Genomic DNA, 50,713 nt, shown 5'->3' with positions numbered 1-50,713 from the left:
CTGGAGCCCGGCAGGAGTCTTTGCTGCAGGTCTGAGTGGCCAGCCTCTGTGCCCACGTGCAGGAGGATGCAGGGCGCAGCTGCGTCAAGGTGCCACGTGGGTCAAGGCTGCCCCCGGGCCCCCAGAGCACCAGCATTCACGGATCAGGCCAAATCACGGGCTCTGACTCGGCCCCACCTTGGACCTCTTGCCGCCAGGGGCAGAAGCCCGTCCGAGCGCCTCACACACGCCCGGCCCCTGGTCAGGCCTAACGGGCTTCCGGCTCCGACTTAGTGGCAGAACCTGTTCCTCATGAAACCTCGGGCAGCGCTTCCCGAGGTCTGCCCTCCCCCTCGTGTGCGTTGCACATACGCTCAAGAGGCACGGGCAGCCCCTGGTTCCACGCATCCCCTCGGTCAAGCCCGTCAGTCATGTGTCGAGGCTTCTGCGGACTGGCTCATTTCCGTAGGACACGTTGGTTATGACATGCGGGATGGCAGGGCGCCTCGTCCCTCTCAGTTTCCATGGGTTTGCGTCTGTTGAGGTTGTGAGAGGAACACGGTTGGGTCACCTCCCTTCCTGGGGCCCCATCTCCATGCGGCGTGTCCCCAGTGTCCCAGTCAGCGTGCCCGCCCCCGCCCCTACTGTCTGCATGTTGATCAAAACTGCTCTTATTTTTCTGTTTGTTTACTTTCTCCCTCAATCTTTATTTTTTAATTGAAAAGTTTTAGTTTATTTGGCCTTCGCTGCTGCACGCAGGCTCTCCAGCAGCAGTGGGTGGGGACTGCTCTTTGCTGGGTGCACAGCCTCTCATCTCTGCCAGCCTGCTTGCGAGCCCGGCTCTGGGGCCAGCGAGCTCCGCGGTTGTGACGTGCGGCCTAACTGCCCCGCAGCTCGCCTTGTGGACTTCAGGAAACCGGGAATCAGGACCACGTTCCCAAGTGCTTCCCGGTGCCCAGTGCTGGAGAAAACAAGCCGGGAGTTGGGGGCAGGCCGGGTGGGCGGGCTGCCTTCCTGAGTCTGGGGAGGAGGCTCGGACACCCGGGGCGATGCGGTGGATGGGGCGGCCCTGTGGCAGGGGTGCTCCAGTCCAGGGCGGCTGCTGTGCTGGGGCCGGGCTGCGGCTCATGGACTGAAGCAGGAGGCAGGCGGGGCCCAGCTGCGCAGGATGCCGCCTGCGGGTGAGGCCCTGAGTGTCGCTGCCCAGCCGGTTCCTGCGGGTCAGGGGCCGTGCAGAGTGAGGCTGTGGACGCAGCGCTGGCTGAGCTCCCAGTCAACCCCTGTGCCCTCCCGCTTCCCTTCTGGTGGGGCCCCACCTGACCCCTAACCTGGGGGCAGAAGTGACAGCAAGCGCTGAGCTGACACCCCAGGCCCCTGCCCTCCTGGCCCTGGGCCTGGTGAGCAGCCCCGGCACAGGGCCCTCCTGGCCCTGGGCTCAGGCCCTTCCCACTGGGAGGGCCCTGCCTCCGCGCCCCGCCCACGAGAACAGCGGGAAGGAGTGAGCGGGAAGGCCTGCCGCGGCCTGCCCTCCCGGGAGCCCCGCCGCCCTCTGTGCCCCCGCCGCCCCTGGGCCGAGGAGCCACCGCGAGGCTCCAGGATGGTCGGGGAGGGACTGGCCGCAGCAGCCGCAAGTCACAGGGAAAGCTCACTCACGCCGCTGTAACTGAGGAAGGCCTTTCTGGATCACAGAGTCCTCCGTGCTGCTTATAACAGACTCAACCACACGAAAATCAAGTATTTGCTTGGGGAGGAGAACCCAAAGCAAACTTAGAGGAAGATAGGAAACTGTGGGAAAATATTTCCAGGTCTAATGTCCTTAATGTGTGAGCAGTTCCTACGGATCAGTTTCTTAGAGGGCAGAAGGGTGGGAAATGACGCGAACAGGCAGCTCACAGTAGGAAGGAAGCTGACAGAACACGCTTGTTCGTCTCACTAAGAGATGCGCAGATTGGGAGCAGAGCAGTGTCGCCGTGCACTGCTCACCACGAGGGGAGGTCTGCGGGCCCAGGAACCTGGGAGGGTTCCGGCCGGGGGTCTGTGGGTTCCACAGAGGAGACAGACCGCATCCTCCGAGGCGGGAGGAGCAAGTGCTTGGAGCCCCCGTCACACCAGAACAGGGGTGCCTGTCACTAAGGAACCCTAGTGGAGCATGGCGCACCCACTAAATGCAGGGCACACAGCCTTTAACAAAGACACACCCTGGGAGGGCGTGAGGAAGATTCCGGAGACTGCTAAGTGGAAAGGGCGCGACGTGATGCTATGTGAGACACGGAGGCCATGCTGGGCAACCATGGCGCGCCACCTCCATTCTCGAGGGAGCACCTGGGCTCGGGAGGGGGCCCGGGGGTGGGGGGAGAGCACAGACCTCCCAGCTGAGACCACAGGGTGTCACGACCCTCTCCCGCGGGCAAGACACCTGCGAGGTAAAAGGCTCAGAACCACCCTGACCTCTGACTTGGGGTCCCACCGTGGGTTGGAGTGGCAGCAACCCCACAGCTCCGCCCACTGCTGGCACCCCCTCTGCTTCATGTCTGTAGGCAGTTGGAAGCCCTCACGGGTCTCTGATCCTCACTTGACTGCCCTGCTAAAACCCACCCAACCCGACCCTGGTCCATCGTTACAGACAAGGCGCAGCTCCAGCAGCTCAAGGTCAGAAAGGTGAGCACCATCGCCGCCCTTGAGCCTTGTGGCCACGCTCAAGGGGCAGAGGCCATGGTGGGTAACTTCACTCCCCTGGGCTCCAGCCGGGCCAACACTGACCCCCAGCGCCAACCACGGGCCAGGCGCATCCATGTGGACCCCTCAGCAGTCCATGTGGGGAGAGCTGCTGCCAGGGGTGCCCATGTCCTTGAAAGGAGCCCAAGGTCAGAGCTTAGAGTCCTGGCCCAGAGGAGGTGGGAGAGAGGATGCCGGAGGGAGAGGAGGGGTAGGTGGAGCCGGAGGGGGGTGGATACGGCAGGAAGAGGGGTGTGGGGTGATGCAGGGTGAGAGAGGGGGGATGGCAGGAAGTGGTGCTGGGGGGAGGAGGGAGTGGGGAGGACGGAGTGGGGCTGAGGAGGATGGACAGTGGTCTGGATCGGGAAATGTGGAGAAGGCCGGAGAAAGGGAGGGGGGGAGCAGCTGGTGGGTGCAGTGTTGCAGCCGCAGCTGAGGGAGGAAGAAGGATGGAGGGGTAGGGGGTGAAGGGCAAAGGGCAGAGGAGTTGGGAAGCGTGTGGCAAGCAGAGCTTCAGCCGCTCCAGGGCCCCACGCTCGTGGGGGGCCTCAGCCCTCGACCCTTGCAGTGCCCTGCCCCCGGTCCTCTCCATGAGTCTCACACACCCAAGCCGTTTCCCAACCGGCCGGGCCTCCTGTGCGTCTCCAGGCCTGAGTGGACCCTTACTGTGAACGGGACGATGCGGCCCTTCCCCTGTGCAGTGTTCAGAACTGTGAACGAGAGACCCTCAGCCACGCAGGCCCCTGAGGTCGCGCGTGTCCTTCCCCCGACCAGTGCCCTCAGGGTCGGCCAGCGTGTCCCCTGGGCAGATCACCAGCGAGAACCGGCTGCAAGGCGAGTCGAATGGAGGCGTGAGCGCCTCGTGCTAGAGCCCCATGGTCCTCCGAGTGGGGCCTGCCTGGGGGCGGGGGTCCTGGGGCTGAGACGGTGGGAATCTGGTCAGAGAGCTTTCCTTCAGCTCTCACAGCGCCAAAGGCAGGTGTTAAAATATCCCACTCCGTGGTTTTAGCGTATTCACGGGGCTACGCAGCCATCACCCTCTGTCCACATTTCAGCACCTCCTCAGAGGCCCTCACTCACCAGCAGACCTGCCCCTCGCCCCTCCCCAAGCCCTGGACGCCACTAACCCGGTCTCAGTCTGTGGACCCGGCGGCGCGGGACGTTTCGGCTCAGTGGCATCACGGAGTCTGTGGTCTCTTGCGTCCGATTTCCTCCACAGAGCAGCGTGGGCACCCACGTGCAGCCGGATCAGCGCTTCCGGTCCGCGGTCCGGAAGGGCTGCCGGCTCTCCCCGGGCTCGCGTTGCTGGGAGGAGCCGTTCCGTGTGACGCGGATGTGCACGTGCCCTTGGCCTTGCCCTCGGGAGCTGGGTGGGTTTTGGAGAAAGGTCTGTCCACATCCTCTGTGCGTTTTCTAACTGAGCCGCTGCTTTTCACTGTTGAGTTAGGAGTTTTATATAGTCTGTATACTAGGCCCCTTACCAGATAGGTGATTCACAAATATTTTTTATTCGTTGTGTGGGCTGTCTTTACATTTTCTTGATGGGGTCATTTGAAGCACAGCTTTTCATTTTGATAAAGTCTACTTTATCCATTTTTTTCTGTTGCTCATGCTTTTTTTCCCCCTTGGTTGCGCTGTGCAGCATGTGGGATCTTAGTTCCCCAACCAGGGATCGAACCTGTGCCCCCTAACCGCGGGGCCACAGGGCAGTGCCCTGTTGCTCAGGCATCCGCGTAAGCAGGGCGTGCTCCCGGAAGCCTCAGGGCTCCCTGCCCAGCGCGCGTCTGGCCTCTCCTTTCCTCACACTCAGGGCCAGGCGCGCGTGCGCTGCACTGCGGTGGCACTCCTGCTGGGCCTTCTGGCTCCCTTCCTGTTCTGTCATCGTGTTGTGACAGGATCTCTCAGGCGGCTGGGAGGGGAGCTGGGAAGTGGAAGTGTTAGGAGTGTGCATGCAAGCTGTGACGTGCCAACCTGGGGTGCCACCCCGCTGGGCAGAGTGGCCTTCTCCCCTGCCGGTCAGACAGACCAGAGCGCTTAAAACAGGGAGCCGGCTTCGCTCATTTGATCTCCAAGGCTCTTTGGTGCCCTGGGGTGTCTGGGTTTTTGTCTTGCAGTATTGGACGATGGAGAAGCGGGAGACCCTGCTGGCCCTGGACTGAGCAGAAATAACAGCCAAATATGAGGAAGTGAGGCCTGGCAGAGGTCAGAGCCCAGGACAGGCAGGTGAGTCCCGGCGGGGATCTTAGGTGAATCAGGTGAGGCTTGAATGTGTCTCTTCAGAGTCAGGGACCCAGCCAGAGCAGGTGCACGCCCGGGCAGAAATCACAGCAGCCAAGGCGAAGATCACAGCCCCCAGGAGCAGGGGCGTCCCAGCGGGGACCAGAGCCCCCAGGAGCAGGGGCGTCCCAGCGGGGACCAGAGCCCCCAGCAGGGGGGACGCCCCAGCAGGGACCACAGCCCCCAGCAGCAGGGGCGTCCCAGCGGGGACCAGAGCCGAGGAGCAGCAGGGGCGCCCAGGCGGGGCCATCGGCAGCAGCAGCAGCTGTGCTCCAGGCCGGGCTCTGGGTGGACATCCTCATCAGGGAGCTCTGGTCCCCGCTGGGACGCCCCTGCTCCTGGGGGCTGTGATCCTCGCCTCGGCTGCTGTGATTTCTACCCGGGGCTGCACCTGCTCTGACTGGGTCCCTGACTCCCTGTGGGGGTGGCCCAGGTAGGGGCACCAGCACATGGGACCAGGCGGCCCAGGCAGGATCCTAGCCGGATGTGCAGGCAGGTCCGTGCTGGGCCCCTGGGACGCAGGGCAGGGGAGGCCTCCTGCCCCACGATGTCTTCACCCCTGGCCCCTCTGGGTTTCAGGGCCAGTCATGGGCCCGGTGGAACCCGGGAAGGATGCTGACCTCTGGCGGCACGAAGTCGCCGCACCTCTGCCGTGAGTCATCAGGACGCCCCTCCTTCCCATCTGGGGTGCATTTCCAGGTGCTCAAAGACCTCTCTGGCGGAGAGACCCCTTGGTCTGGGGGTGGAAGGGCAGGCCAGGCCCCAGAGCAGAAGGAGGAGGAGGTGTGCGTGGGCAGGGACGGAGCTCCAGAGGTGGGGCTGAGGGTGCTGGGCTCCTGGAGGAGGGTGGCCTGGACCGGGCGAGAGCCTGGGCAACGGCTCACCTGAGGCTCTTGAGCCTGACCAGGCCTCCGCTCTCCTGGCAGGGCTGCTCAGGGCAGAGTGGGCGATGGGCACTGGCAGGCAGAGGGGCACCTCCTGGGCTGCTGTGGGGACGCAGCCCAGCCCGAGCCAGCACCCTCCTGGGGTCGTTCCTCCCGTCCGGAGTCCCCCGGGCTGAGGACTGGGGGTCCGTGGGGGCCGGGCGCAGGCCCTCACCCTGTTTCCGCTGCCTTCTGGTCGGGAGGGGCTGCCCAGCTTCAGCACTCAGGACCTCAGCACCCATGGCTGCAGCTTCTACTCGGCAAAAGTGCGAGCCCGTCCACGCGGCAGTGGCAGGAGGGCGGGGAGCTGCCAGGCACAGCTGCAGTTCCCTGATGCCCTAGCCCCAGACCTGCGAGGCATCCTCGGGCTGGAAGGGGTCTGGGCCTTTCCTGGCCCTGTCGAGTTCACCCCCCTCAGGGCCTCCCTAGGAAGCTGGCAGCTGGGCCAACACCATGCCCCATTTTCCAGCGAAAGGCCCTGGAGATCGGGTTAGCCAATGAGTGAGTAAAGATGCTGAGGAATTGGAGTAAATACCAGGGCCGCAACGGAGCACCCTAACCTGAAGGGCACTGGCCTGGGCGCCTCACCAGGCCCCGGGAGAATCTGATGCCAGGATTGCAGCCAGCCCAGCCTGGGGCCCCGCAGGGAGAGAGCAGCAGGGCCCCGGCCCGTCCTAGCTGAGGGAGGGCCCCTGCCTCCGTCTCCTCCTGGGCGTCCCCCGCGCGTGCCGGCCTCAGGGCAGGCTTCCCTCCTGAACGTGCCGCTGGGTCTGCGGGGGGACCTCCACTGGGGCCAGGGCAGGTGTGGTCTCTGCTGCTGGACCTGGAGCAGGTGAAGGTAGAGAACAGAGGGCAGGACCAGGCCTCTCCCCCCGTGTGGGGCAGCGCCCACAGGCCAGGCCGCCTCCGGGGCCCTTCTCCCACCCCCAGCACTCTCCTGGCACCTCCCAGGTCCACGACCCCAGCCTGCCTGCCAGAGGGCCCCATACACCCCTGCCCCGCTGCCCATTCTGCTTGGCCTGGTACAAACACTTGGTCCAGAGATGGACAGATGCCACCTGGGATCAAACTAAGCCCACCTGACAGCTGGGGGTGGGGGTGGCATCGACAGAGCCCCCCAGCAAGGGGCAGAGGCCAGGGTGGGCATGGATAGAGCCACCCAGCAAGGGGCAGAGACTGGGGGGGGCATAGACACCCAGCGAGGGGCAGAGAGCAGGGCGGGCATGGACACCCAGCGAGGGGCAGAGAGTAGGGCGGGCATGGACACCCAGCGAGGGGCAGAGAGCAGGGCGGGCATGGACACCCAGCGAGGGGCAGAGACCGGGGGAAAAGAGCAAGAAGTCCCCTAGAGAAACATGGAAGAGAAGGCACGGCCACACCAGAGGACCCACAGGCCTGTGTTATTTGAAGAGCTGAACTGGGACAAGAAACGGGTCTTTTCCTTTGCCCAGTGAGGTCCCTTCAGTTCCTCTCAGTCGCTCAGTCCTGTCCGACTCTTTGCGACCCCATGGACTGCAGCACACCAGGCCTCCCTGTCCTTCACCGTCTCCCGGAGTGTGCTCAAACTGATGTCCATCGAGTCGGTGATGCCATCCAACCATCTCATCCTCTGTCGTCCCCCTCTCCTCTGCCTTCAGTTTTTCCCAGCATCAGGGTCTTTTCCAATGAGTCAGTTCTTCGCATTAAGTGGCCGAAGTATTGGAGCTTCAGCTTCAGCATCAGTCCTTCCAGTGAATATTCAGGACTGATTTCCTTTAAGATTGATTGGTTGGATCTCCTTGCAGTCCAAGGGACTCTCAAGAGTCTTCTCCAACACCACAGTTCAAAAGCATCAATTCTTTGGCACTCAGCTTTCTTTATAGTCCAACTCTCACATCCATACATGACCACTGGAAAAAACATGGCTTAATGGCTGTTTGTTGGCAAAGTAATGTCTCTGCTTTTTAATATGCTGTCTAGGCTGGTCATAAATTTCCCTCCAAGGAGCAAGCATCTTTTAACTTCATGGCTGCAGTCACCATCTGCAGTGATTTTGGAGCCCACGAAAATCAAGTCTGTCACAGTTTCCACTGTTTCCCATCTATTTGCCATGAAGTGATGGGACCGGATGCCATGATCTTCGTTTTCTGAATGCTGAGTTTTAAGCCAGCTTTTACACTCTCCTCTTTCACTTTCATCAAGAGGCTCTTTAGTTCTTCTTCGCTTTTTGCCGTAAGGGTGCCATATCTGAGGTTATTTGTTTCTCCCACGCATCTTGTTCCAGCTTGTGCTTCCTCCAGCCCAGCGTTTCTCATGATGTACTCTGCATAGAAGTTAAATAAGCAGGGTGACAATATACAGCCTTGACGTACTCCTTTTCCTATTTGGAACCAGTCTGTTGTTCCATGTCCAGTTCTAACTGTTGCTTCTTGACCCACATAGAGATTTCTCAGGAGGCAAGTAAGGTGGTCTGGTATTACCATCCCTTTAAGAATTTTCCAGTTTATTGTGATCCACACAGTCAAAGGCTTTAGCATAGTCAATGAAGCAGAAGTAGATATTTTTCTGAAATTCTTGTGCTTTCTCTATGATCCTATGGATGTTGGCAATTTGATCTCTGGTTCCTCTGCCTTTTCTAAATCCAGCTTGAACATTTGGAAGTTCTCAGTTCATGAACTGTTGAAGCCTGGCTTGGAGAATTTTGAGCATTACTTTACTAGCATGTGAGATGAGTGCAATTGTGTGGTAGTTTGAGCATTCTTTGGCATTGCCTTTCTTTGGGACTGGAATGAAAACTGACCATTTCCAGTCCTGTGGCCACTGCTGAGTTTTCCAAATTTGCTGGCATAGTGAGTGCAGCACTTTCACAGCATCATCTTTCAGGATTTGAAACAGCTCACCTGGAATTCAGTCCCCTCCACCAGCTTTGCTCATAGTGATGCTTCCTAAGGCCCCCTTGACTTCGCACTCCAGGATGTCTGGCTCTGGGTAACTGATCACACCATCATGGTTATCTGGGTCCTTAAGACCTTTGTATAGTTCTTCTGTGTATTCTTGCCACCTCTTCTTAATACCTTCTGCTTCTGTTGGGTCCATACCGTTTCTGTCCTTTATTGAGCCCATCTTTGCATGAAATGTTTCCTTGGTATCTCTAACTTTCTTGAAGAGATCGCTAGTCTTTCCCATTCTATTACAAAATTCAGACTTAAATTGAAGAAAGTAGGGAAAACCACTAGACCATTCAGGTATGACCTAAATCAAATCCCTTATGATTACACAGTGGAAGTGACAAACAGACTCAAGGGATTAGAGATAAAATGCCTGAAGAACTATGGACAATTCTGAACTCCTGTTCATAACATTGTACAGGAGGCCATGATCAAAACCATCCCCAAGAAGAGGAAATCCAAAAAGGCAAAATGGCTGTCTGAGGAGGCCTTACAAATAGGCGAGAAAAGAGAAGCGAAAGGCAAAGGAGAAAAGGACAGATATATCCATCTGAATGCAGAGTTCCAAAGATTAGCACAGAAAGCTAAGAAAGCCTTCCTAAGTGAGGTCCCTACATGCGGTCCATTCCCTCTGCCCAGCGCCTCTCCGCGAGGGTACCCCAGGTCACACGGCCGCGGAGGGCGCCCTGTGCTCCCGGCGGGGGAGCTGCAGCCGGAGGAGGGCGCCTAGGAGGCTAGTGAGGTGGCGGACACCCACTGGCCACTGAGGGGCCACAGCCAGCATCACGCCCAGTCCTGAAAGGGCCCCCAAACCAGGCAGGTATGTGCAGAAATCAGGATAATGTGCGGAGGACAAGTGTGTTCCACCGTATGAACAAAAGGAAGCTCTGAAACGGGAAACGTGCGCGTCTGTTAGGGCTATGGGGAGCCCCAAAGACAAACTTTTGCACCCTAAGCAGGGTCTGACAGGGAGCTGTCAGGACCGTGGGGCTCCGCACTCCTCCTGGGCTGTTTTAGGTTAGGGTGATGGGAGCCTGAGCCCTCAGCAGCCGTCCAGTCCTCGCGGACCCCAAGCTGGGCGCGCGCAGGAGGACGCGAGGAGCGGGAGACGATCAGAGGGGAAGGAAGCGAGCTGCCGCCGAGGCCCACCCGCCTGGCCCGGCCCGGCCCGCCCCGCCCCCGCCCCGGCCCGCCCCGCCCCCGCCCCGGCCCGCCCCGCCCCGCCCCGGCCCGCCCCGCCCCCGCCCCGGCCCGCCCCGCCCCCGCCCCGGCCCGCCCCGCCCCCGCCCCATCCCGCCCCGCCCCTCCTGACCCGGCCCCGCCCCATCCCGCCCCCGCCCCGCCCCTCCTGGCCTGGCCCCGCCCCGCCCCGTCCCGCCCCCCTGGCCCTGGCCCCGCCCGTCCCCGCCGGTCCCTTCCTGTCCGGTGTGACTCCTGCGGAGGGGTCAGAGGACAGAGGCGCAGCGCCCCGCCTTCCCTCCCCACGCACCTGGGCGCAGCCCCCCAGGCGCGGTCATCCTAGAAGGCCCCCTTCAGGGGACGGAGGAGGGGTCCAACTGGCCTGGAAGGCGCCACCCTAACGGGCAGGGGCCTGAGCTTTAGACGCGGGCGTCCCTGGTGACCCGCCTTAGCTTCAGAAAGAAGCCAGAGGTTTCTGCAGAAACAGCTCTTGTTCCGCTGGCCACGCAGCGGTGGGCAGTGGCTCTGGGTTAGGCCTGATGCTGGCCGCGCCCACAGAGAAGGCAGGCGCGGGCCGGACTCCACTCCCCAGACACAAAGCAGATGACGGAGCGTGAGCCGCACTTTCTAAAACCGCGTCGTGATCCGGGCGCCCTGCGGCATCAAGTGGGTCCCTGGGGCTGGGCAGCGAGGTGCCTCTCCCTCCTGGCTGTGCGGGGAGAGCGTCAAGGGGGGAGAGTGGGAGCGGGAGGAGCAGGGGCCGCGGCGCAGTGGGCGGGGGAGAGGGGACAAGGTGGGATGGCTCAGCAGGCCCCAGAGGGCCCCGCGGGCGGGACAGGCGCCAGGCATCAGAGACCAGACCGGCCCCAGCCCAGATGGACTGAATGCCAGGCGGAGCGGTCAAAATGATGCCCGCCCTTACGTCATACATTTCTGCTTTTTTAGACCATTTCCATCATTTATTATTTTTAAAGTGTGTGCGCATCTGCGTGCTAAGTCGCTTCAGTCGTGTCTGACTCTTTGTGACCCTAAGGACTGTAGCCCGCCAGGCTCCTCTGTCCATGGGATTCTCCAGGCAAGAATACTGCAGTGGGTTGCCATGCCCTCCTCCAGGAGATCTTTCCAACCCAGGGATCAAACTCAGGTCACTTACGTTTCCTGCATTGGTAGGCAGGTTCTTTACTACTAGCGCCTTCCGTGGTGGCTCAGTAAAGAATCCGCCTGTAATGCGGGAGACCCAGCTTTGATCCCTGGGATGGGAAGATCCCCTGGCGGAGAGCATGGCGACCCACTCCAGTATTCCTGCCAGCAGAATCCCAGAGGAGCCTCGTGGGCTGCAACCCATGGGGTCGCTGTCTTTCATTTTTAAAGTGTGACAACCCGCCCGAATTTCATCAGCCAGGTCCAACCCCAGCAACGCTGTCCTGTCCGTACTCACCACACATTTGACCCACATGGGTGTTTTACAGTGAACCCAAAATGTCCAGCCGCACCCTGTCCATAGGCTCTCAGCGTGAGTTTTAAAAACAGGGATTCTTGGGAATTCCCCAGGGGTCCAATGGTTAGGCCTAGGCACCGCCACTGCAGAAGGCCAGGGTTCCACCCTTGGTCAGGGGACTAAGATTCCTCAAGCCCTGTGATGCAGTCGAAAACACCCAGGCATTCTCTCCTTATGCTTGTCCGTGACCCGGTTGCTGCACCGGAAGCTTTTGCTGTAATCCCCTAAGGTCCGGCCTCCAGCGCCTCACTGCTTTCCGAACAGCCTGTTCCAGTCCGCGGACGTGGGTGTAGGGCTAAGACCCTGATAGCCAGGGAGGCCATGTGGGTGGTCGGGAGGGCAGGTTCTGCGATGACAGAAGCAGGGCGCCCGTGCACAGCCAAGAGATCGCGCTCGCTCCGGACCAAGAGGTGCTTTCGGAGCCGGGACCCTGGAGAGGAGAGCGGTCTAGCCCCGCGGCGGCGAGGCAGGTGTGGCGCGGCCGCCCGACTCCTCTCACGATGAGGGCTCTATGGAGGCGCTTCCTCGGCCCTGAAGCCAGCTGGTCCCACAACTGCCTTCACCCGCAGACAGTGGCTGTGATGCTGCTGACCTCTAACGCCAGGTCCAGGGGCATCAGCCAGGCAACAGCCAGCCCCGCAGGGCCGCCAGGCTGCAGGCCTCGTGCGGACAGGAGCCAGGCGTGAGGCTGCGCCTGGTGGGGCCCGCCAGCCGCGCCACCCCCGCCAGCCCACAGACCTGCCACAGAACGAGGTCTCCTGGAGCGGGCCCGCTGGTAAGCATCCGAGACCGAGGGCCTGGCCACCGCTGTCCGGGGACACACCCTGCCTGCTGGAGGCACAGTGGGCGTGGCTTGTGCCAACCGCTGGCTCCATCTTAAACCTCTGGCTTCTTTGCGATGAAGATCAGCGTGAAACAAGCTCCCCGTGTCCCTTCCCCAGGGGCCTCACGTGTGGCATCAGAAGCCAGAATGTCAGGACAGGGCGAGGCGATGGGCACTAGGGGAGGCCGGTCAGGTGAGAGACAGGGCACCTGTGAGAACCGTGTCTGCATGTAACACTGAATTCTGCACCAGACTGTTAGAGTGAAACAGAAAGCTCCAGGGCGGGAGGAAGTATTCACTGATCGCGAATCTAATAAAGGACTCGCCCAGAGGAGGAGCCACTGTGCGCGAGGACAGCATCCAGCACGGGCGGGAGTGGGCGGCGGGGCGCGGATGCGCAGCCACCGCGGAGACAGCCGGCGGCTCCTCGCCCAGCACACTCGCCCTCACCACGTGGCCAGCATCACGCTCCTGGGTACTCACGCAGATGAGCTGAAACCCACATCCACATAAAACCTGCACACAGCATTCACTGCTCTCTCCGTGACCATTAAGAACTGGAAGCAACCAAGATGATCTTCCACAAGGGGATGGATGCACCACGGGGCTCCACCAAGTGGAACAGGACGTTGACTCGCTCAACTGGGCCTGTGCGTCTTAAAAGGAACCCAGCCCCACCCGTGAATCCACTCGTAGGACCTTCTGGAAAAGGCATCACTCCGGGAGGACAAGTGTCAGCGGCTGCTAGGGCTCGTGGGCAGGGAGCCTAGGTCAGAGTGTGCAGAAACCCACGGGGCTGCCACCCCGGAGACTGAGCCGTAACATGTGCAAGCTGGAACAATAAAGCCTTGTCAAACAGCACACCTGGGGTATTTGCGTCACTGCATGTAGACTTTACCCCTGAAAACCGTTTAACAGTGAAATGCGACTTCACTGCTTTCTCGGCTTCTGAAACACACCTGTTTTGTCGTGAAGGTTTGTCAGACAGTATGGAGTGGAGATCAGCGTGAAACACGCACTCCGTGTCCCTTCCCCAGACAGCAGGCCCTGGTCCGCGTGCTGGAGGCCTGCTCTGGGCACGACCCGGGAGTACCCCTGCGCCCAGGCCCCGCCCTGCCCAGGGGCATCTCAGAGCTGGTCAGGAGGTGGTGCAGGGCCCCCCGACCTCAGACTGAGGCAGAAACACTGGGTGCAGGCTCCACTTTTCAGGGCAGAAAGGCACCCGACTCCTGGCTGGAACAACCCCGTGCTTGGCAGGGCTGCCAGGGGAAGCACTCCACACAAGTGAACTCAGCCAAACAGGCACCACTGTTGTGAGGGACTTTCGGTCCGCCGCATCACTCAGCAGCAGCTCGGCAGGAACGAAGGTTCCCAGGAACCCAGGCACCTGTAGGGCCCCCGAGGCACAGCTCCCCCTTTGCCTGCCTCTTTCCAGAACGTTCCCTCAAGGAACACCAGCTGAGAGGGCCCCAGGGGCTGCCCACCTTGAGGTCTTGGGCCAGCCCCTGGCCATGTGCCCTCCCAGGTGAAGCCCCCAGCCTGCCCTCACAGCAGGAGGTTCCCATCGCCCCACTCACCTCATCTCAGAGGGGACCAACGTGGGCTGGCCCCGCACCAGTCCCGAGGGCATCTCAGGTGGCCCCTCCAGGGCACTAAGCTCCGCCAGCCAGGAGCCCGTCCAGGAGCCGAGGAAGCCTCTGGGTAGCCCTCTCTGTGTCTGGCTCAGGCAAGAGCCTGGCGTGAACCAGGTTGTAGCCGTCCTGCTGCGCTCCTGGACCAGGACAGCTTCTGGCGCTGATCCAGCTCACGACTGACGAGAAGCAGGCCGTGCGTGGTAGGTGACTGCCCTGGACTGCCGGGAGTGCCCCAGAGCCGGGGTCTCCCGGGAGAGCTCCCCCAGCAGCAGGGCTGGTGGGACCCTGCCAAGCCCATCTTCCTATCAGTGAAGGGCACTGGCTCCCCACACTGGCCTCTGGGCCCCCCCATCCCTGCCTCACGCCCACCAGGTGCCCAGTGCCCTCTGAGGCCACAGCCAGGTGGGGCCCAGGTGGTGACACCACGTGCCCAGCCTGACTCCCAGGCCCAGGAGACAATCAAGCACGGCCCCATCAGCCGCCCCGTGGGCCACACTCCCTGCCCCTCAGTCCCAGAACCCCTGCTGTGGTTGGGACACCTGCCAGGGCCAGTCCCCAGCCCACCCTCAGCCCAGGACGGCAGCAGAGCTGGGCCAAAGGGCGTTGCCCCAGCCCCGGCCCCACAGGGTGTCCTGCCTGGGAAGAGCGTGTCCAGCCAGGACTGAGAGGCCCTGAGGGCCGGGGTCAGGGCGGCACTTGACCCTCAGTGGGAGCAGCCCTGATCTGTGGGGTCTGGGGGCTCCTCAGGCTTCTTCATACGGGGTTCCCAAAACTGCTACGATCTCAGGCCCATCACCAGCTCACTCTCAGCAGGGGCACCCCCAAGCCAAAGCAGCAGCACGCAGACGCACCCCCAGAGCTGGTCACTGTGCCACACTGGCAGCCGGGCTCCCGCAGGCTTCGTTCTTCCCGTGGGGCAGGGGGGCTGGGGCAGGCCCGTGGCAGCACGTCCCCCCAGCTCCGGGGGCCCTGGGCCCTGAGATAAGACTGCTTCTGGGCCCAAAGCAGGCCTGACCCCCACGCGGCCCGTCACGAGGAGTAGCCATCCACAAGGACCCACAGCATCGAGCGGTCCCTTCAGGGCTTCCTCGACTGGGCAAGGCTACCAGGAGGTGGATCCCCCAGTGCTCCTGCCCCCTCCGGATGCCGGTGGGGGCCCAGCTCCCCTCCTGACACGCCAGGCCCCTGCCCCACCAGGGGGTGTCCAAGGGCAGCCCAGAGCCCCCCTGCAGGCGTGGGGCTCCCGTCAGGAAGGCTGGGCCAGCCAGGAGTGGGCAAGCCAGCGTGCTGCCCTGCGGGGCTGGGACGACCTGAGTGCTGGCCGCTCACCCGGGAGCCCAAGTCCAGGAGCCAAGACCACCAGGACAAACCCCCCAGATGAGGACCCACAGGAGCTGGTCTGCTACAGCCCGGGGGGACTGCAGGGGCCAGAGGCCACTGGGGGGTTTGTACCCTGTGCTGGGACCCCCACTGTGCCCTGCTCAAGCTGACCCTGCAGGGCCTGCTGTCCGCAAAGACCCCCTTGTCATCACCATGAAGCCTGGAGACACCTACATCCTGGAAGGCGAGCGTGTGCTCACGGCCACAAGTCCTCAGGTGCATAAAGCCAGTGGCGGTGTGGAGCAGGCAGTAGAAAGCCGGCCAGCCCATCAGCCCGGAGCGTACCCTCTGACCCTGCTCCGCCCATGTGGAGCGAGCAGGCCTTGGAGACCCAGCCAGCCCACTGCCCAGAGCGTGCCCACCCCACGCCGGGCACGGCTGGAGCCCCAGGAGTGACGCACAGCGGACATGTCGCTCCCGCAGGGGGTGCTCCGGGGTCGGGGGCCGGGCCTTCCTGGGGAGCACCCCACTGGCCAGATGGCACTCTCCCCCCAAGAACCCGCCCCTGGAAGGCCTGCAGGAGCTGCTGCAGGACACGCTGTCCCCAGGCCGGGTCCTGCAAGCCTCTCAATGGCTGAGCTGCAAGGGATGAAAGGCAACCTCCCCCGGCCCAGGCAGGCTCAGCAGCGGTCCCAAGTCACCCCGGGTCAATGAGGGATGGGGGTCCCGGGGCTTCCTCCTCACCCCATCCGTCTGCTCCTCTGCTCTGAGACTCGGCCGACCCGGCCAGGGCTGGGCAGTGTCAGCCCCCTGCAGAGGCCGGAGGCCTTAAGGGCAGTTCCCAGTGTCAGGCCGGGGTGGCCACGTAGGCCTCACAGGCCCACCCTGCACAGGTCACCTGGCCTGGTGGGGAAGCCGACCTGGTCCGTCCATTCCCAGCGAGCGGCTGGATCTGGCCCCCAGGCACCCCCACCCCTCCCAGTATCGAGACACTCCCCAGAGCGGACAGGCTGGCCCTCCCTGGCCCCCCGGCCCCACACGAGCAGCCTGGACCCTGCCCCGCCAGGCCAGCCCAAAGCCAGAGCAGCCACACGACGGGGGCCACGGCCACAGGCCTCCCTCTGGGAGCCCGGGCTCCATGCCTGGCCCACCGACCCCCAGCCCAGGACTGCCCTCGGGACAGCAGTCCCAGCGACAGGATCCCCCCAGACCTCCCGGTGAACCGAGAGGCCACAGGCGAATGGCTGCCTGCATTGAGGCAGAACGCGGTCCATCCCCTTCAGCTCTTGCCTGAGCCACCCCAGCCACCAGCTCCACCCAGCCTGCTGGAGACGCGGCGCTGGGCTCAGAGGGCCCCCCTGCCCCGGGGCACCTGCAGCCAGCGCCCCTCGCGGTGCCGGGACCAGCACGGCCCCAGCAGAGCCGGGCAGTGCCCCGAAAGCGACCCCAGTGGCCCGCTCCTCCCTGACCTCCACAGACAGTATCTGGCCTCAGTATCCCCCCTCGCTGATTAAAGGTTGAGAAACTCCCATATGTCAGGTGGCCAGTTCTGGCCGCACCCAGAAAACTCTGACAGACACGCCAGGGGCCACCCGGAGGCGGGGCGGCCGCCGCCCAGACGAAGCTGCAGTTCCCTGCCTCCTGGGAGGCCACACGCGCTGCGGCCTCCTGGCCTCAGGCAGACGCCAGGTCAAGACCATGAAATAATTTACTGCGACTCGGCCTGCGCCCACTGGGCCAGGACAGGGCTGGAGGAGAGCGAGGCTGGGGACCAGCGGTGTCAGTTCACCAGAGTCTGTGCCAAGCGTCCCGGGAGGCCCGTGGGCACTCTGTCCACCGGCCTGGGGGGCCGGGCTCTGGCGGCACCCCCCTCCTTCCCTGCTGTGCCGCCTCCTGCGTGGCACCCAGCGCTCCGCGCCCCCGCTGCCGTCAGGAGAGCAGGCACCTGCAGCTCAGGCAGCCGGGGCCCCCCTCGTCCGGTGGGCTCAGCTTGCGCATCTTGTGCTGCCGGATCTCGCGCACCAGAGTGTAGAAGGCGTCCTCCACGCCCTAGGAGAAGGGCCCGGGTCAGGGCAGGACCACCGCCTCAGCCGCGGGCAGGGCCCCAGCCCTCTCCCCACCCCGCAGACAGGGAGCCGGGTCCTGCCTGCCTCGGGCCCCAGGCCCGCCTCGTCAGGAGGCCTGTCCTCAGCTGCCAGCCCACTGAGTCTTTGGGGCACCCTGGGACCCGCGGGGCACTCTGGGGGTAGGGGGGCTGGGGCCCCAGGGTCACCGCTCCGGTCTGGCTCAGGGCAGCTCTCTCCGGGCACCCCCACCTCCCCCAGGAGCTGTTTCAGCCCAGACCCGGGCCCTGGCCTCCCTCGCTGCCCTGCCATCCGGGGAGACTTACAGCGAGAGGGGCGGCTGGGTCACGGGGGTCCCGGAGGGTCCCAGAGGGTCCCGGAGCTGCAGCCAGAGCCAGAGCGGCTGCCCTGCGTCAAGGGAGAGGGTGCAGTGAGCCCTGTCCCGGGTGGGCGGGGCGGGGCCCTGGCTGGCTGCGGGGCAGGGGCCGGGCTCACCTGGCGGGTCTTGGCGGAGGTCTCGATGTACGGAATACCGTAGCTGCGGGCGAGGTCCTGGGCCTGCCGAGACTCCACGGTGCGCGCGGCCAGGTCGCACTTGTTCCCGACCAACACCATGGGCACGTCGTCCGAGTCCTTCACCCTCTTGATCTGCTCCCTGCAAGGAGGAAAGGCTGAGCTGGCAGGCGGCCCGCAGGCTTGGGTGCACTCAGGGCACAGAGAGGGCCAGGGGCCCCTGAGGGCCGGCGGGCAGCTCACCGGTACTGATGGATGTCCTCGAAGGACTTGGTGTGGTTGATGGCAAACACGCAGAGGAAGCCCTCCCCGGTGCGCATGTACTGGTCCCGCATGGCGCTGTACTCCTCCTGGCCCGCCGTGTCCAGGATGTCCAGCAGGCACGTCTCCCCGTCGATGACCACTTGCTTCCGGTAGGAGTCCTACGGACGACACTGTTCAGAGACAGCCGGCCCTCCCGGGGGGAGACCTCCCTCGCTCCTCTCTTGCCCCGCCCCGGGGGCCTGTGACACGGGGACCCTTTCTTAGAGGAGGTGCGAGTCAGGCCCACATCAGAAGCTGAGCAGCGGACAGGAGCCAGGTGGACTCACCTCGATGGTGGGGTCGTACTCGTCCACGAAGTGGTTCTGAATGAGCTGGATGGTCAGGGCGCTCTTCCCCACGCCGCCGGCGCCCACCACCACGAGCTTATACTCCGTCATCGCTCCTCAGGAGACCGAGGCACGAGGCGCTGCAGTGGCTTGCGGTCCCACCTGCCGAGGGAGCCACACTCAGCATGGCCGGACCGTGCAGGGTGGGCGCAGGGAGCTCCCTGGACCAGCCTGGCCAGCTCCGGCCTGCCCCCTGGGCCTATCCACCCAGATGACAGGGGCAGCAGCCACACAGGTGGTCCAGCCCTCACCTGTGGCACCTGCAGCCCAGAGATGGGAGGGGGTCTTGCCTCCAGCTGCCCCTAATGACTGTACCAGGAAAGCAAGGAGCAAGGAGGAGGCCCCTCAGAGGCAAGGCTGGGAGCAGGGAGCGTCTCCCAAGCACGTACCCGAATTAGAACCTGCTGGGTAGGCAAAAAGCCTAAACTAGAGGTGCGTTGGGCTGAGGTTACCAGCACCCCCACGAGAACAGGTCTTGCCACAGTGGCGGGCACAGCAGCGTGCCCAGACAGGCTGGTGGCAACCGACAATCTGCTCCAGCCCTCCCCCCAGGGCATGCTGGTGCATCTGAGAAGTATTCAGTAAGCACCTACTGCATGCCAGGCGCTGCTCCAGGCGCACGGGGACAGAAGAACCCCTGCCCTGGCAGGTGTGGGCGACACTCCAAGGGGAAAGTCCGCATGAGCCCACGGGTCCCACTGCCAGAACTCTGGAGAATATAAAGCAGCTGTGGAGGTGGACAGGGGGCCGAGGCTCCAGGAAGCAGATCACAGGAAAACACCCAAAAGAGGTGTGGGCGCAAGGGGACAGGTGAGAACGGGACAGGGCCTGGGCCCTAGGCTCCCAGCTGGGATGTCAGCGGTTTGTGATGCTTAAAGAAGAGGCGCCCTTGCGGGGACCGCAAGCAGTGACTTTCTAAACCCCCGGTTCGCCGGGCGTGTGATGGCCGCCGGATGCCCGAGCTCTCCGGAGGGGCCCGTGCGGCTCCCGCGGGTGGAAGACCCGGCCTAGCGCCTCTGCTCGCGGACACCCAGGTCACTTGCGGAGCCCGTAAGGCCGGGCCCGGGACACGGAGCCAGAGGTGCTGGCCGGGGCGCGGCGGCGCGAACCCGCCGCCTCCCGCAGCCCCCGCCGCAGCGCCCCGCCCGCCGCCGCCCGCGGCTCACCTGCGCCCCCGCGCGCCGAGCGCAGACAGCAGGCCCCCCGCCCGGCCCACCGCTCCCGCCGCACTCACCGCTCACAGGCGCGACTGCCCCCGGGGCCGGGGCCGGGGCGGGGGCGGCGGCGGCGGCAGGGGGCCGGGGCCGGGGCGCAGGGCTCGCCCGGCGCATGGGCTCCGTCCGCGGCGGGTGCGGCTCCGGCGGCGGGCGGCGCACACTGGACCCGGCCGCGCGCGCCCCGCCCCACGCCCGTCCGTCAGCCCTGCGCGGCCTGCGATTGGCCGAGCGCGCCGGGCCCCGCCTCGCCCCGCCCCGGTTGGCCGAGAGGCCTGCCCGTCAGAGCCCCGGCCGGGCGGGGCTTCCGGGAGCCTCGCCGAGGGCGGTGCCCGCTCTGGCGGCCGGCGCGGGCCGCGGCCTGCGGGGCTGGCTGCGCGGAGCGTCGGGCCCCGGGGGTCGGCGTCCCCGAGGGAGGCCCGGGCTCTCCCTGGGGCAGGCGGGCCTCGCGGGGAGATAGAGACCCCGTGGCTAAGCGAGTCCGCGGCCGGGTGTGGCCTGGGGCGGGGCGCTGCTCCCGGAGCCCCGCGCCGGACCCCGGGCACCCCCGCCGGGCACCGCTGCGCCTACCCCGCCCCCGGCCCGGGTCCACGCCGCCCCTCGCAGGGCCCGGAAAGGAGGCGACGGCCCGAGGGCTAAGCCTCAGGGAGGCAGGAGCCCGCATCTTCAACCCCGCGGATGCCCCGGACCTGAGGCCGGAGAAGGGCGGAGGGGCTGTCCAGACGAGGGTCAGGCGCAGGTGGCTCCGGGAGGGGCGCCTGGCAGCTTCTGCGGGGTCCTGGGAGCGGCTCGGCCTCGCGGGCGCCTCGCCTGGGCGGGGAAGTCTGAGCCCGCGGAACGGCGAGTCCGGCTCGGTGTTTCCAGCCAGTGCCCAGGGTCTTGCTTCTCGCTTACGTAGCGCGCAGCCCCGCCGCGGGCTCCGCCGAGCATCACCGCTAGCCTCCCAAAACATGGGCAGCCCCTGCAGACTACCTCCCCATCGAGCTTCCCCGAAGCCCCAGGTCCCAGCCCTGCGGAATCTTAGCTAACAACCCATACCCAGCAAATTCACCCCCGAAGTTGCTATGGAGGGCTAAACTCAATCTACCGCCTCCCAGGCGTAAGTGTGCACATTGTATCTCCTTTAAAGACGCTCAGAAATGCATGTTTTTAACATTAAAAAAATTTTCACAGTAACGCATAAAAACATCCTCCGTATTTACAGGAAAGAACGGTGCGTCTCACGTGAGCCCAGACCTTTGCCCCTCCGGCACTAGCTGGCAACCCCACCCTCCGCGCCTCTCGGCCCCCTCCCGCTCCGGCTCCGCGCAGTTCCCGGGAGCTCATCCCACTGCCGGCCTCGACCCCGGCGGGACCCTGCGGGCCGCTCCCGCCTCCAGCACGGCGCCAACCCCGCGTGTCCCGTTGACGGCCGTAGAGGCGCATAAATGACAGCGGGTGGCCCGCCCCTCGCCGGCGCGGACACTCTGGACTCCCCTTCAGGTGTGCAGTCCCCTCGTCTTCAGGGGGTCCTTTTGTCGTGGCGTGGGCCACACAAGTAGGCGGTGGTGAACCCTGCAGGGCCCTGGTCTCAGCGACCGCCCGACAGGGGCGCCTCCCACCTGGGAAAGGTGGGCACGAGTCTCCACCCCACGCCACCTTTGTGGGTGCAGACTTTGGGCTCGTCTGCGCCCCGCGGGCTAGACAGCGTCTCCCCTCCCCAGCGTCCCTCCTTGTGGGAGGGGCCCTGCCGCGCGCCCGCGCGGGGCGAGACCAGCGCGAACCCCGCAACCAGGTTGGCCCCCCGCGCCCCAGCAACCGTCGCTAAGGGGCGTGGCTCGACCGCGCGGAGCCTGAGGGTTCCCGTGGCCCATGAACATTTGCAGGTTCAGCTGAGGCCCCGCCCCTGTTGCCTTGGCGCCCAGGCCCCTCAACCCCGCGACCGCGAGAACTACCGAGTCGAAGGGAGCGCCCGGCAGAGGAGGGCTCCCGGGGCCTCGGCCGGGGCACGGGGGCCGACCCCCTCAGGTGAGAGCCGAGCGCACCTTTGGGTCTGGGGCCGCAGGGCCACGGTTTTCCCCCATGCCAGGGGGAGAACGGAGGCTGAGGATGGAGCGGCCGCGACAGGGGGGGGTCCCTGTGATGCCCCAGATGTCGGATCTGCTTCCCTGGGGCCCATCCCATACTCCCTGGCCCTGCTGAGGATCTTGAGGTCACCAGGACAGGAGGAACCCCAAGCCCTGACCTCAGAGGGGTGGCAGGTGGAGGGGGCCAAGAGAGGCAGAGAGACCCGCCAGAAGCTGACATTCGCCTGCGCCATAGAGGAAGAAAGGCCCCCAGGTTTCCAGCTTGGGGCCTCAGGGAGTGGCAGGGCAGGAGGGGATCAAGGCCATCAAGAGAGTGGACAGGTCGAGGCCAATGAGTGGACGTGAGGGGACAGTGTCTCCAGAGCCCCAGCCTCCTACCCAGGCCCTGCTCCTTGGACCACAGGACCTCTGGCTAAACGGGACCATACCCTGGGCCAGGTCGTGGGCAGGACCTCAGGTCAGCTGCTCTCAGGCTCAGAGGGAAGAGAGTGGCCCACTGGCTTCCTAAACTGCAGCCTGGCCAGCCCAGACCTTTCCCAGAGCCCCAGGCTGGCATCCTGGGTGCGGGGCCAGGCAGCATCTTCCCAGGGGGCCTGGTGCTGGGGTCGTCCTTTGAGGCTCAAGGCCTTTCACCAGTTGGAGAAAAGCGGGCAGCAGAACTTTTGAAAAGAAATCCTGGCCAGAGATTTCATGAATCTCTTCCCTGAGGCTCCTCTGCGTGGCTTTGCCTCCTTGGGTCCTCGGTGTGGTCAGTCTTCACAAGCAGGCATCTGGTAGCCCAGGCAACCTCTCCCAAGGCCCACCACTGCCTGCCACCCTCTCTGGCAAAGGGTGACACCCCTCACCACCCTGGCCGGGGTGGGTGGTTCCAGACGCGATGTGGAGGGTGAATTGTGACCACCCACAGGCAGTGGCTGGAAGCTGCACCTGCCGCATTGACTGATGTGGGGGGAACATTCCAGAGCCCTTGCTCTGCACACTGGACATGGCAGGTGAGCCAGGTTCTACCCGCACAAGAGCCCACACTGTCTCAGGCAAGGCACTCACTCAACTGAATGAGTCATAAAACACCTAGGGCTGCAGGAAGGGCTGTCTTACGGGAATAAGTCCAGGAAGGGAGAAGGGAGCACAGGCCTGGGGGACGCCTTGACCCGGGTGGACAGAAGTAGCCAAGATGGCCCACACAGCCTTCTGGCTCTACTCTCAGAGATGATTCCAGGCTCTGGAGCCAGGTACAGGCACCTGGGTCTTGAAGGGGCAATGCCAGCTGAGGCTGGTGCAGGTGGGCCCCCTCCTCTGCAGCCTGGGGGGTAACACCAAAGATGGGCAGGGTCCTAGGGAGACCAGCCCACAAGGGACGGTCCAGAGCAACAGGCCAGGCACCCCTTTTGGAGAGAGTGGACTTGAGGATGGAGGGAAGTGGGGATTTGAATGAAGACCAAGCATTTGCATTGGAGGGACCCAGAGGGACCCCGGTGCCTGTCACCCACACGGCCGTCTTCCCCCATCAGCTGGGCCAGGATGGTTGAAAGGACCTAAGGGCCAGGGCCCAGGCTGACAGCCCCACCGCCTCTGCGCCTGCTCACTCTGAGCCCTGTGGTCTTGGCCCAGCCTGTCCCAGGTCCCTTGGGCACAGTGACCTGACCAGGAGGCCGACTCGACTCTCTCGCAGGCGCCGCCGGGGGCCAGATGCCACCCTCGTGCCCAGATGTTTGACCCACGGTGGGAAAAGGCAGCTGCCTCCTGGTGAGGGGGTTCGGTGGGCACAGGGGTAGGGGGGAGTGCCCGAGACCCTGGTCCTGAAGGCCCCAGGCTCAGAGACCATCGGTGGAGGCCAACACGAGGCCCGAGGCAGAGCTGGCTGCTGCTCCCAATGGCAGAGGAGCAAACAGGACCTGGAGGCAGTGCCACAGGCTCGTGACCTCCACGGGGCTCCAGAGGGGCAGGCTGGCACCGGCACCCCCCCAGGACCCTGAAGGGTGGGCAGAGGCACCAGGAGGGTGGCCTGCCCAGGCCAGGGTGCGAGTCCAGGCCCAGGGAGGGACCGCAAGGGCCCAGGCAGGCTCTGGCTTCCTTGTCGGGCCTTCTCTGGGCCAGAGGGGGGCTTGGGGGCTTGCTGCGTGCACCGGCCTGTCAGCAGCTCTGCAGGGTCTCTGCTGGGCTGTGGGTCAGAGGAAAAGCAGAGGCTGACCGGCTTCGCTCTCTGCCTGCACCCAGCAGGTTGGGTGTGAATGGACCAGGCCTGGGACGGAGCCCGCGGGCCTCGGCCGAGCACAGCCAGCATCCAAGTGTGGGAGCTGAGCTCACAAGGCCTGCACAACCCCCAGCCTTGGAGCAAGGCCCCAGGCCGCCGCGGGCATGGCCACAGCGAGCAGCTGGCGGAGGAGTGCCTGTCGCCCGCCAGGCTGGTGAGTGCAGGGCTGGGCTTGGCTGGCTGCCAGACGCCCCGCTCCCCCCCCCCCCCCCGAGGGCCACCCCAGGTGCTGGGGCGGCAGAAGCCCCTCGGCATCCAGGCCAGGAGGGCCCAAGCCAGCCCCTCCACAGATCTGCTGGGCATGGGGCTCCAGCGACCCTGAACCAGATAGAAGCGCGCTCATCCTTGTGGATGCAGGGTGGCAGGCCCCCGGAGCGCACAGCACGCAGACTTCACGAGCTGCGAGCAGGGATGGGCGGTGGGGGCTGCTCTGGCGGGGTGGCTCGGCGCCCCACCGACCCGGCTGTGGAAGCCTTCCTCCCAAACCTGGGGTGCTCATGGCAGTCGCCCCCCCCACCCTGAGGGCCCGCAGGCTCTGCAGACCCTCTGACTGCAGGCTCCCGCCTGGCGACCCCGGGGTGCAGCCCTGCACTCCTGGCAGCGGGGCTGCCTCCCTTCCTGGCCACACGCTCACCCACCCGCCGCTGGCCATGCTAAGGGCTCGGTGCGGTCCAGTGCCCCTCCACCCCTACACATGCCTGCACCCGTGTGAGAGGCACACAGGAGGGGAGCATTGGCGACCCCGGGGCAACACAACCACCAGAGCTCTGCAGAAGGAGTCTGGGCGCCCGGGACCCCACCCACCTTTCCGACCAACGTGAAGGGCTCACACTGTCTACTCGCTGCTGCTGGATGGGACACTCCTGTGCGCCCCTCCCCACCCCCCATGGCCCCTGTGTGTCTGCCCTCCAGCCGGGCCTGCAGCACAGCAGTGCCCAAGGTCTGGGTCCAGCATGGACCCGTCACGTCAGGCCAGCTGCCATGCCAGCCCCTGCGCTGGGCGGTTGCCCTGACCAGGGTCACCCCGCCCACCCTGGAACCTGCTGTCCACCAGCTTCTGGCTGGGGAGACTCGCCGCCTGTGTGAGAGAAGCCTGGACTCCTGGCCTCTGGCGGCCGCGCTCAGCCTCAGTCCGGGCCGTGGCCCTCGGCGGGCGAGCTTCCGAGCACACTTGTGTCCAGCGCCCACCACGCCGAAGCCGTCGCCCCGGTGGCTGCTGCAGCGTTTCTGCCTCTGCTGACTCGATCACTGGAACCAGGGGCCTCAGGCCTCGGTCCTCCTAGCGCCACCCAAGGGCAGCAAGTGCCTGGCAACCGCTTTCTCCCAAATCTCACAGGGTCTTTCTAACTCCAAGCCTTTCTTCATTTTTCTTTTCACTGATTTGAGTTGAGAAGCCATTGTATCTTTCGAGCCACAGGTCTCAGAACGCCTGAGCTCTCCCCATTCCAGCTGAAGTTTGCCTCCTGCGGGGCCTCATCAAACGCAGTGAGCCGTGGCCGGTTCACTCTGCCCACATCTTGCTGGGCACCTCTCTCCCCACCGCCACGAGTTCGCTCTGTGCACTTTCTGCCAGCCAGGTTTCTACTGGAAACTCTCTTTACCAAAAAATTGCACCATCCCATGACCTGTGTCTCCATCTTTCCAGTTTTAGTAACACTCTCATTACTAGACGTTACTCAGGTTTAGCAACACTCACGTTAGTAATCCCCCACCCCCAACCCGGCCACCAGTGCCCAGTCCGCTACTGGAGCTTCATCTACATCTCAAGTTTTGTATGAGTCAGCTATTGCTATAGTGATGCTGTGTAACAAACAGTTCCCAAACTCAACAGCTTACAGTATAAGTGTACTGTCCCCGGGTGTGAGGGAGGCTAGGGCTTGGCCGTGCTCAGTGCGGCCAGGCTCAGGCCCCAAGCTGCGCTGGGGCTGTTCCATGGGTTTCATTGGAATCAGCCCCCTGCCGCCAGGCAGGCCCTTCTCTGGCAAAAGCCCCCCCCCAGCCACGCGGGGTCACCGTCTCCACTCTTGTTGGAGAAGGCAGTGGCAGTCCACTCCACCACTGTTGCTACATCGCACTTAGGGGCCAGCCAGAGCTGACTGTGGCTGCAGTTGACGTGGGTGAGGCAGGCAAACGCCTGCACCTGCTGCAGCCTGTGGCCAAAAGCAGGAGTTTCACTGGGAGGTGGGATGGAGGGCGTGTGACTATGGTCTAGGCTCCAGGGCTGATGCCCCTGACCCCTGCAGCAGGCCCTGGCCCAGGTCGATGACCTCCGACTGGTGAGCGTGCTGGAGATGTGTGTCAACACCCGTGAGAACAGCCTGGGGAGCTTCGGTGAGAGCCCCTCCCCACATACACCCACCACCATCCCGGCCAGGCTGCACTTGGAGGGCCTGCCTGCTCGGACCCTGCCCTGGTCATTGGGCAGCCCCTCTGCACGGCCCACCCCGCACACCTCTCTCCGGGGACTAAGGACAGAGACTCTGTGTCGGCGTCCTGTTCTCCGAGGCAGTCCAGACTCAGAGCCTCCCCCCGGGGCCCTGGGGTCCCCTGCTCTAGAGCCCAGGGTGTGAGCCGATGGAGGCTGTGGCCTGGCTATGCCTGCAGGGCCCGGGGGCCAGTCGCGGGAGTGACCTGGGGGCAAGACCCACTCGTGGTGCGTGGACGCCAGCCGGGACCCCTCCCGCCAGAGCCCAGGGCTTCCACGGCCTCCTGTGTGGCCCTGCCCACTCAAGGCGCCCTGTACACCCTGGCCCGCCTCGTTCGAGCAGGGCCTCAGGGGTCAGCATGTGGCCCCAAGGCCGCCCTAGGCCTCAGCAGCCACAGGCAGCAGGGAGCGGGGCACTGGTGCTGCCGAAGGGTGCCAGGGTGGCAGTGCCGGTGCTGACCTCTCCCCCTGTGCCCCACAGGGCTGCACCTGCCCAACCTCAGCCAGCTGAAGCTGAACGGCAGCTGCCTGGGCTCCCTGAGGTGAGTGCCCCGGTGGTCTCGGCCTGGGGTCCCCCCGGCATCCCGCCCTCTCTGGCTCTAATCCCGCCTCCTGTTCCCGCTGAGGCTGACGCACTCTGCCTGAAGCCTGCGGGCTGGCTTGGGCTGGTCACTCCAGGTTGTGTGGTCCTCAGAAATGCCCACTGACCTTCGGCAAAGAAACCCCCACCCGCGAGGCTGGAGGGTGCATCACCATCCGGCTCCGGGATTTGGGACACTGCCACACCCCTCAGCACCAGCCGGGCCTCAGGCCCCGCATGACACACAGGAACATCCTGATAATTAGTGTAAAAATCACAGTGCGAAATGAAGGACAGAGTAAAATTTTTACTTACTTCGTCGGGCTGGAAAGGACGATGCTGAAGTAATATCAGAGTTTATTCGTGTGTTTGAGCAAACGGAGTGTTTTATGCAGCTAGACAGCTGACCTGAAGCAACAGGAGGCCAGCCGCAAATCTAGAAAGTCCTCCCGATGTTTTAAATGGGCTGTGAGTGTCCAGTTATTTTCAGGGGAGAAAATGAAGTAACTCATGAGCAACCGCCTATTTATACTGCTGGTTATTCATATAAGGCTCCCCTCTGGCTCAGCTGGTAAAGAATCTGCCTGCAATACAGGAGACCTGGGTTCCATCCCTGGGTTGGGACAATCCCCTGGAGAAGGGAATGGCTACCCACTCCAGTATTCTGGCCTGGAGAGTCCCATGGACTTTATGAAGTCCACGCAAAGAGTCGGCCACGGCTCAGTGACTCTCACTTTCAGTTCACCTTCAGCCCAATTGTGACGAAGACATCAATCCTGTAAGTTAGCAGAGAGAAAAAGTCATACTTCCTCCATCATTAAGACTCACACATTAGCTCAAAGAGCAACAAAAATATATAGAAAATCCATGAAGAATGGAACCCGTAAAGAGAAGTGGAAGATAGAAAATCAACTACGATGCGCCATTCGTAACAAAGCAAAATACTTGATTTCAAGGAAAAAAAAAAAAAAAAAGAAAAGAAAAATCAATTCCAGGAAAAATTGCGTCGTAAATTTCATGTAAAAATGCCTTCTGTTCCTTAATAACAATAGTGCAAAATGGAAGAAATCTTTGTTATCAAATCCCGAAACTTGGCCAAAAGATGTCTGCACATCTCCGTGGTGTGACGGTGACTAACACCTGTGAGAGGGGCCTGATTCCGCATGATGGCCCAGTAGAGCGGCCTTACAGCTTAGCTGGCACCGGGGTGGCAAGACTGTAGAGCCTCAGTGGCGTTACGAGGCTGGGAGATGGCCTTTGTGTGGTGACTGTCACTCCATCTGAAGCTAAGGGAGAATTCGGCCCCTGAAGGTGTCCTGACATGAGGCCTGGCGGGGCCGACTTCTGGGCCAGCCAGCATCCAACACGCCCCTCCTTCGCCAGAACTGCTGGGTGGGGAATCCCAGTAACACAACTAACTTGGGGGCGATTACAGTAACCACAGGGATGCTCTTCACACCCCTTGACCACGGGTGTGTCCCCTTGTGCTGCCTTTTCAGGTGAGTCCGGCCCTCTCCTTGTCCGTATCTGTGGCTGTCTATGTAGCCTGGGTGCCTTGGAGACTTTGAGACTCTCCACCCTGCCTCGCCTACTAACTCAAGCAGAAGCCCTTCATTCTGACTTTCTACCAGCTCTGGCTGGTGCTAGGGCAGTCTTAGGAGGTTCGTCCACCTCTTCCCCTGCAAGGTCTTGGAGACAGTCTTCTCTTCTATTCATTTGTGGGCCCACTTTTTACTTTTGGGTCTTTAATCCTGCTTATCTCCAGCTTGCCCCCACTCCTGGTGTGAGACCCAGCTCTGTTCTTCAGCGCCTGGTGGTCCCGTGTTCCCCAGGCCACATGGGCACGCTGGGGAGCTGAGCGCTCTGTCTTCATGGTGTGGCTCTGTGCTTCTGAGCGACAGGTGACCCTCATCTGAGCTTTCCTTTCTGCAAGCTGACCTAGCTGCTCCTGGACACTTATTCTTGCCTTTGAGTTTTACAATCACTTTGTTGAGTTCCACACGTCCTAATCCTTCTGGATTTTTTTGGAGGGGAGGGGAGGGTTTTTTAAAGTCACATGTCCAGTTGGCGTTTGAGTTACATCCACCCACGACTCTGGGGCGGCTCTCCGTTCCCGCGCGCGTCTGTGTTTCTCGTAGGCTCTGGTTTTAACTGGAGCGTAATTGCTTCACAGGCTGTTAGTTTCTGCAACAACGTGGATCAGGTTTTCGTATACGCGTGCGTGCACGCTAAGTCACCTCAGTCGTGTCCCACTCTGTGTTCCCATGGACCGTAGCCCGCCAGGCTCCTCTGTCCATGAGATTCTCCAGGCAAGAACACCGGAGCGGGCTGCCATGCCTCCCTCCCAGGAAGCAAGCCTGTGTCTCCTGTGTGCAGCCCCTCCGCTGCAGGCAGATTCTCTACCACTGTGCCACCAGGGAAGGCCCCTGTATACACATCCCCCCTCCCTTTTGAGTTGCCCACTGAAGGGATAAATGGTTTCTCACTGCTTAGGGCCAACTGGACACAGGTTTCTGTAACTTGCAGCTGAAAGCATTCCAACTGATAAACTTTAAAGAAAATGTTTAAAGGCTATTTCTGCCTCGTCAGAGCATCACAAACTAGGCAACTTGAATGGCAGAAACTGACTCAGGTCTGGGGGTCACGGGTCAAGGTGTGTCTCCTGAGGCAGAAGGAGAACCTGGCTTGCTCCTTGCTCCTGGGGGCTTGCTGGCCATCTTTGGCGTTCCTCACCCCAGTCCCTGCCTTCACCTCGAATAGCCTTCTCCTCCTAGTGTCAGGATCCAAATTTCCCCTTTTTAAAAGGACATCAGTCATACTGGATTAGGGCCCACCTCATCTCCACTAGGGAGAAGGCAACGGCACCCACTCCAGTATTCTTGCCTGCAAAATCCCATGGACAGAGGAGCCTGGTGGGCTGCAGTCCACGGGGTTGCTAAGAGTCGGACACGACTAAGCGACTTCACTTTCACTTTTCACTTTCATACACTGGAGAAGGAAATGGCACCCACTCCAGTGCTCTTGCCTGGAGAATCCCAGGGACAGGGGAGCCTGGTGGGCTGCCCTCTATGGGGTCGCACAGAGTCGGACACGACTGAAGCAACTTAGCAGCATTGGAGACAGAAATGGCAACCCACTCCAGTGCTCTTGCCTGGAGAATCTCAGGGACAGGGGAGCCTGGTGGGCTGCCCTCTATGGGGTTGCACAGAGTGGGACATGACTGAAGCGACTTAGCAGCAGCAGCAGCACCTCAACTAGGGCCTGCCTGCCAAGGCAGGAGGCATTAGAGATGCAGGTTTGATCCCTTGGTCAGGAAAATCCCCTGGAGAAGGGCATGGCACCCCAGTTCAGTGTTCTTGCCTGGAGAATCCCATGGACAGAGGAGCCCCCTGGCTGCAGTCCATGGGGTTGCAAAGAGTTGGACATCACTGAAGCAACTTAGCACGTGTGCACACGTCTCTACTAATGACATCTGCAGAGACCCAGTTTCCACAGCAAGGCACATTCTGAGGTCCTGAGGGTCAGGATTCAACATACGAATTTGCAGGGACGCACCTCATCCCACAGCAGGAAATGTGCCCTTCTGTGCCCATCGGTTGGTAAGAACAAGAAGGTTCCCAGCGTTCTTCCTGTGTTTCTTCTGCCAGAATTGTGTGACGTGTGCACTTTCTTACACTAGCCACTCTCCAGGGGATGGAACTGCGGTTGCAGTGGGCTAACCAGGACCCCCGCCTGAGCACCCCGCTGCCACCTGGGACAGGGCAGGACACAAGCCTCCCCTGAAGGCTGGGCTCCCTGAAACCAGAACTGAATCGCTTCCCACATATTCATAGTGTTTTGATAAAATCATGGATGAGGCCCTGTCTCTGTGGTATCTTGTTTGGTCATTGCAAATTTAGAAAAACACTATGCTGATTTGGGATAGATTTTTCTTTTTTTTTTCTTTTTTTTGGGGGGGGGATAGATTTTTCTAATCAATGAAGCAATTGATTTTCATAAGCGAGCCTATTACCTCTGGCAATACTGTACCTTCGCTTTGTATTTAAACGTTATTGCCAAACTCTTCCGACAGTCAGATAGTTTGTTAATTCAGTCGGGTCTCTATACTGATGGTCACATCGTCAGCAAGTTACGAGCACTGCCTTTCACTTTAACCTTCCCGCTTCTCTTTCTTGTCGTATGCTTTGGCCAGGACCTGCTCGCCAACATGATTTAAACAGTGGCAATAACAGCAGCAGGGGTCCTTGGTTTGTTCCTGATCTTAACAGATATGTGTCTGGGCTCTTCTCCATCTGTTGACATGATCATAAAGTGATATTTCTCCTTTAGTCTGCTTGTGTACTGGATTCCACTGATAGATTTTGCAATTCCTCCTTACACTCCTGCAGCAACATTACTTGATGAGCTATTTTTAAATCTGTAACATTACAATCTTTGCTCCACAATTTTCACATCTGTCTTTGTCGGCTACAGCCCGCTGATGGTCCAGTTGGTACTTCTCTGGTCCTGGAATCGAGGACTGACTCAGACCCACACTTTCACTGTTCTTTTCAATTGCCTGATTTTTCTTTAAAAAAACTTCTGTATAAGAAACTATTGTAGAAGATGTTGACTATTCCATAATAGAATGTACTTTAAAACTGATCCAAATCTGGGGACGTGGCAGGGGCAGAGAGGAGGGAGGGGTGTCAGTGACGATTTAATTTCTTTAGCGGCTATTAATGTAGTTTCCTTTCCTTTTTTAAGAAAGTCTTCACCTATTTGGCTGCCTCGGGTGGCGCATGGGATCTTTGTTGCCTCGCGTGGGATTTTTCGTTGCAGCGTGCTGGTTCTCTAGTTGGGGCGTGTGGGCTCAGTATTTGTGGTGTGTGGCCTTAGTTGCTGTGAAGCAGGTGGGACCTGAGTTTCCGGCGCAGGGGTTGAACCCTTGTCTCCTGCATTGCAAATTGGATTCTTAACCACTAGACTGCCAGGGAATGCCCTAGTTTTCTGTCTTTCGATGCCAGCTCTCTGGGTTTTCAAGGATATTGGTGTATAGCTGGTTCTAAATGGTCTTTTGCTATTTTAAATTGCTCCCAAGACCATGATTATTCCTCTTTCTAAGTCCGATACATTAATTTTCATGGTCCCTCTGCTTATCCTTGATCAGTCTTGCCAAAGGGTTGTCTGTAAGTTTTTAAAGAGTCAGCATTGGGCTATGTTCATCTCCTCTGATTTTTCTAGTTATTACTAGTATTTTTCTGACATCTTCAACAACTTTAAAAATCGATAGCTCATTCATGGCTGCCGGGGCCTCCCTTGCTGTGTGCAGGCTTTCTCCAGTTGGCATGAGCGGGAGCTACTGTCCAGGTGTGTGTGCGGGCTTTCTCCAATTGGTGTAAGCAGGGGCTACTGTCTACCCTCCCTTGCTGTGTGCGGGCTTTCTCCAGTTGGCGTGAGTGGGGGCTGCTCTCTAGGTGTGCAGGCCTTCTCACCACAGAGGCTTCTTGATGCCCAGCGCAGGCTCCTGGGCACGCTGGCCTCAGGAGATGCGGCACGCGGCCACAGGCTCAGTGGCTGCAGACAGTGCCAAGGGGGAGCAAGCTGTCCAGGTGCCTCCAGGGAACGTTTTGAGAGGCGCCGAAGAACACGCGGCCTCTCTGTACCCTCAAAACAAAAATAGCACTCTACGGGAAAAGATGAGAGAACAGCTAAGGGCGCTTAGGAATTAAAAGTGTGACGTTAACAGCAACGTGGGAAGACATGGGGACCTCCCAGAAAGCAGAGGAAAGGTGCAGGTTTGGAAACGGGAGAGAGAAGGGCTGATGATGAGGCCGCACGCCCGAGGCCGAGCTCCGGACAGGAGAGAAGGGGACGCTGGGAGAGAAGCACAGACGAGTGCATCCCAGGAGCCGATGGAGAGCCCTGGCCTGCCCGCCCACGGGGGAGCGGCCACCACAGGGAGGTGGCACAGACCCGTCCCGGCAGGGAGGGGTGTTCCTGCAGGCACAGCTGGGCTGGGGAGGGGCCACAAGAAAGGCCTGGGGGGAGCAGGAGGGAGGGCCCCCGCTGGCCCCGCTGGGGAGGCCAGGTCCACCGCAGCAGCCGTCAAGCACGAGGGTGACCTGCAGCCAGGCCTGGGCCCTCCAGCACCTGCGGCCAGGAGGGAAGGCAGGCGGCCGGGCGCTCTGGGGCTCCTCCTTGGCCTGGAGGCCACACAAGCCGGTCCCAGCGGCCCCCGCGTCTGGAGACAGCAGATGTGGGTGGCGGCGGGCACAAGGCAGGGCACAGGGCCTGGGCAGTCACCGACACAGCCCCCCGCCCCGCTCTCTGCAGGGACCTGGGCACCTCCCTGGGCCGCCTGCAGGTGCTCTGGCTGGCCCGCTGCGGCCTGGCCGACCTGGATGGCATCAGCTCCTTTCCTGCCCTGAAGGTGGGCCTGCCCTGCCCTGTCGGGGGGAGGCGGGAGTGGACAGGGGGCAGGAGGCGGGGCGGCCCTGGCTGAGCACCCCTCCCCTGCCGGGCCCCCCAGGAGCTCTACGTCTCCTACAACAACATCTGGGACCTGAGCCCGCTGTGCCTGCTGGAGCAGCTGGAGGTGCTGGACCTAGAAGGCAACTGCGTGGAGGACCCGGGGCAGCTGCGTTACCTGCAGCTGTGCCCGCGGCTGGCCGCGCTCACCCTGGAGGGCAACCCACTCTGCCTGCGGCCAGGCTCCGGCCCAGCCCACCAGGTGCGCGCCGCCGGGCGGGAGGCAGTCGTGTGCCAGCCCCTTGGCCGGCCGGGGCACCGCTCTGCCCGCCTGAACGGGCCAGATCGCAGCAGATCCCAGGGGACCCACCCAGGGCACGTCAGGGCCTCCTCACGGGAGCTCCTTCTCATATTGCTGGGGGCCTGGCGGCTGCCCCCACACCCCCCTGGGCCACGCACAACTGGACTCCAAAGGGCCACACATACCTGGGCCAGGCCCTGGCTCACGTGTGCTCCTGGGAGAGCTCTATGCACGCGCCATGCAGAGCGCAGTCTCCACGTGGAGTCGGGTACGCACACCCTGCAGCCTGCAGGCCCCGTTCAGAGGTGCCCCTATGCTGGGGGCCACACCACCTCGGCCAGAGCTCCCTCCACCCGCCCGGCTGCTTCTGCCCTCCACGGGGCTAAGCTCTGAACTCAGGGCAGCCCTGCAGGCCAGAGGGCAGCCCTGGACCCTGGCAGTGAGCCCGGAGAGTGTGATCATGAGTGGGCAACAGCCCAGGGTCCCAGCAGTCCCCGAGGTTCCAGAGTGACCCAGGCGGGCCTGGTCCCAGCTAACCCCGGCTCCCCTGTGCTGCCCGCAGAGGGGCTGGAGGAACAGCTCAGGCCCAGGCTGGCCTGACTCAGGCCCGCCCCCACCCGCAGGTGCCCCAGGGCTACAACTACAGGGCAGAGGTCAGGAAGCTCATCCCCCAGCTGCAGGTCCTGGACGAGCTGCCCGCCGCGCACACGGGCCTGCTGGCCTCTCGGAAGCTGGACCAGGACTGGCTCCTGGTGAAGGAGGCCATCAAGGAGGGCTGCACCCTAGACAGCCTGCTCCCCAGGCCGGGTACACGCAGCTGCACCCAGAGGCCTCGGGCTGGGGCCACCCCGCCTGGCCTGCGGACCACCCCTGAGAGCCCCAGGAGGGGCCGCACCCCAGTCCCGCTCGGAGGCCGCCTCCTGCGTCCCTTCTCAGACCTGACCCTTTGTCCCCAGAGTCCTGCACACACACAATCCCAGGCCAGCACGCCCTCCCTGGGAGCAGCCTTGGTGCAGGCCTCCCCCGCCATCCGCAGCGGGAAGGGAGAAACCTGCCACCCTGTGACTTGGGGCCTCAGGCACACTGACGCAGGGCGGTGGGCTCTGTGGATGGGGTTCAGCTGGGGGGACTCCTGGCTGACCAACTGGCGTGCACCTTGGTGATCTCTGATTTTGACCCTTGGGCAGATCGAACCCACTGCTCCCCTGAGCTGTGCCTGCCTGAGACCCAGCCCCGGGCCCCCAGGCGCTGGCCTCTCTCCCTGCTGGTTCCCGGGGTGCCCCTGCCTGAAGGCCTCCTTCCCAAGGGCCCGGCCCCAGAGGATGACGCCAGCAACCTCACCCACGGTAGGTGACCCGCCCCAGTGTGAAGCTGGCCCTGAAGCCCTGAAGCCCCAAACCAGGCCCAGCTGCTTCTTCTTCTCCAGGCGCCGGCCGGGTCCTCTGTGGGAACCCCACCAAAGGCCTGCGGGAGCGTCAGCACCGGCGCCAGGTACAGCCTGCCCCCACGGCAGGCGGCACCCAGCCCCCAGCCCCGGCAGGCCGTGCCCTGAGCCAGCCCTCTCCCTTCTCAGGCTGGGGTGCACCCAGAGAAGCTGCCCTCTCCCAGGCCGGAAGAGCTGGCCCCCAGGGCCTCCGGCTCAAGGCCTGACCCTGCCGACGATCGCGACCTCCTGGCCTGGGCTGGGCTTCAGGCTTTGAGGGAGCTGCGCCTTCGGTGGGTGCCCCCTGCCCCACACCCCAGCCCTGCCACCCTACGCGCTCTGATCGGGGTAGGGGGGCGGGGCTTGTGGCTGGGACCTGCCTTGGCTGAGTGGTTCCTGGTCCCTGGGTGGCTGGAGGGTCAGGTCACGGGAGCCCAAGGCTGCCCCAAGTCACACTCCTCTGGGATCTGCTCCAAAGGAGGAGCAGGCTGCAACCTCCCCCGCCCACATCCCAGCCCCCTTCCCAGTAGGTGCCCAGAGTCCTGGGAGGAGAGGGCCGCAGCCCCCTGGGGCCCACAGAGGGGCTCTGAAGAGCAAGAGGACAAGGCTGGGCCCAAGCCTCACCGCAGCCCCCTAAGCCTGGCCCCAGGTAGCCTGCCCCACAGAGCCAGCACCGCTGGGCTGAGGCGGGAGGGGCAGGGAGGGCCTCTCCTGGGGGTGGGGGCTGAAGTTCCCCTCCCCTGAGCCCAGGGGCCAGGCAGCCGGGTCAGCCGGCTGAAAGAGGGAGAGGGCAGGCCCTCCCGACAAGGGCAGTGCACGGGCCCAGAACGAGAGTGAGTGGCCCGGGGAGGGGCCAGGGCCAACACGGGGAAGACCAGCAGAGGTTCCCCGGAGCATAGTGCAAGCCCAGCGAAGGGAGCAAGGCCCCCAGGTGGTGGGCAGGAGACCACGGTGGGGGGTGGCGGGTGGCAGCTACTGCCTTTCCTCTGCAGACAGGGCCTGTCCTGGGCTGGGACAGAACTAAGCCGGGCAAGACCCTCCCTCAGGGACACTGGCTCGAGGAACCGTGGCTGAGCGGAGCCAATGCAGGGGCCCTGAGGCAGAGAGAAGGGCCGCGGGGGGCTTCCTGGAGGAGAGGGTTGAGCCGACTTGCAGAGCAGCTGGGCAGGCAGGCCCGGGGAGGGGGCCTTTGTGAGCAGGGGCTGCAAGGTCGGCTGGATGACCCTGCGGAGAGGGGGCTTTGGGGGGCGCACCGAAGAAGCCAGGACAGAGCAGGGACAGGGCCGAAGCTCTGCACTCGCTGAGTTGCTGCTGTGCCTGGGGCAGGGGCTGGGGAAGGCAGGCCTGAGACAGCCAGGGCCCTCAGCACCTGGCTGAGCCCGCTGAGCTGAGGGCGGAGGAGAGGGGAGCGCGGGCAGGCAGCCAGCAGGAGTGGCTGGAGGCGCGCCAGCCAGCGAGGGACAGAGAGGTGCTAGGACCTCCTACTCCAGTCAGGGTCCAGGTGGGCACTGGGTGACCACGCCCACCCAGCCTGCCTTCAGGTGGGTGCCAGGGCTTCACTGCCTGGGGGAGGTTTGGGAACGACCCCGGGGCCACCTGCCTGTGAGCAGACACTACGGCCCTGCTGTGCGGCCTGGCCCCGGTGACCCCGGTGGCTCTGTCTGACCTGCTGTCTTTCCTCCTTTCCCAGAGTCTTCCAGGACCTCGGGGTACAACCTGATCCCCTGTCCCCCCAAGTCCTTCATGCCAGACCAGGGCCGCAACTCCTGGGGGTCCGCAGATCTACAGTTCCGGGGGCGTAGGCTCAGAACCCTGGGTAGTTTGGGGCCTGGCCTGGGTCAGGGGCTGGCTCCAGTGACTGCTCTGAGAGCCCAAGAATTGGCCTCGGGCCCCAGTCCTCAAGCAGAGGGATGTCCAGGCCCAAAGCCAGCCCCAGACTCAGCAGCCAGACCCCCAGCCTCCGGTGCATGCCGCACCTGACACTCACCACCCCAGCCCGACCCCACCCTCGTGTACACCCCTACCCACTGCCAGGCCGGCCTGCCTAGTGGCCAAGGGCCCCAGGGCAATTGTGGAAGGCCCAGCGTGCACTCCGGCCTCGCAGAATCCAGAGCCCCTGGGCGAGCATGCTTGGAGGGGAGAAGTGGGCCTGGTACAGGAGAGGACCCTCTTGGTGGAGGGAAGTCAGGAGGTGGGACCACCAAGGGGGGAAGAGGTTGAGCCCAGGAGAGAATGCACAAGTCCCCACCACTGGCCCAGCCGCCCACCTCTTCCATGAGGCCTGGCCTTCCCTGAGGAGCAGGCCTGAGAGAAAGCAGGTTGGGCCCTGGCCAAGGTGGCTGGAACGGGGCCCTGGCCAGCCCTGGGCCAGCCCACCAGCCACCCAGGGCTCTAAGCCACCCTTGGGCTGCTGCGGTCCCAAGTAGAGGCACTTGCCGCCGGCCAACCCTGGTGGACCGGTGGGGTTCTCTGCGTGGGGATGGGACGACCAGCTCCCTCCTCCCGGAAACCAAAGGAATCATTTTCGACTCTCAGGTGTACAGAAATGTGGTTTACTTGGTAGGCGGCGTTCAATAAATTATACAGCCGGCACCGTCTGCCTCCCGTGCTTTCTTCCTGCCCCACCGCCACAGTCGTGGAGACGTGGGGGCGCAGGTGCCGATACTGCCGCCAGGCCCGGCCCTACAGCGGCCAGCGAGTGTCCGCGGTGATGGGCGGGCAGCTGAGGAAGCGGAAGCCGAACCTGCTCTCAGCCGTGCTCTGCACCGACAGCGCCACCATGGGACAGCCACGGTCCACCCTCTTCCGGCACACCTGGCGGGGGGCGGAGCCCGAAGGCCGCTGGATGGGAGGGGGCGGGGCCTAGCGGAGGGGCGGGGCCGGAGGGTGGGAAGGGGTATGAGGGAGGGGGGATGGGCGGAGGGGCCGGAGGGCGGGGCCGGCGATGGGGCGGGGCCTGAGGGCAGGCGGGGCCTGGTGGGGCGGGGCCGGAGGGCGGGGCGGGGCGGAGCACTCACCCGGATTTTGTGCTCCTTCCTACCCCGGCAGTCCTGGAGGCCCACCCCGACCTCTGCTGGGAAGAAGATGGGTGGGGTCGGCCGGGCGCCCCCTCCTTGCCGGCCGCCCCTCCTTCACGTTCCTCCCAGCTGCGCACTCACCGGGGATGGGGATGGCGGGCAAGAGCTCTGGGTGGGCCTGGGCCACGTCCTCGGGCCATACTGGCGCCTCCCGCTGGCGGAGGAGCTTGATGGTACTCAGGCGGGGCAATTGGACCCTTGGCCTGGCGAGGTAGGGAGGGGTCGTGAGAGACAGCCTGCCAGCGGGAAGGGGTGGTCCCGGGGCAGACGCGGCCTGGGGAGGTGGAAGACCTGAGGGGAGTCCAGAACAGGCGGAAGGGTGGGACCTGGGGAGGTGGGGGGCAGTCCCAGCAGGGAGTCTGGGGTCTTTGCCAGTCCGGGCCTGGGGAGGAAGCAGGCACCGAGGGACCCGCGGTCCCCACCCCGGCCTCCGGCGCCCAGCCCGGGCCTCCCGAACCCGACCCTTGCGCAGGGGTCGAGGCTGGGGCTGATGCTCCGCAAGGTCAGCTCCAGGCCGGGCCTCTGAGAGTGGGAAACAGTCGATGGACAAATCGGTGTTGTCTGCGAAGATCCTGGACACTGGGGTCACACAGTGTGGGGACTGGTGCTCGCTGAGGACCTAAGAGGCCGTGGGAAACACGGAAATCACCCCTACTCCACAAAGCCGCCCGTTCCCCCACCCGCGCTGGGACCCGATCTGACCTCGCCTTGGGGGTTCAGGAGGAGGGTCACGCAACTTCGGCTGGAGTAGAAGTGGACGGGCTCCTGGCCCAAGGAGGAGGGCTGCTGCCGCCTGGTACTGCAGGGCCCCTCACCCCACACCTGGGAAGAGCCGGGGGGCGGGGGGCACCGGGTGAAGGGCTGGCCGCTGGAAGGCTGGGCCTTGAGGGGCGGGGGGAGCGGGGAGCGGGGCGCACCGTGACGTGGTGCCGCGGAGCCAGCAGGGTGCTGGGCGGGAAGCGGTACAGGCACACGGGGAAGTCGAGCACCAGCTGCTGCAGCACGAAGCCGCCCAGGTCCACCGTCTCCTCCGGCGACTGGTTGAGGATGCGCACGAACCTCTGGCGGCGGCTCACCGCCATGATCTTCAGGCAGGAGCCCGTGGGGCTGGGGCTGGAGCGCAGGCAGGGGCGCTGTGCCAAGTCAGTGGGGTCCCTCCCGCCAAGGGTCCCTCTAGGAGACCCGACCCTGCAGTCCCAGCTGGGTCCCCTCCTCACCTTGGACAGCGCCTGGAATGCCAGAGATGGGAGTCCACCCCAGACTCAGGCTTCTGGCCATTCTCGCCCTGCTCGTCTGAGTGGGTGTTCTGGAGATGCACGGAGAGGCGGACTGCCTGGGAGGGGAACCCCAGTTTGGAGGGTCCAGGGTCCACCGAGGACATCTCCTGTGAGGCTGGACCCGGCCCGCAGTGCCCCGAAGGTCCACGTGGGAGAGGAGCAGCAGTAGGGATCAGGTCCGGGCAGGAGGGGTGGTGGGCCCCGGCCCCTGGGAGAAGCGGAGAGACACTGTGCAGTACTTGGCGGGGGCTGGGGTGGCAAGTGGGCTCGAGCCAGGGCACCGAGGCAGCGGCAGGAGCCCTCCGAGCCCGCCCTAACCCGGGGACAGGGCTGGGGGCCCTGCTGCCTCCAGCTGGGACTGGAAGCCAGGAGGTCGCTGCCTCCAACTGGGAACCTGGAAGCCAGGTTAGGGGGTGTCCTTCGGGGCTTGGGGCAGAGAGCACAGTCCTGCAGGTGTGGGAAGGGGAAGAAACCAGGGGAGACCCGCCCCGCTCCACCTGCAGATGTTGCCTGGCCGTCCCTGCAGAGGCTCTGTGCCTGCGCCTCCACCTGCTTGGCAGTGCGGCCAGGCACTGGGGGACGGTCCCTTGTGACTTTATGCACCCGATTATGCGCTGCCCGCTGGCTGTTGCTGGACTCAGAGTCGGCACCCCCGGAGCTGCTGGTGCCCGCCAAGGGCAGGGAGCTCCACTCGACACTCTTGAGATTGTGCTCCTGGTGCCTACAGCACAGCTCTGAGCTCCGCTGGTCAGGCGGTGAGGCTGCTGGGAGCTGCGGGGTCCGGGCGTGCCTGCAGGTCATGACCAACTTGCTGCCCAGACCTCTGGCTCCTGGACACCAGCTCTGCCCCCTTCTGACCTCCATCAGATGGGGGCAGGGCCCACCAAGTTGTGGCCCCAGCCCCTAGGACCCCACCTGGGCAAAGGGCTCATGGGTAGACAGAGATGGCCCCAGAACAATTTCCCTTCATCCCTGACTACAAGCTGCAGGTCAGAGAACTGACGCTTGGAAGGTTTAGATGACCTGTCCATGGACACTAAAGGATGGAACCTGGACTTTGGTTCGTCCCAGCCAAGGCAGGCCCTCCCCTCTTCTCCCTCCCCCCTGAGGGGTCCTCATCCAGGGCAATTACTTTTGATCTGAGTTGGACTCGAGGTTGGTGAAGAGGTTGGGGTACCGGTGGGCAATGCTGTTCCAGTCCACATCCTCCAGCCGGAAACCCTGGCCAGGGAGCAACAGGCAGGTGACCTGACCCTCCTGCAGGACTGCAGGTCCAAGAACATACCTGGAGGGCCTCATTTACCTCCCCAGCAGCGGGGGCCTGATCATTCTCAGAGAAGTCACTGAGGTCCATCAGGGTCTCTGCGGTCACCACCTGCAAAGGGGACAGGAGGCCAGCAGGCAGGGGCTGCGGGTGGGGAGCACACCCCTCTGCCCAAGGCCACTCTGCCCTCCAGCCTCCCCACACCTGAGGCACACGCTTGCTAAGAGCCAGGTGGGAGGGACCACAGGCTTGGTTGCTCGTCCCTGGTCCAGGAGGCAGGCCTCCAGGGAGGCCAAGGCCCCTGAGTGGAAGCACCAGTCTGAAGGGGACAGCCAGCCGACCAAGGAGGGTGGGCTGGGGGGCCGCCCATAGGCAGGCTTACCTCCACGCTGCCCGTGGAAGACCGCAGCACGCGGCCCACCCAGGAGGAGTGGGCCAGCTGCAGGAGGCAGGACTTCTGGAAGGCCTGCAGCTCAGCCTCCAGCTGCTGCAGCGCGTCCCCGGTCTGCTGCAGCCGCTCCTCCAGGAGCTTCTTCTCCTGCTCAAACGGGTCAGCAGTGGGTGGGGCCTTCCACCGACCCGACCCCAGCCTGCCCCACCCTGGCTTGGGCCTCACCCCCCACCCCACCCCCTTCCCTGATCCCTCTTGCCCTTCACCAGCTGGGCCTTTTCCTTCTGTGCTTTCAACTCCAAAGTCAGCTTTTGGACCTGGTTTTGCAGGAACTTCTCCTGACTTCTTGAGCTCCTGGGGGAGGGGTAGTCTCAGCAGCCCCACCTCTGGGTCCGCAGCCTCTTCACTTATTAGGATGCCCAGGCCAGGCAGGCGGGTCAGGCCCTGAAGAGGTCTGCGTTGGAGGCCGGGTCTAGGCTGGGTTCAACACCCATCAACATGCTTGGGGGCTAGGGTCTGGGTGGTTCACAGTGTATTAACTTCTTTAGGGTTAGGGCGGAGAAGACAATGGCACCCCACTCCAGTACTCTTGCCCGGAAAATCCCATAGACGGAGGAGCCTGGTAGGCTGCAGTCCATGGGGTCACTAAGAGTCGGGCCTGACTGAAGCGACTTAGCAGCAGCAGCAGCAAGGTTAGGGCAGGGGATCAGAGCCAGGTAAGGACTGGGGACAGAGGCGCAGGTCAGGGTCAGGGCTGGGGTCAGGCTTGGTAGCTGACGTTGGAGTCAGACATAAACCCCAGGCTAGGGCCGGGCCGGGGACTAGTGGGTGGGGGACCAGTGGACACCACTGACCTCTCAGCTGGAAGCCCAGCCACCTCCTGCAGGATGTGGCGGCGCCGGGCTGCGCGCTGATGCTGGACGGCCCACCGCAGGGCCTGGATCTCCAACTCTCTCTGCCCCCAGAGCAGCCGCAGGGCGCGGGGGTCCAGGGACTCCAAGGCCGGCCTGAAACACCAGCCGCCCTCGCTGCTCGGTCAGGCCCTACTGTCTGGCTGGCCTGACCCGAGCCGCCGACCACACCCCTCCCCTCCTTACTGCAGGCTGATGGAGGAGACCATCCTGGTGGAGCTGGGCTTGGCGTTCTGAGGGTGTGTGGGAGCCACTGGGTCTGCAGCGGCGCCTGCTGGAGGCCCCACGTGGCCACTCACTGGTTCTCGGTCCACCAGGGATGGGAGAGCCTCTTCCTCAGCATCTTCAGCCTCCTGACAAGACTTGGGGGCCATTCTTGATGTCGCTGGGGGCGCTGGGAGGAGGGGTGGTAGGGCTGCACCGGGCCTGCCCTGCACCCTGCAGGGCTCTCCTTACACAGCCACCCTCGTGTATGCCGGCCCCAGACGGCACTGCTGGTTCACGGGGTGCCACTCTCCAAGAAGGGGTGCGCGTGTGTGTATGTGAGTGTGCGTGTGTGTATGTGAGTGCGCGTGTGTGTATGTGGGTGCGCGTGTGTGTATGTGGGTGCGCGTGTGTGTATGTGGGTGCGCGTGTGTGTATGTGGGTGCGCGTGTGTGTATGTGGGTGTGCGTGTGTGTCTGCCCCACTGAATGGCACGCTACCAGTCACCTGAGTGTCTACACCTGCGTGTTTCTGAGCAGGCCAAGGCAGCAGGCCACCCCCAGCCCTGGCATAACGTCGGTGGGTGCTCGGCCGTTCCCTGTCCTCTCTTCCCTGTCACCCTTGCCTCCAGGACCTGGGCGCCTGCTCCCCCAGCCTAGAGCACGGGCCCCCAGAGGTGCTGGTCCTTCACTGGTGCAGGCTCTGTCCCCTCAGAGCCAGGGTCCTCCCCAACACTCACCTGAGGCCTGAGGTCCAAGCAGGCCTGGGGAGAGAAAGGCTCTACAGGGTTGCCATGGATACCAGCAGCCAGAGGGGAGGGGCTGTTTGTTACCAGGAGCCTCCAGGGAGACCCAGACCAGGGCCCCAGGTGCACCCTGGCCCCGTCCTTGGCTAGCCTGAAGGAGCAGCTGTGAGGGGCTGACCGACAGCCCAGCTAACCTCAGCAGACCCAGGGGACACAGAGTGACCCACAGGGCCTGCCGCCATCACCGCTCAGCTCAACAGCCCCAGCCAGCCCTGGGGAGGCTCCCGTGGGCCCTCCCTGGCTGACCCAGGCAGTCGGCGGGTGCTGGGGGCACCACTGCTCTGTGAGTGTGTCCACAGGGCAGAAGGCTGGCTCTGCGAAGCACGTGACCTCACTGGGGCCCAGCCATCTGGGGAAAGGGAGGGGAGAGCCCTGAGGACCTGGGAGAGCGGCTTGCTGCACTCTGGCCAGCAGCGGGCCCCCTTCCATGCCTTCCCCTGCCCGTTTGCCTTACTGACTGCTGTGCCTTTGCCTGACCCCCAGTACAGAAGCCTCCCTCCCGGCACTCGCCCACAGCACTAGGGCCGCTGTAAGGAGCCTTGGGACACAGACAACAACAACAGTGGCATCTAACTGAACGCAGCGTTCCAGAGAAAGCGAGGAGAGGCGGGAAGGCCTTCTTAAACGGACACTGCAAAGAAACAGTGGAAAATGGCAGAATGGGAAAGATCAGAGGTCTCTTCAAGAAAGCAGGAGATACCAGGGGAACACTTCATGTGAAGACGGTCGTGATAAATGAGAGAAATAGTAAGGACCTAACAGAAGCAGAAGAGATTAAGAAGAGGTGGCAAGAAAACACAGACGTACTACACAAAAAAAGGTCTTAATGACCTGGATACCCACAATGGTGTGATCACTCACCTAGAGCCAGACATCCTGGAGTGTGAAGTCAAGTGGGCCTTAGGAAGCATCACTACAAACAAAGCTAGTGGAGGAGATGAAATTCCAGCTGAGCTATTTAAAAAGTTTAAAAGATGATGCCGTTAAAGTGGTGTACTCATTCTGCCAGCAATTTGGAAAACTCAGCAGTGGCCACAGAACTAGAAAAGGTCAGTTTTCATTCCAATCCCAAAGAAGGGAAATTGCAGAAAATCTTCAAACTACCACACAATTGCACTCATCTCACGTGCTAGCAAGGTCATCCTCAAAATTCTTCAAGCCAGGCTTCAATAGTATGTGAATTGAAAACTGATGTTCAAGCTGGATTTAGAAAAGGCAGAGGAACCAGGGATCAAATCACCAATATCCATTGGATCATTGCTGGATCATAGAGAATTCCAGAAAAACATTTACTTCTGCTTCATTGACTATGCTAAAGCATTTCACTGTGTGGATCACAAAAAAACTGCAGAAAATTCCTCAAGAGATGGGAATACCAGACCACCTTACCTGTCTCCTGAGAAATCTGTATGCAGGTCAAGAAGCAACAGCTAGAACTGGACATGGAATAATGGGCTGGTTCCAAATTGGGAAAGGAGTACGTCAAGGCTGTATATTGTCACCCTGCTTATTTAACTTCTATGCAGAGCACATCATGCAAAATGCTGGGCTGGAGAAATCACAAGCCGGAATCAAAATTGCTGGGAGAAATTTCAACAACCTCAGATATGCATTGGAGAAGGCAATGGCACCCCACTCCAGTACTCTTGCCTGGTAAATCCCATGGATGGAGGAGCCTGGTAGGCTGCAGTCCATGGGGTCTCGAAGAGTCGGACATGACTGAGCGACTTCACTTTCACTTTTAGTTTTCATGCATTGGAGAAGGAAATGGCAACCCACTCCAGTGTTCTTGCCTGGAGAATCCCAGGGACAGAGGAGCCTGGTAGGTTGCCGTCTATGGGGCTGCCCAGAGTCGGACACGACTGAAGCGACTTAGCAGCAGCAGGAGCAGATATACAGATGATACAGCTCTAATGGCAGAAAGCAAAGACAAATTAAAGAGCCTCCTGATAGGGTGAAAGAGGAGAGCGAACATGCTGCTTTGAAGCTCAACATTCAAAAACACTAAAATCATGGCATCCAGTCCCATCACTTCATGGCAAACAGAAGGGGGGAAATGTAGAAGCAGTGACAGATTTCATTTTCTTGAGCTCCCAAATCACTGCAGATGGTGACAGCAGCCATGAAATTAAAAGACACTTGCTCCTTGGAAGAAAAGCTATGACCAACCTGGACAGCATATTAAAAAGCAGAGACAGTACTTTGCCAACAAACGTCCATCTAGTCAGTTATGGTTTTCCCATCAGTCATGTATGGATGTGAGAGTTGGACTATAAAGAAAGCTGAGCGCTGGAGAATTGATGCTTTTGAACTGTGGTGTTGGAGAAGACTCTTGAGAGTTCCTTGGACTGCAAGGAGATCCAACCAGTCCATCCTAAAGGAAATCACTCCTGAATGTTCATTGGAAGGACTGATGCTGAAGCTGAAGCTCCAATACTTTGGCCACCTGATGGGAAGAGTTGACTCATTGGAAAGAACCTGATGCTGGGAAAGACTGAGGGCAGGAGAAGTGGATGACAGAAGATGAGATGGCAGGATGGCATCACCGACTCAATGGACATGAATTTTAGCAAGCTCTGGGAGTTGGTGCGGGACAGGGAGGCCTGGTGTGCTGCAGTCCATGGGGTCGCAAAGTCGGACACGACAGAGCGACTGAACTGAACGGAACTGATGGTTTTTCCAGTAGTTATGTGTGGATGTAAGAGTTGGACCATGAAGAATGCTGAGAGCCTTCAGCTGACCAGGAGAATTGATGCTTTCAAATTTTTGTGCTAGAGAAGAAAGTATATTAATCCTGAATATTCCCTGGAAAGACTGATGCTCAAGCTGAAGTTCCAATACTTTGGCCACCTGATGCGAAGAACCAACTCACTGGAAAAGGCCCTGGTTCTGAGACAAATTGAAAGCAAAAGGACAAGGGGGTGACAGAGGATGAGGTGGTTGGATGGCATCACCAACTCTATGCACATGAATTTGAACAAAGTTGGGGGAATAGTGGAGGACAGAGGAGCCTGGCATACTACAGTCTATGGGGTCACAGAGTCAGTCGGATACGACTTAGGGGCTGAAACAATAACAAATGGTTCCCTTGCCCCTGGACCTGGACAAAAGTGAGCCCCAGACCTGACCCATAAGACCATGCCCTCTACTTTCTGCTCCACTCCCACCCACCTTCATTCCCTCACCATGCATTCATTCAGACTTTCAGCTTTTGCTCCTGCAGGGCTTGGGGTGGGCAGGAGGGAGAAACCCCCGCTCTGGGCCAGTCTGACTTGGGCAGTGCAGGTTCCAGACGTCCTTGCTGCTGATCCACACAGACAGCACTGAGAGGATGAGGGACGCCTGCGGCCGCGCCGGCCTGGGGTCTCCGGGCAGAACAGCAGGACTCGCCTGGCGGAGTGTGTATACAGCTCGGACCAGCCTTGGGCCCCACTGAGCCTCAGACAAAGAGCCCAAGGCCTTTGTCCCAGGCAACCTCTTGGCGGCCCCCTCCCCCATCAGGATTGTCAGTCTGGCAGCAGCTGGAGAGGACCAGCGGCCAACCTGCTCCACTCCCTCACGCCTTGAGCCCCCCGACTCCCGCGCGTCCCATCGCGCCCCAGGCGAGGGGAGGGGCGGTGTGAGCCCCGTTGCCCTCCTGGGTGCAAGCCAGGCTCGAGGGGTCCCGGGCCGGCGCCCCCTCCCTTAGGCGGGAGACTCATCAGACGGGACGGCTTCTGCGAAAGTCAGCCAGGACGCGCGGCCAGGCACCTGCCCCACGCGCCGCCTGCGCCGCGGAAGGCAGCGCTCTTCCGCGCGGTGAGCCGGTTCGGGGCGCGCGTGGACCCGGGCGCTCTCGGCCCCCGGCGCCGCCGAGCCCCGCCCACACCTGGGCGCCGCCGGGGGCGGGGCGGGCGGGGAGCCAATGGGGAGGCCCAGGGGAGAGGCTCTGCGTAGGTGGCTAATGGGCGTAGGCACGGAGTGGGCGGGGCGCGCGGTGCAGCCAATGGGGGCTCGAGGGGCGGGGCGCGCGGGCGGCGAGCCAATGGGGCGGCGGGCCGGGGCGCTCCCGCGGCGCTGGAGGCGGCAGGTTGCGGCGGCGCCCGGAGCCTGGCAGCAGCCAGTCTGCGTCCGGATTCCGGAGGCCGGTTAGCGTCCAGGTGAGCCGCGCCGAGTTCCGGGGCGTTCGCGGCGCAGGGCGCGGCCCTGGACTGCGACTCCGACAGAGGGGCGCGAGTCGGGCCGGCGAGGGGGCCGCGCCGCACCTGCACCCGCTGCGAGCTGGGACCGCGGCCTCGCCGCGAGCGCGGGGCCGCGCGGTAGCAGGGAGGGGCCGCCCGCGCCGGGTGCGGCGGGTCTCCGGTGCCGAGGGCTGCGCGCAGACGCCCCGCGGGAGGGGCTGTGCCCTTCAAGCCGGGTGGCCCGGTCTGGTTAATGATTTGCTTGGTTCCGGGAGTGGGGCCGGCCGAGAGCAGGCTGGGAAGTGGGGCAGCCTCCGAGCGCTGCGGGAGGGCCCTCTGGTTCCCTCTCTGTTGGGGGGGGGGGGCACTGGCCTTTGCTGCCCCACCCCCAGGAATGTGCGGCCTCCGTGTGGGGCTGCGCACCAGATGCCGAGGGGCAGCAGTCCCGAGCCAGTTCCGGGGTGCGGGGCAGGCCTGAGGAGGAAGAGCCGGTCAAGCTGAGTTGGGGCCAGGCGGGGCCTGACCCCGTGGCCCTCGCCCTCGCTGCAGGACAGGCATGCTCTCAGGACTGGCGGCCATGGAGCTGAAGGTGTGGGTGGACGGCATCCAGCGCGTGGTTTGTGGGGTTTCAGAGCAGACCACCTGTCAAGAAGTGGTCATTGCACTAGCCCAAGCCATAGGTGAGTTCCTGAGCACAGATCGGCCCAGCAGGTGCGCTTGCGTGGGGCCTGGCCTCGGGGCCCCATCTGGACCCCAGGAGGGTGGGGCTGCTGCTGGTTCCTCTTGCCTTCCCCCAGCTGCTCGAGCCAGATGGACTGAAGGTAAGGGATGTGGGCTGACTGACCCCTCTCCCCGACTCCAGGCCAGACGGGCCGCTTTGTGCTCGTGCAGCGCCTCAGAGAGAAGGAGCGGCAGCTGCTACCCCAGGAATGTCCTGTGGGCGCCCAAGCGACCTGCGGACAGTTTGCCAGCGATGTCCAGTTTGTCCTGAGGCGGACGGGACCCAGCCTCGCTGGGAGGCCCTCCTCGGACAGCTGCCCTCCCCCTGAGCGCTGCCCTATCCGAGCCAGCCTTCCCCCAAAGCCTCGACCAGCACTGGACCGTGAGCCCTGCAAACCACTGACCTTCAGCCTGGGGTGCTCTGGGCAGGCCCCCGGCCCTGTGCCACCCGAGCCTCTGGCTCCAGTAGTGCCTGTGCCAGGGTGCTGTGCAGACCTGCAGGGTCTGGAGCAAAGGGTGCGCAGGAACGCAGCGGAGCTGGGCCAGGAGGCCTTCTGGGAGCAGGAGCTGCGGCGGGAGCAGGCCCGGGAGCGCGAGGCACAGGCCCGCCTGCAGGCGCTGAGCGCAGCTACAGCTGAGCACGCTGCTAGACTGCAGGCCCTGGACGCCCAGGCCCGTGCCCTGGAGGCCGAGTTACATCTGGCTGCAGAGGCCCCTAGGCCCTCCTCACCCACAGCGTCTGTGGCTGAACGCCTGCGCCAGGACCTGGCCACCCAGGAGCGGCAAAGCATGGAGGTGCAGGGCAGTCTCGCCCTGGTGGGCCGGGCTCTGGAGGCTGCCGAACACGCCCTGCAGGTGAGCCTGTATCCCCAGCGCAGGGGGGGGGTGGGGGAGTGGGCATCGGTCTCAAAATCAGAATCAGAGCCTGAGGGTTGCGTGTGCCCCAGGCCCAGGCCCAGGAGCTGGAGGAGCTGAACCGGGAGCTGCGTCAATGCAACCTCCAGCAGTTCATCCAGCAGACGGGCGCTGCGCTGCCCCCGCCCCCACGGCCGGACGGGGGCCCCCCCGGCACTCAGGTCAGAGCAGTTCTGGAGGAGGCCAGGTCGGTGGGGGGCCTGCCCAGCCCCAAGCTGACTTGCTTTTCCCACAGGATCTTCTGCCTCCAACCAGAGAAGAGCCTCTCACGGGAGACCCCCGGAGTCCGGCCCTTGTGTCCAGCCTGAGCCCAGAGAGTATGTCTGTCTCCCCCCTCTGGATGGGATGAGGTCCTCCAGTGACCCCCTTCAGCCCTCTCAAGTCTGTGTCCTCCCCACAGTTGCCCCCATGAGGCAGAACTCCTTGAGGTAGCAGCTCTCACCTCAGAGTGGACGTCCGCAGACAAGGTTAGCCTAGCCTGGATGACAGAGGCGAGCCCGTGGTCACAGAGGACTCCTTCCCCCGTGCAGGGGGAAGCCCTGGAACCTGGAGCCTGAGACGGGACACCTTGGAGCCCTAGGCCTGCTGCAGGGGGCACGGGAGGGCTGAAGACTCTTGCCCTAGTCCTTGTCGAATCTGCCAAGACCCTGCAGAAGCTAGGGGCATGGCCAGCCCTGAGATCATATCCCCCAAAGGCCACAGCTCTTTGTTGGGGACAGGAGGTGCACAGACCCTGTGTTCAACCTATGGGTATGTGCTTGCATGTGGGAGGTATCTTTGCCCACATCCGTGTGCACACTGGGTCCCTACCCCGACATTAAAACCTCAATAAACGGTCTCCCATGGCTTAAGCGTGTCTTGAGACTGCACTGGGCAGGGTCTGCAGGGTCTCTGAGTAGCCGCTGAGCTGCCGGGGGCTAGCCACAGTTAAGGGTCCCGAAACGGAAGTCTCCCAGGGACCCCTGGTTATTTAATCCAAAGCTGGAGCTGTATCCACCCACCCTTGGGGAGTGGCCTCTCCTTGCTGGCGGCAGGGTAGCTTCTCTCCTTGGCAGCCTGGGGTCGGATGGTCTGGGAGGCTGAAGTAGCCTCGACACTGACCTGGGTTTCTGTCTAGGCCCCTCCCTTGCCTGACTTCCCTGTCTGGTCTGCTCCCCGCCAGCAGCAAGAAGCACTGCGCCCTCTGGGGTGGCTCCTGGATATGAGGATTCAAGGACACACCAGACCCGTCCATCAGGTTTCCTGAGCCTGAGAGCTTGCGGGGGCAGGCCCCGGACTCCTGGGTCTGCCAGGCCCCAGGAGCTTTGCTGGCCCCTGGAGGGTGTGCCGCCCTGCCTTCCAACACCCCACCTCCTCTCCCCAGCCGGGCATGAAGCTTTAGCCGCATGCCTGCAGCCTTGAAATTGGGGCAGGGCGAGGTCTGAACCACAGCCCTGGCTCTGGAGTGGGCCACCAGCTCCCAGCTCTGAGAGTTGCAGTTGGGAGAGGCGAGCTCTGCGCCAACGAGAACCTGGGGGGCTCCAAGACCTGGGTGTAGCTACGCACGTTGAGGAAGAGGACAGGACAGCCTAGATCACAGGGGTCTTCCTGCTTAGTGTGAGAGTGGGCAACTTTGGGGTAGACTCACCCTTCTCCTGGGGTGGCCCCTGAGCCGGGCCTGGTGTTCCCTGATTCTTTGGGGCAGACTGCAGGGGACGTGAAGTACTGAGTACAAGGAGACCACCAAGTGCCTGGCTTGTGGGAAGAACCAGGAGCAGGTCCTTCCTACCCGAGCT

General features: G+C 62.8%; 5 protein-coding genes and 1 long non-coding RNA gene across 22 annotated transcripts; 3 read left to right on the top strand and 3 right to left on the bottom strand.

The window, feature by feature from the left end:
- Positions 1–653: 653 nt before the first annotated feature.
- On the bottom strand, positions 654–3,965 carry LOC138426588 (uncharacterized). The gene is made up of 2 exons (XR_011251711.1): positions 3,822–3,965; positions 654–1,193 (listed from the first exon to the last, which is right to left on the bottom strand). It is a non-coding gene; the product is annotated as an uncharacterized lncRNA (long non-coding RNA).
- On the top strand, positions 1,461–4,290 carry LOC138426586 (uncharacterized). Of its 3 annotated transcripts, none has more exons than XR_011251708.1 (4): positions 1,461–1,713; positions 2,517–2,637; positions 3,343–3,528; positions 3,750–4,290. XR_011251708.1 is itself a non-coding variant. In XM_069565294.1 (3 exons), exons 1-3 carry the CDS (start codon positions 2,129–2,131, stop codon positions 4,180–4,182), a joined length of 1,128 nt encoding a protein of 375 aa, XP_069421395.1. In that variant the 5' UTR covers positions 2,054–2,128; the 3' UTR covers positions 4,183–4,289. The 3 variants fall into 3 exon arrangements, 1 of the variants encoding a protein (XP_069421395.1); XR_011251707.1 differs by having other exon boundaries at positions 1,461–1,784; positions 3,750–4,289; XM_069565294.1 differs by lacking the exon at positions 1,461–1,713 and having other exon boundaries at positions 2,054–2,637; positions 3,750–4,289.
- A 12,675-nt stretch (positions 4,291–16,965) lies between these two features.
- On the bottom strand, positions 16,966–19,933 carry HRAS (HRas proto-oncogene, GTPase). 4 transcript variants are annotated; one of them, XM_069566479.1, is made up of 6 exons: positions 19,736–19,929; positions 18,442–18,603; positions 18,095–18,273; positions 17,834–17,993; positions 17,665–17,746; positions 16,966–17,324 (listed from the first exon to the last, which is right to left on the bottom strand). In XM_069566479.1, exons 2-5 carry the CDS (start codon positions 18,550–18,552, stop codon positions 17,684–17,686), a joined length of 513 nt encoding a protein of 170 aa, XP_069422580.1. In that variant the 5' UTR covers positions 18,553–18,603; positions 19,736–19,929; the 3' UTR covers positions 16,966–17,324; positions 17,665–17,683. The 4 variants fall into 4 exon arrangements, with proteins under 4 accessions (XP_069422580.1, XP_069422581.1, XP_069422578.1 ...); XM_069566480.1 differs by having other exon boundaries at positions 19,668–19,896; XM_069566477.1 differs by lacking the exon at positions 17,665–17,746 and having other exon boundaries at positions 19,736–19,933.
- A 1,076-nt stretch (positions 19,934–21,009) lies between these two features.
- Positions 21,010–37,806, top strand: LRRC56 (leucine rich repeat containing 56). 11 transcript variants are annotated; one of them, XM_069566474.1, is made up of 14 exons: positions 21,010–21,197; positions 21,581–21,722; positions 23,454–23,527; positions 23,999–24,189; positions 26,279–26,366; positions 26,942–27,002; positions 33,356–33,452; positions 33,552–33,752; positions 34,415–34,598; positions 34,979–35,137; positions 35,218–35,282; positions 35,365–35,507; positions 35,745–35,863; positions 36,905–37,806. In XM_069566474.1, exons 4-14 carry the CDS (start codon positions 24,013–24,015, stop codon positions 37,192–37,194), a joined length of 1,584 nt encoding a protein of 527 aa, XP_069422575.1. In that variant the 5' UTR covers positions 21,010–21,197; positions 21,581–21,722; positions 23,454–23,527; positions 23,999–24,012; the 3' UTR covers positions 37,195–37,806. The 11 variants fall into 11 exon arrangements, with proteins under 11 accessions (XP_069422575.1, XP_069422573.1, XP_069422572.1 ...); XM_069566472.1 differs by having other exon boundaries at positions 35,742–35,863; XM_069566471.1 differs by having other exon boundaries at positions 35,730–35,863.
- On the bottom strand, positions 37,751–44,384 carry LMNTD2 (lamin tail domain containing 2). 2 transcript variants are annotated; one of them, XM_069566464.1, is made up of 15 exons: positions 44,005–44,384; positions 42,321–42,528; positions 42,078–42,230; positions 41,490–41,577; positions 41,215–41,370; positions 40,872–40,943; positions 40,701–40,789; positions 40,066–40,358; positions 39,509–39,776; positions 39,209–39,404; positions 38,994–39,113; positions 38,714–38,910; positions 38,373–38,494; positions 38,232–38,284; positions 37,751–38,028 (listed from the first exon to the last, which is right to left on the bottom strand). In XM_069566464.1, exons 2-15 carry the CDS (start codon positions 42,506–42,508, stop codon positions 37,897–37,899), a joined length of 2,127 nt encoding a protein of 708 aa, XP_069422565.1. In that variant the 5' UTR covers positions 42,509–42,528; positions 44,005–44,384; the 3' UTR covers positions 37,751–37,896. The 2 variants fall into 2 exon arrangements, with proteins under 2 accessions (XP_069422565.1, XP_069422564.1); XM_069566463.1 differs by lacking the exon at positions 44,005–44,384 and adding an exon at positions 43,078–43,426 and having other exon boundaries at positions 38,232–38,287.
- A 2,743-nt stretch (positions 44,385–47,127) lies between these two features.
- RASSF7 (Ras association domain family member 7) lies at positions 47,128–49,789 on the top strand. Its single transcript, XM_069566462.1, has 6 exons — positions 47,128–47,282; positions 47,853–47,983; positions 48,166–48,878; positions 48,971–49,099; positions 49,174–49,255; positions 49,339–49,789. The coding sequence occupies exons 2-6, from the start codon at positions 47,860–47,862 to the stop codon at positions 49,368–49,370; spliced, it is 1,080 nt and encodes a 359-aa protein (XP_069422563.1). The 5' UTR covers positions 47,128–47,282; positions 47,853–47,859; the 3' UTR covers positions 49,371–49,789.
- Positions 49,790–50,713: the final 924 nt, after the last annotated feature.

Source organism: Ovis canadensis, chromosome 21 (assembly GCF_042477335.2).
Source record: "Ovis canadensis isolate MfBH-ARS-UI-01 breed Bighorn chromosome 21, ARS-UI_OviCan_v2, whole genome shotgun sequence".
Classification (NCBI taxonomy): domain Eukaryota; kingdom Metazoa; phylum Chordata; class Mammalia; order Artiodactyla; family Bovidae; genus Ovis; species Ovis canadensis.
Note: the sequence above shows the minus strand (reverse complement) of the source record. Positions and strands in the feature narration are given on the sequence as shown.

Excerpts from the sequence above, each read along its gene's own strand:
- LOC138426586 (XM_069565294.1), top strand. The coding sequence starts at position 2,129 with ATGGCGCACCCACTAAATGCAGGGCACACAGCCTTTAACAAAGACACA. Across the intron at positions 2,638-3,342 it reads AGCAGCTCAAGGTCAGAAAG|GCCTGAGTGGACCCTTACTG; the intron begins GTGAGCACCATC and ends GTGCGTCTCCAG. Across the intron at positions 3,529-3,749 it reads CAGCGAGAACCGGCTGCAAG|CACCTCCTCAGAGGCCCTCA; the intron begins GCGAGTCGAATG and ends TCCACATTTCAG.
- HRAS (XM_069566477.1), bottom strand. The coding sequence starts at position 18,552 with ATGACGGAGTATAAGCTCGTGGTGGTGGGCGCCGGCGGCGTGGGGAAG. Across the intron at positions 18,274-18,441 it reads AGTACGACCCCACCATCGAG|GACTCCTACCGGAAGCAAGT; the intron begins GTGAGTCCACCT and ends TGTCGTCCGTAG. Across the intron at positions 17,994-18,094 it reads GAGGACATCCATCAGTACCG|GGAGCAGATCAAGAGGGTGA; the intron begins GTGAGCTGCCCG and ends TCCTCCTTGCAG.
- LRRC56 (XM_069566465.1), top strand. The coding sequence starts at position 24,013 with ATGGACCAGGCCTGGGACGGAGCCCGCGGGCCTCGGCCGAGCACAGCC. Across the intron at positions 34,599-34,978 it reads CAGCCTGCTCCCCAGGCCGG|ATCGAACCCACTGCTCCCCT; the intron begins GTACACGCAGCT and ends ACCCTTGGGCAG. Across the intron at positions 35,138-35,217 it reads CGCCAGCAACCTCACCCACG|GCGCCGGCCGGGTCCTCTGT; the intron begins GTAGGTGACCCG and ends CTTCTTCTCCAG.
- LMNTD2 (XM_069566463.1), bottom strand. The coding sequence starts at position 42,508 with ATGGCCCCCAAGTCTTGTCAGGAGGCTGAAGATGCTGAGGAAGAGGCT. Across the intron at positions 38,495-38,713 it reads GCTGGGCGCCGGAGGCCGGG|GCCAAGGGTCCAATTGCCCC; the intron begins GTGGGGACCGCG and ends CTACCTCGCCAG. Across the intron at positions 38,288-38,372 it reads GCCCGCCATCCCCATCCCCG|CAGAGGTCGGGGTGGGCCTC; the intron begins GTGAGTGCGCAG and ends TCTTCTTCCCAG.
- RASSF7 (XM_069566462.1), top strand. The coding sequence starts at position 47,860 with ATGCTCTCAGGACTGGCGGCCATGGAGCTGAAGGTGTGGGTGGACGGC. Across the intron at positions 47,984-48,165 it reads TGCACTAGCCCAAGCCATAG|GCCAGACGGGCCGCTTTGTG; the intron begins GTGAGTTCCTGA and ends CCCCGACTCCAG. Across the intron at positions 49,256-49,338 it reads GTCCAGCCTGAGCCCAGAGA|TTGCCCCCATGAGGCAGAAC; the intron begins GTATGTCTGTCT and ends TCCTCCCCACAG.